The sequence below is a fragment of the Nicotiana tabacum genome, chromosome 6, assembly GCF_000715075.1.
Source record: "Nicotiana tabacum cultivar K326 chromosome 6, ASM71507v2, whole genome shotgun sequence".
Classification (NCBI taxonomy): domain Eukaryota; kingdom Viridiplantae; phylum Streptophyta; class Magnoliopsida; order Solanales; family Solanaceae; genus Nicotiana; species Nicotiana tabacum.
This window is the reverse complement of record NC_134085.1, coordinates 57,320,187-57,392,275: the sequence shown is the minus strand read 5'-3', so window position 1 is coordinate 57,392,275 and position 72,089 is coordinate 57,320,187. Positions and strand designations below refer to the sequence as shown.

The following is a 72,089-nucleotide window of genomic DNA, read 5'->3' as shown; positions in this document are numbered from 1 at the left end:
ATAAACTGTGCCGAAACCCTTCTCTTCTTACCTCAGGGGATGTGCTTACTGGTTGAGACTCCCTATTCTGTTAGTGTCATACCCTAAATAAAAGAGGCTCGGAAAGTTTCTAAGCCGGCTGGCCTTTTGGTTCCCGGAAAAGAGCTCCTTCCTCAGCTCGAGTTGTCCGCTCGGGTACACTGTCTAGAACACCGACCCAGGTTTTGAACATAGAATAACGTGACTTCATGCCGGATCCCTAGTAGGAACATTTATTTGCATCATGTGCATTTGACTTAGGGGACTCAACACAGGGGTTGGGTCCGTCTAGGACAAGCAACCTGAAAATAATAAACCATCTTATGGCATCCTATGTGCTACATGTTGTATTTATTCAAGGGTGAATGGGTCATTTGGCGGACCAATGATATTTGCGGACAAATGACACTCCTTATCATGCTGATCACGTTAAATAAGAAAGTTGCATGATTTTTTTTAGATAAGCATGCTATTATATTAATTAAGCACATGGGGAACATTGTGGAATTCAAGAAGCCTTGGTATTCCACATGTCCCCCACACTTCATTTTTGGGAAAAGGCACATGGGGAACATTTGTGGAATCCAAGAAGTCTTGGAATTCCCTATGTCCCCCATGCTTCACATGTTGGGAAAAGCGCATGGGGAACACTTGCGAAATCCAAGATGTCTTGGAAATCCTTATGTTTCCCATGCCACATTTTTTAAAATAATAATAAATATAAAAAATAAAAATACATATAAAAACAAAGCATGAAAATTCAAAAGATTTTGTATGTTTTCATCATTTTCCACGGATTAAAAAAAACGTGAAAAAATGAGAAAATAACAGTGTAGAGATATAACTACTTATTTTTATAAGAAAAAAAAACGAATGTCCGAGTAGTATCGAAACTCTGCCGAAATTTTGAGAAAATGAAAATGAATGTCTTATTAGTTTGTTAAAGGAAAAATAGAAAAAAAATCATCATTGTTCTGTCAAAAAATATAGAAAAGAAAATAGTTTGTTTTGCCATGAAAATGAAAATGAAAAAGAGTCTGGTTTTTAAAATGTTTTATTTTATTTTATTTTGTTTGTCTATGAAAATGCCAAAAATAAAATAAAAAGAGTCGGGCGTTGAACGTGATTTTATTATTTGTTCCAAAATAAATATATATATAATCCAAAAAAAAATTCAAAAATATTTTGATTCTTCTTTAAAAATTCAAGCATTTCTTTTATTAAAGGTAAAAATTCCAAAAACAAAACATTTTCTTTTTCTTTAGAATAGGAAAAACAAATGAAAAAAGAAGGAATGTTTTTTACGTTAGTTAGTTTGTTTGTTATGAATGAAAAATAATAGTTTGTTTGTTTGTTATATATATAAAAAAAAGAATAGAAAATGGAAAAGGGTCTTCTCAAAAATAGTTTATTTGCCTGAACTACGCGGGTTTGATTCTCACCGGATGTGAGATACGTAGGCAACCCTCATCGGGTCCAACCCCACCTTTTGCTAAAAATCCAAAAACAAATAAATAATAATATGTCAAATTTTTAAGAAATCGGATGACGTTGTTTTATCAAGACATAGCCGAATGTTCCCGAAAGGGACGCCGGAAGGCTGACTTTGCATTAACAGCCACCCTTGGGTCATGTTTAAGATTTGGTCCAGTTGACCCCCACAGCCTTAAAAATCTTCGTCCCCGAGGCGTGGAAAGGCCGTGTTTGCAAGTTGAATTTTCTATTTTTGAAAAATGATAAAAGAGTCATAAACAAGTCAGGGTGATGCCGTTTTGTCATAAATAGCCGAATGTTCCCGAAAGGGACGCCGGAAGGCTGACTTTGCATAAATAGCCACCTTTGGGTCATTGTTTTAGATTTGGTCCAATTGACCCACACAGCCTTAAAAAATCTTCGTCCCCGAGGCGCTGAAGGGCCGTGTTTGCAACACCAGGTTTTTTTGTAATTTTGAAAAGAAAAAAAAACAAAGAGTCAGCGGTCAGGTGAATGCCGTTTGAATTTTGTCATAATAAGCCGAGCCAGCTTCGGCCGCGTCTTAAACCGTTCTTGCCGAAATAGCCTTAAAGTATCTTTCAGTTGTCGAAAGGTTATTTTCGTAAAAGAATGGACAAGTTTGTAAAGTGTCAAAATAATCCTCCCCGGCCTCAAAATTCATGTGAAGTTTGCCAAGGGACACATTTGCAAAAATAAATGTTTGGTTGCATTTGTCAAACGGAGAAAGGGAGCTGGCCTTTTGTTTTGAGTTTATAATATTTTTAGAGTATGCGGGTTATTTGATTTTCGAGACCGTTTGTTGTCTTTTGTCAAAATCTGTTAGTATTGTTAGTTTTTAAACTTTTGTAATCAAGTTTGTTTTATTATGAAATTGAAAATTCAAAAAAATGTTTTATTATTATTTATCGTTTATTTGTCCGAACTACGCAAGGTCTGATTCATGCGGGGTCATGATACGTAGGCAATCTCCATAGGATTCGACCACAACAAAAAAAGTATATAAAAAAAATGAAATGAAAAAAACGATGAAAAAAAAATATGAAAAATCGAAAAAAATGATGAAAAAATATGTTGATAATAATAAGGACCGACTGAGTCCATTCTAACATGTTCTGTTTTGAATTGTAAAGAAAGTTGAGGTGGTCGGTTTGTGGTAAGCGGCCAACACAAGGTCCAAGGAAAAATGACAACTGACGTCGAAGCTGTTACAAGTGCTCCAGAGACTCAGGGTCGGAGGGTTCAACACGAGTCTACTATGGTTGAGGAAAATAGAATATTGAAACAGCAAATGACCGAAATGTGTCAAGAATGGGCTGGTGGTCAAGGACAGCTTCGTCATGAGTCACAATTTGCGACACAACAAGAGCGGTACCACGCTCCTGAGTACCACTCGTACTCGTTTGATCTTCCTGCAAAGATTGAGAAGCCTGCCCGAAAGATGGTACAGGAAGAAATGGCCCAAAGAGTGAAAAGCTTAGAACAATGGTTGAAAAACATGCAAGGGTTGGCAGGTCAAAAGAGTGTTGCCTTCAAAGATCTATGTATGTTCCCCGATGTCCACTTGCCGCCTGGTTTCAAGACACCCAAATTTGAAAAGTACGATGGACATGGAGATCCCATAGCCCACCTGAAAAGGTATTGCAATCAACTGAGAGGTGCGGGAAGAAATGAAAAATTGTTGATGGCTTATTTTGTGGAAAGCCTTACGGGAGTAGCCTCCGAATGGTTTATGGATCAAGACACGTCTCGCTGGTATGTCTGGGACGACATGGCACATGCCTTTGTCAAGCAGTTCCAATACAGCATCGACATTGCTCCAGACCGCATTTCCCTTTCAAACCTGAAGAAGGAACCAAGTGAAAGTTTCAGGGAATATGCCATTAAATGGAGAGAGCAAGCAGCTCGAGTTACGCCACCCATGGATGACCCCGAGCTAATAACTGTCTTCCTTCAAGCGCAAGAGCCAGACTACTTTCAAAACATGGTGTCCGCAGTTGGCAAATCCTTCTCGGAAGCAATCAAAATGGGAGAAATGGTAGAGAATGGTCTTAAGACAGGCAAAATTATAAGTCAAGCAGCTTTAAAAGCCGCAACTCAGGCTGTCCGGGTTGAGTCTGATAATCTTAGCGACACAAATGAGGAGATTGAAGAAATCATGATGACATCAGGGTCTAGAAGAGGTCCTAGGAGTACATCTCTAAGGTATGAGCAGCATCCTCAGATTTTCCATGGCTCCCCTGAGCAGCATTATCCACCTCAGAACCCTCAATACTTTATCGCTCCACCTCAGTATGTTGTCCAGCCACCAAAATGCCCCAGGAGGCGAGCACGAGCATCACAAAATCTCCAGAAGTCTCCATAAAATTTTCAGGTGCCCTATAACACACATCCAAGCTAGAGGTATAAAGGGGAACAAAGGTTGAAAGATAATTTTACACCAATAGGAGAGTCCTATGAAAGCTTATTTGAGAAGTTAAAGAATCATGACATGATTGCACCTACTCCTCCAAATCGTGTGGACCCACGTGCAAGAAGCTTTGACCCTTCTAAAAGGTGCGAATACCATTCCAATGCCCAGGGGCACAATGTGGAAAGTTGTCGGGATTTAAAAAGAGAAATAGAAAGAATGATCCAAGAAGGGCGAATTGTGATCAATAACAATGACATGGAGCACTCGAGCCCTATCGAGAACTTATTGACAGAGGTTGATGATGTTGAAGCTAGTAATGGTCTTGGCAGTATTGATGCAAAGCTCAGTGGCTAAGATGCCAGTTTTTGATGAAGTGGGAGGCCGCTCCATTCTTTGGTTAGCAAGAGAGACGCTGTTGGTGGCTTATTTTGTTGTCATTTCTGTTGTCCGGATTATTAAGGTTGTAATTTGGATTTTGTCCTGTGTCAAACCTTCTTATCTTTCCATTTTGTCCTAGCAGTTTGTTTAAATTTTGTCCAGTTTGGTTAGGATTTTATTCTGGTTTGTTTTGTTTTTTTGTTTTCTCAAACCATTTCACCGGTAATCTAATGCAAATTCCGGTCTTCTATTATATCCTGTCATCTTTTGTTTAGTCCTTTTGTCATTTTGTTCAGTACCGATTCTAGTGACATGACATGCGCACACAGTTTGGGCCTAATCTTAAAAGTTAATCATAAAACCCCGGAAAGGCGATCAGACCATTTAAAGAAAATAAGGACGGTTTGAGATTATTCAGAGCTCGAGTCATGTGGAACTGGGGCAAGTTAAGCAAAAAAAACCGTTAAAAGCAAGATTCGCCAAACTGGCATGAGGGTCGGTCATGATAATGAGAGTGTCGCCCAACGGTGTTTTAGAAATGACAAAGGAAAGATAAAATGTTTAACATAATTGTCAAGTCCAACACCATCAGAAGAGACTACAATCTATGTTCAATTGTGTTGTTTGCACTTGGCATGTTTTGAAGACTGGAATGACGAAGGCATTTTGTTCTGTTACCTAAACACTTTATCCTTCGTTACCCCTTTTGAGCCTTATTTATTTTCTTTCATACCCCTCGTTCGGAATCAATAGCAATGACTAGGAAATACGAGCCTGGAAGGTAAAGAAAAAAACAAAACGAAAAAAAAAGAAAAAGGGAAGAGGAAAAGAAAAGAAAATTGATAACAAAGAAAAAAAAAGAAAATCGAATGAAAAAGAGGAATTGGGAACTACGTTTGACCTGATTCCTCAACGAGGATACGTAGGCGCTTCACGGCTCGGTCATAGTTTTGAAAAAATGAAAAAAAATTCAATTAAAATATCCCCAAGCAAGAAACTGGGGCCAAGGTTGTGTTTGTTGTAAATAAATCTAATTCCGAAGGTTGTAATTAATAACCCAAAATTAATGCATTTTTTGAGCCTTTAATACCCTTTCTTTCCAGCCTATCCAAAACCCACATTACGGTCCAAAGAAAGACCTTCTGATCAGTCTTCAAAAGATGTCAAGTCAGACAAATGGAGAGTCTTACCGGTGAGCATAACATTCTGTTCCACAGCAGAAAGGACTCTAATCCCCAACAGAAAGAGTCGTACCGGCAACACTCCAAATCCCCCAGCTGGAGAGAGATATAAAACGAGAGAGTCTTATTGGTGAAAACCTTCACAGGCACCATAAGGCGATGAAAGCTGAGAAAAGAACAAAAATGAGAGAGACTTGATAGTGAAAACCCTCGGGCACTACAAGTCGAATAAGATTGAGAATCAGATGGGGAATCGCCAATTGAAGATCTTGAAATATGATTGACGGTAGAGAATAGGCCACATACGCATGTCATGGCCCTTAAAGTCGGTATCTGCGTTTGATAGATTTTTATTTATAGTTTCTTTTGTAAAAGAGTCATCGTTTCCTTTGTCTTTTATTTTGTTTCTTTTATCTTTCTCCTTTCATAGAAAAATTCCCCAATAGAGTCTGTCCGGTCAGAACAAGTATGAAATGACTTCAAAATATGCCATCAGCTTTCCAAGATGAGATCTGACTAGTATATCCAAATGGTATAGTCAGCGAGGAACAAGCGCGAGGCCAGTGTCAAAAAAGATATCCCCAGCAAAGGGAATTGACAAAAGGATTGACGAGCGTCAAGAGAGATATCCTTGCCAAAACCAAGGTTATAAACCTCAAGGCCAAGGCCCATGAATAGAGCAAGGAGAGCAGTGAGCATGATTTGGCGAAATCCATACTAGACTAAAAGGTAACGGAAATGGCATTGATGCCAGAACTGCATGCCACAAGGAATATTATCAAACTGGGGCAGAAAATTTTCCTTCCATTTAGAAAATTTTCTGGAAGTCAGGTACCCCCAGCTGATAACATTTTACCCCCCAACAGGTAAGTAAATAATTCCCCAACAGTGTTATCCCTAGCAGTTGCGAGGAGTCCAACACAAGGTTGGAAAGTCAGTATCCTCAGCGGTTCCTTTCGGGGAAAGACAAAACGACTCTCAAGGGAGGTAGTCTTCGAAGGAAGAAGCTATGCAAAAACAAAACAAAAAAAAAGAATAAAAAAAAGAATAATAAAAAAAAGAATAAAAAAAAGAATAAAAAAAAGAATAAAAAAAAAGAATAAAAAAAAGATAATAATGAAAAAAAGGGGGAAAAGTCATCCCCATCTAAATAATCCCCAACAGTTTCGAGGGAAGACAACACAGGTAAGTAAATAATTCAAAAAAAAAAAGCGAAGGTTTCATTAATAGGAGACGCACTTCCTAGTTTGAAATCATTAGAGTTCTACCCATAGGAGATGCATTTCCTCCTAAGTTCGTTTTAGTTTCACCCATAGGAGATGCATTTCCTCCTAAGTTTAAGTTTTACCCATAGGAGACGCATTTCCTCCTAAGTTTGTTTTAGTTTCACCCATAGGAGATGCATTTCCTCCTAAGTTTAGTTTTTACCCATAGGAGACGCATTTCCTCCTAAGTTTAGTTTACCCATAGGAGATGCATTTCCTCCTAAGTTTATTTTACCCATAGGAGATGCATTTCCTCCTAAGTTGTTGTTAAAAAAAAAGACCTAGTCTGATGAACCTTCTCCTAGGATCAAAATCTTAGTTTGACGAATTTTTCTCCTAAGATAGAGACCTAGTCTGATGAAACTTCTCCTAGGATCAAAATCTTAGTCTGATGAATCTTTCTCCTAAGATAACCAAAAAACAAAAAGACCTAGTCTGATGAACCTTCTCCTAGGATCAAAATCTTAGTCCGATGAATTTTTCTCCTAAGATAGAGACCTAGTCTGACGAACCTTCTCCTAGGATCAAAATCTTAGTCTGACGAATTTTTCTCCTAAGATAGAGACCTAGTCTGATGAACCTTCTCCTAGGATCAAAATCTTAGTCAGATGAATTTTTCTCCTAAGATAGAGACCTAGTCTGACGAACCTTCTCCTAGGATCAAAATCTTAGTCTGATGAATCTTTCTCCTAAGATAACCAAAAAACAAAAAGACCTAGTCTGATGAACCTTCACCTAGGATCAAAATCTTAGTCCGATGAATTTTTCTCCTAAGATAGAGACCTAGTCTGACGAACCTTCTCCTAGGATCAAAATCTTAGTCTGATGAATCTTTCTTCTAAGATACCAACAAAAACAAGACCTAGTCTGATGAACTTTCTCCTAGGATCAAAATCTTAGTCTGATGAATCTTTCTCCTAAGATACCAAAAAAACAAAAAGACCTAGTCTGATGAACCTTCTCCTAGGATCAAAATCTTAGTCTGATGAATTTTTCTCCTAAGATAGAGACCTAGTCTGATGAACCTTCTCCTAGGATCAAAATCTTAGTCTGACGAATTTTTCTCCTAAGATAGAGACCTAGTCTGACGAACCTTCTCCTAGGATCAAAATCTTAGTCCGATGAATCTTTCTCCTAAGATACCAAAAAAACAAGACCTAGTCTGATGAACCTTCTCCTAGGATCAAAATCTTAGTCTGATGAATTTTTCTCCTAAGATAGAGACCTAGTCTGATGAACCTTCTCCTAGGATCCAAATCTTAGTCTGATGAATCTTTCTCCTAAGATACCAAAAAAACAAGACCTAGTCTGATGAACCTTCTCCTAGGATCAAAATCTTGGTTTGACGAATTTTCCCCTAAGATAGAGACCTAGTCTGACGAACCTTCTCCTAGGATCCAAATCTTAGTCTGACGAATCTTTCTCCTAAGATACCAAAAAAAAAAAATCCTAGTCTGACGAATTTTCTCCTAGGATAATTTGAAAAAAAAGAGTCATTTTTAGTCTGAAAAAAAAACAACAACGTTTGAATTTGAAAAAAAAAAGAAAAAAAAAGGAGTCATTTTTAGTTTTCTTAAGATTATCAATGTTTAGTTTTCTTAAACCCAGGCGCCCACATGTATAACGAGAGGAATACATTTCAGTCTTTTTCATTACAAGTGTTGAAGTTAGGAGCCCGCCCATAGAACAGAGGCATACATTTCAGTCTTTACATTTCAAGCGTTGAAGTTAGGCGCCCACCTGTATAACAAGGGAATACACTCGATGTCTTACCAATAGGAGGCGCGCTTCCTAGCTTGGCTTTTTCAGGTTATATTTTATTTTAGGAGACTCACTTCCTAAATTGAGATTTTACTTGTAGGAGATGCACATCCTAGTCTGGTCTTTAGTTCATTCTCAGCATTATATCAGTAGTATCGGTGGGTTACGATTTTGCTAACGACTCACAAACCTTCCCAGTGCGAACTGGGTTAGGAAATTTCATTTGTGTTGTTTGTTTTGGTTGTCAGGAGCCTGCCTGTAGAGCGGAGGTTGTTATATGTCGAAGATTGAAGAAGTTAGGGGTACGCCTGTAGAACAGAGGAACATCGTTCAAAGTCAAGCCGTAACCCATTGGAAGGCAGAAGGCTACAACAGAAATCCCCAGCATTCAATCCAAGTTAGAAACAACAAGAAGCTCGCCTCAAGAATGCGAGTCAACAGTCTGAGATGGTCAACAAAAGCTGGTCACAAAAACAAGAAAAAAAAAACAAGAAAAGAGAAAAAAAACAAACGAACCCAAAGTACGGAAGTGGAGAACGGATGTAGTCTGCTCAAGAACTAGCACCTACAACTAGCAGTATCAAGGTTCAAATCCGAAGTCTGTATGAAGCACCATTCAAGACTCAAGACCAAGTTTCAGAAGACTTACAGATAGGAATCCTTGTAACTAGTAGCTGATAGGCTTAGCTAGTCTTTTTCAGTTTTCATTTTTGATGTAATGACAGGACCACGGACCGGAACCTCAACGGAACGGCACCTCGATCGGCTCTTCACCCCGGTACAATCTACCATCTCTCATTCCCGAACTACACGTGACCTGATTCCTGTATAACCAAGGATATGTAGGCAGCTCAGATACCAGGGCTCGGTCACATCCCCTTCCTTTCCTTAGTGTAGTCCGTCCAAGTAATGGTCGGGTCAAAAACATGTCTAGTCGTTCTTTGTCGGGAAACTCTTCGTGTTTCCAGTCAAAGAGGGGCAGCTGTAGACATGTGATTTTTGACCCTCCCCAAGAATTTTCACATTTTTAGCATAAATATGTAATTTAGGTCTAATATAGCCATTTTGACTATTTTACTTTATTTCGCTGCAAAAAGAAAAATTACAAAAATATATATATAAATTTTTAGTTTATGTATTTCTCATAAACTTGAAAAATACAAAAAAAATAGTACCTTATTTTGTACTTTATATAATTTCGAAAATTACCAAAAAAATATAGTCCTATTAATGTTTTGTAGTCATTTTAATTTTTGAAAAAATACAAAAATATTACTTTATATTTTATCTTTATATAAAAACGAAAATTACAAAAAAATAGTTTTGTTAATATTTTTGTAGCTATTTTAATCTCGAAAAAATATTAAGAAAATAATAATATAGTTTTGTTTTAAATAATTAAGTCTTATTTTAGTAGCTATTTTGCTTACATAATCAGTTGAGCAACGTCGTGTTCCTATTTCTCGGGTCCGGGCAAAAGAATAATATTCGGGTTCAAACTACCCGGTTTTAGGCCTAATTTCGGACCTAGCCCATAATAATCCGAGTCCACCACACATGAGGGACACGCGTGGGGAACACGGACGGAATACCATACACGGGGAACCCCACCGCGCATGGGGGACATGAATCTTGGACCCCTACACACGTGGGGTCCATTGTCTTGGCAAAGACTATACAAATGCACGGACAGGCTTTGAAGAAAGGGGGATTTTTGGAAAACAAGGAGCACTGTTCATGCTTCTTCTTCCTAAAGAAGAAGAAAGAAAACACGTCGGAACCCTATCCAAACCCGAGCCCGTCACCCTCACGTCCGAAATAGCCCAACGCCCCCGTCGCCTTCCTCGTCGGCGAACACCTCCGTTCGACCCTACGTCCCGACGCCATAACCATTGTCCTCACCCTCCTCGTCGCCAAAACCACCATCACCATGCACCACCAAACTGACCACTACCCAAACACCACCCTAAACCATCGTCAAACCTACCCAAAACCACTACAACCCTTCCACCTCCAGCTGCCTCCCCGTCATCGTCACGACCCAAGCAGTCCAGCAAACACCACCTCTGTCAACCGCCATAACCATCGCCTTCACCAGCCTCACGCCCAAACAACACCTACTGAAACCAGTCACACCCCCTCGACACTACCCGCTACCAGCAAACCACCCAAATACCACCTCCATCGTCACCTTCCCCATCGCCTACAACCACCGGCAATCACCATTGCTATTGTTTTCCTCGTCGACCCACCACCACTGCTTCAGCTGTTCTGTCCAAACACGACAACCAATCAGCCCATGTTATCGCTGTTCCTTCACTGCCGTCGTGCAGTCCGTTGAGGTCGTCTTTGGTTCGTCGAGGTCCGGTACGTCAAGGTTGTTGTCCGAGATTTCGTCGCAGGTCCAACGCATCGGACGTTAATCTCAAGTAGGTCATCTCTGTCCGTGTCCTTCATATTTGCTGTTAGTAATATGTATATGTGATGTTTTGAAATACCATCCTAGTTCATGCGGATAGTACGCGAATTGAGCGAGACATATACATATGATGTTTGCTAATTGCTATTTCTTGCTTATTAACTCCGTATGGCATTGAAATTTGGCCGTGAATGTCTTTCCCTTTGTTTCGTTATGTTAAGTAGTTGTTCGACATCTTGTTTCCTCATGCTCAGATTATTGTTATCCAAATATTTGTTGCGATAAGTGTTTGTACACATTCCGAAAGGTGTTAATTATTTAGTTTGTCTTAGTAATTGTTTATACATGTAGTAGTAATGTCAAAACCATAGTAGTAATTTTAATTCCACGGAAAAATACTCGTTTCATCAAATAAGTTCGATCTACAACCCATGACCTTGCAAAGTAGCAGAAATGTGGTTATTTTAGCCTTATCCCTTTTTTTTTAAATAAAAAAAAATAAATAAAAATGAGACGAGCCTCGCCAAATAAAAGGGACAAATTGCGGGGCCCTCACAAAATATATGTATTAAATACTTAAATTCCGGGACGGGCCGTTTAGCAAATTTTACGGCCCTACCCAAAATAATAATGCGCTAGTTGCTTTAGGCGCGCCTTTAATAATGTTATCTCCCTAAACTCGGGTGCACATTTATGTGACCCAAATCCAAATCTCAACGGAGTCGAAATATGTCTCTAGTCACGGGCACATTGATTGTGGCGTGGCCTGAGATGCATTTCCATGACGTTGTAAATTCCTTTTAATAATAAATGAGACGAGCCTCGACAAACAAAAAATGTAGAAGCTACGGGGCCTCTAAATGTATATATATTAAAATACTTAGAATTCGGGACAGACCGTTTAGCAAATTTTACGGCCTTCCCCAAAATAACAATACGTTAGTTGCTTTAGGCGCGTCTTAATAATTTATTCTCCTTAATTCGGGTGCACATTTATGTGACCCAAATTCAAATCTCAACCGAGTCGAGATATGTCAATAACCACGGGTGCATTGATGTAACGTGGTTCGAGATATATTTTCACGACGTTGCAATTCTCGTAAAAAATAATAATAAAAGCGGTCAAAAGTTAAAATTTGCACATAAGTTCATATTTGTATAAAATCAGATTAATCAAGCCGAATATAACAGTTGAGCGACCGTGCTAGAACCACGGAACTCGGGAATGCCTAACACCTTCTCCCGGGTTAACAGAATTCCTTATCCGGATTTCTGGTACGCAGACTGTAATATGGAGTCATTCTTTTCCTCGATTCGGGATTAAATTTGGTGACTTGGGACACCCTAAATCTCCCAAGTGGCGACTCTGAAATAAATAAACCAATCTCGTTTCGATCGTCCTTTAATTGGAAAAAACTCCCTTGTACCCCCGCGGGTGCGGAAAAAGGAGGTGTGATATTCTGCATCTGAAACTGTCCACCTACTTTGATTCAAAGCCACCTAGAAATCATGTCCATAGGTTTAAGGTTCTGAATTCTGAAAATCTCCTAATTTGCATATGTGTTTGAATGCATTTGTTGTTTAAGTGTAGGGGTCAATGTGAACCCTTAGTTGCTTTTATGTGAAGTCTTTATGTGTTTTGCTTGTCGCCTAGTTTTGCATTTTTTGAGCAGCCCATATAAGGTCTAGACCCATCCAAATAGAGGTCCTAAACCCCCTGGACTATAGGTGTGGGACGGGTAGTGCACACGTAGGGCACGACTTAGAATTGAATTAGAGCGCTTTTAGGTAAACAACTTTAACATAGTAATCGGGTAGCAGGAGATGATAATCTGTGCCTGTTGAATAATATGAGTAACACCCTACCCCAAGGGAGTTACGAAATATTATTTATGTTGCACGGGGTGATCCTTTAGGCTAAAAAATATAGGACCCCTCTCCCCCCTCCCTTTTTTTCTCTCTGGTAGAATTGAAATAGTTGTACCTCTCTATTTAATATCTTTGTAATAAAATTGGATTTTTTGTGCTCTCTTTGTTTATTTGATCACGTAGACTAATTCACATAATTTAAGTTCGGCCGGGACCCACAGTTCTGGACCTTGAGGAGTGCTTAACATCTTCTATTTGAGGTAACTTGAGCCCTTACCCGATCTTTGGTAACATTGACTAGTCAAACAGAGTTATCTGCAAATAGGTGCCCTAATGCACCTTAAAAATCGTTAGGTGGCGAATTTTCTCTTTTAATACTCTTTTTTAAAGAGTTGTCACATATCGAAACCCGTTTTCGCGAGAAAAAAGGCGTACGACACTAATCGTGCTTTGTATCTCTTCTCAACATCATGTTCTTCCTTGACTCTTTACACCCACTTGTTATGCAATGCCTTCTTTCCTTTTGGTAACTCTATAAGTATCCATGTTTTCTTCTTTTGAAAAGAATTCATTTCTTCTTTCATTGCTAGCTTCCACTTATCAGAGTCTATCACCTGCATTGCTTCACAAAATCTCGAGCATCAGTCAGAAGTAAATAGTGAAGAGAGAGAGTTAACCTATCTGGAGAATTCGTGACTCTTTTAGATCTCCTTAATGTAGGTTCAAGAGTAATTGATCCCGAATTTGATTCAAGTCCTGACTCTAGATTTGGTTCTGCATTTGATTTTATCTCCGGTTCTAGTTCTGGTTCCGATCCAGATTCAGCTTGTGGTTCTTCATCTTCAATTTCAGAATCAATTGTAATCCCTCTAGCCACTTCATTTTCTAAGATTTCTTCTAACTCAACTGTTTCAGATGTCTGTTTGCTGGTGCTAGTTGGTTCTACTTCAAGCCTGTTCTTGTACATCATATTTTTATTAAATGTGACATTACTTCAAACTTGTCTTTGTTCAATGAAATCACAAAGTTGAAGTACGATTTAATAAATAAATAAGAAAAGAGGAGAAAACAAAGTTCAAATATAATTTGAATATCTCTATGGGATGTAATATTTTGAACATGTTCTAGTATCAATATATAATAGGAGTATCCAGTTTCTAAAAAAAAAAGGTTCAAAGATAATTAGAGCTATAATTAATTTGGCCCGACTTGAAACAGAAAATTACTTGAGAGCACGTTAAGGTCGGTGTGTAAGTAAATTGGGTTTTATTGGGAAAAGCAAACCTAACAAATGCTCTTCTCCCTTCCAGTTTTCACTTTATTGCGGAGTCACACGCACACCCATTAAAAAATAAATTACTATACTCAGTCACCAGACTGAGTCCCAGCGACGTCGTTCTGTCAATGTTAATCTTTGTCCAAACCACGCTAGCAAAACAATCGACAGGAAACCAATAGGTCGTTGCAGAAACTGGTAACCTCTCAAAATTAGAGACCGCTCAATCCATTGGGTGAGAATACGATGCAGACTGAAGCCAGAGTAGGAGTGGTGGTGGATGGAGGAGGAAGCGCCGGCGGTGGAGGATGTGGCCGCGGAGCAGTGGTTGTGGACGGCGGAGCATCTCGTAAATTGATCACGCAGCAGCGCCGTCAGCAGTCTCAGATCGGGACTGTTCCTCAGCTTCTCGCCGGTGGAGTTGCCGGTGCCGTCAGCAAGACTTGCACTGCTCCCCTTGCTCGGCTTACTATTCTCTTTCAGGTTCAAATTTTTACTTTATGTTTTCCTAATATTTTAAACTGATTATTATAGTTCTAAGTGAAACTTAATTTGTGTTTATAGGTGCAAGGAATGCACGCGGATGCTGGTAGCTTAAAAAAAGCTAGTATATGGCTGGAGGCTTCACGTATTGTACGTGAAGAAGGGTATCGGGCATTTTGGAAGGGGAATTTGGTCACAATTGCTCACCGCCTTCCATATTCCTCTATTAGCTTTTATGCATTTGAACGCTACAAGAATGTTGGTACAAACGTTCTATGAAATTCTGTTTTATTAAAGTGCCAAGTCTATTTTTTTTTTAATTATTAAATGCAAATACAGGTGTTGCAGTTGATTTTGGGGGTTGAAAGCCAAGGAGAGAATATAACTGCAGACCTTTGTATACGACTTGTAGGTGGCGGTTTGTCTGGGATAACTGCTGCTTCTGTTACATACCCGTTGGATCTTGTTAGGACACGTCTTGCAGCTCAGGTGAGTGGAATTCAGCTGGAATTTTGATTTGGTTTTGGAAACATGTTTATTTGCTAATTAATGTATCATTCCCAAAATGCCGTGGAGACAAAGTTCAAAGGGGGAAAAAAAAGGGAACAAAAGACCTACTTTTAATCGGTGTATTAGGAAAAAAGTTTTTGTTCAGTAACTAAAACAGTTATGATCTTGATCACATGAACCAAGTTGTTCGGTGTTGAAAACAATAAAAAGCTCAGGCTAAGTTGTATTATTATTATTTCAATCTTCATGTAGTTTCCTTTTTCATTATGTCCTGATTTGCCTTCATCCAGGTGATTTGTCTAATTACTCATTGGAGTACTCAATATTGGAGAAATCACTTGTTGCATCCTTACCACTGAACAAAGCTCCTGGGGACAAATTACATTAATTAGATGGATTTGAATATTTGTTCAGTCTGATGATTTCGGCCTCATCTTCCATTAAGACCAGAATTATTAATCATTTCCTAGATGACTCGGGGTAGGGGAGGGGCTGGAGGTGTCCTGAATGGAATGTGGGTAGTTCGTCATTGAAGGTTAATAATCAATGTTATCAAAGGAGAAAAGCGCTAAGGTCTCTTGGGTTTTTAAGCACAAAACGCAGGTTTTAATGAAGAAAGGCACAAATGGAGAAAAAAATAGAAATATATATAATTCAGGAATAATAATTATACACAAATAAATTATATGAACAAAAATTCACAATAAAGTGGAATATTTATTGTTTAGTTTCGCTCTGTTTAGGATAACACCCATTAGCAATGATACATACGCTTTAGAGCCTTGGTGACTTCACTAAAGCGCCTGCGAAGCGCGGCGAAGCGCTCAGTCTGTTTTCCAACTAGTTTCGGGGCTTAGGGCACCCTAGGCGAGTCTATTTACGGATACTAGCTTCAGGAGGCTCTCTTCTTTAATTGTTGACTAGTAAATGAACGGTACATAATCTGGAAAAATGCTAAAGCTGTTTGCTTTTACATTGACACACACACACATTACTGTGTTCTGGCTTAGTTATTTTATAAACGGGTTGCTCTATCTTGTAAATGATGTCTTGTATTTTATTCATTTGGTTGAAAGCTCGGAACTATACGCTTTCAGTAATCAGTGCTATTATTCTTACTTTTGGTGAGATTCCAATGTTCCAATTACTAGATTAAGAAACAATAGTCTAGAGCGGCTGCTTGATGCCAGAGTTGTTGGAAAGTCAAAGCCCACAGATTCATTTATACTCTTAGTTAAGATAGTTTTGAAATTTCAGAAATGGTTATGGTTTCTCTTACATATTTCTGTAACAATTTGTTCCTTTTCTGAGACATTAGATCCTTTTTGGTAGGTTTACTCATTTTGAGTTTTGCAGAGAAATGTAATATATTACAGAGGCATTTGGCATGCATTACAAACCATCAGTAGGGAGGAAGGGATAGCCGGCCTTTATAAAGGAATGGGTGCTACTTTATTGGTATCTCGCTTTGTCCTTGGGATTCTATTCCTGCTGAATTGTGCTTTTCCTGTTTTATGCTGAATGAATATCTCAATTTCATGAAGGGGGTTGGCCCAAATTTGGCAATCAGCTTTTCAGTTTATGACACTGTGAGATCTTACTGGCAGTCTCATAGGTAATATTCGATGAGATTTTACTGTCTATTCTCTTTTCATCATTTTTGTTTTCCTCTTGATAACTATCGATGAAATGTGCTGTCATTCACTGGTCAGTTCTCAAGTTTGTCCCTCTACGCATTCATCTCAAGATAGCACTATATTAACACACCTCTTCATATCAGACCAGAAGACTCAACCGTCCTGGTCAGCCTTGCTTGTGGAAGTCTTTCAGGCGTTGCATCATCAACAGGTCAGTGATCTGATGTACATGAAAGGTGGTAGAAATTTTGAGCTTCCAATTTTGGTTTGATGTCCTATACAGGAAATAGCGATGGAGAAAAGTATTGTCTTACCTGTATTCCTTGAATTTTGGCTAATGCCCCCCAACTTGTTGAGTGTTGGCACCACTTTATTTAAGTGTGCTGTTGTCTCTGAATTTTCTGATCTCAACATCTTGTTACTACATGGAGACATATCTACATTGCCAAAACCTTCAACTTCCACATGCTTCCTATTCCATAAATGTGTTCGGGAGGAAAAAGAACCTTGTTATCCTCCTTTTGGCTATTTCTCCTGGCACCTTTGGTGCAGTTTTTTCTTTATGATACCCTGCTTTGATAAATGTGTTCTGTAGCTCTCGATATCAAAACAAACAGAATATCTAACTGTTATTCAATGATTGGAATACTCTTTACAAAATAGATGAACAAATAGAAAGGCTGATGTTGTGTTTAACAAGCTGTTTCTTAACCTCAAAGTTGGTGCGGCACTGACTGAGTTCTAGATATGCAGAGTTAGGCCTTCAACTATTATGATATTAAACAAATCTATGGTATTTGAAAGTAGGTGTTAATGCATGTAGTTATCTCATTGCTTTTGATGCAGAGAAGCAGGTTGAGGTGCTGGCTTCTCACTAAGTTTCTAACTGGACTGACCCTTAGAGCCCGAGCACCTTTATCTGGCATATTGGAATTTAGTAAGGAAGCTCACCCCAACCAAAAAAAAAATTGCTTACTTGTCTTTCTCGCACTAACTTTTTGTTTCTGACTAGAAATGTCAGTCATAATTTTTGTCTCATACTTTAATTGGATGATCTCCAAACATGCAGTTGGCTCCACTATGGTGGATATTTGCACGCGAGCCATTTGTATTTGCAGTTATCAAAATGTGAGAGGCTTCCTCGTTGAGGTATGCTTCTCAATTAGGCTTGAAAGTGTTATGTTACAAAATTGATAGTAGGACCATCAAGAATTAGCTGTTTTATACTGGTCTTTGTATGTAAAATTTGAATAATTCCATCTGCTTCCTAGAAACCCTCAAAAATAAGATAGAGACAGCAGCAAAAGAAGATGCATGCACTGGGGAACTAAAGGAAATGGCAATCTCACCTACTAAAATCTACAGATTAACAAAAAGAAAGGAGAAAACTTATTGGAAGTCCACTAGAATAATGATTAATGGAAGAAGAAACATGCATGAAAAATGAAACTGACCCCTTTCAACTTTCGTAAGAGATTCTCCCTCTTGGCTGCATCTATTCGTTCATCTTTGCAACCTGCTCCTTCTTCATTGCTTGTCTGAAGTCCCTGTTATGCATCTTTTGATATGGGATAGAAGGCTTTGGCATTGCAAAGCATTTTTTTGTTAATGTCTTACAGACTGTATGCATCACCCAGAATTTATTTATGCAATTTCAGTTTCGCTAAAGAGTAGAAATTTGTATATCTTTCTGACATATATTTCAAATTGGGATATAAAAGAAGTTGGAGTAGCCCAGTTGGCTTTATGTATTCCGTACAACTAGCACCAGTGTTTTAAAAGCAAAAAGTGTGATTGGCGAGAAGCAAGACGAAGCACAGCTTCACTGAAGAAAATGTAGAATAATATAGGATATTGACGGCTATCTTATTTTTTTCAACTCACTTTCTTCATATAACGTACATACACATCTAACATGCATTAAACATGTAATGACGACCACTGTCTTTAAAATTATCTTCTGATAATACCATTTAATTCATTCAATTTGATAAATTTCACTTGCCAATTTCTGTGCAGTTCATAGATTTCTAGTTATGACTAAAAATTCCTACTAATAAAGCATAAAATAAAAGTGTCATATCACAAGATGAAGTAGGAAAATAAGAGGATAGCTGTAGAAGAGATACCAGAATAGAAGAAAGGAATAGGAGAGAGCAAAGCAGGGAGGAGGATGAAGGACAAGAAGAAAAGAAAGCAGACTGACAGAAGCTGAGCAATTACAGGATGAGGGAGAAAGAGAAGAAACTAAATCATAAAATAGTGATGATGAATTTTGAATCATCAAGAAAGAAGATAGAGGAACCTTCCTGGAGCAAAGTGAAAGGCCATTTGGGACCTAGTTTTCTCTTCACCTTTTCTTCTAGTGTAGCAGCATACGTAGGTCTACTTCCTCTCCATCTTTTCTTTTTCTTCAGGTAGATATCTAGACTCCTTAATTCTGTATATGGGTTCTTTCTTAAGTACAACAGATCCAGATAGAAGCTCCCTCCGCATGCCTTTATTACTTATACCACTGTAACAAGCACTTCTTTCAAGTCACGTAGTTTGCCCTATGAGGCACCACACCTGCACCTCTCCATGCTTCCCTACTTGATGGTTAATACTAACAGGTGCATGTTTTGGCTTCTAATTTATTTAGATGTTCCGGTGGATGGGCAATCACCTTCATCATTCCCATTTTGATATTCTATATTGTCATAATTGGATCAGTTGCTTTTCAAGTCATCACCACAACCTTGTCAAAGTTTTTAGTTTTTTTTGACAAAAGTAGGATAATAAGTTGCATCTCTTTTGCATTATCTAAAGCTGGGCATTGAGAATCCCAGATGTGCTTCTGATGGGAAAAAGTTGATTACATGATGAAATGCTAATTATTTGCAATTCTTTCATCTTTATGTTTATGGATGCTTTTGCAGTAACATTTCCTTTGGATCTTGTGAGGCGACGAATGCAATTGGAAGGAGCAGGTGGTCGGGCTCGTATTTATAAGACTGGTTTGGTTGGTGCATTCAGTCGTATTATCCAGACAGAGGGTCTGCGTGGTTTATATAGAGGAATTTTGCCCGAATATTACAAGGTTGTGCCTAGTATCGGTATTGTCTTTATGACATACGAGAAAATGAAACAGATTCTCTCAGATATTGACTGATGTGTTGGCTTGAGATATCGGAGAATAAACTTACAGGTATAAGGCGCCTCAAGATCATATACCAGAGGTTTGTAATTCTTTCGAAGTTGTCGATGTAAACCCACACCATTCATGTATAGATGGTTAAAAGAAGGCACAATTGCAGTAGCTAAAGTACAATTCAATTTTATGAATTGATATGATTCTTCTTGGTGCCTTTGATAAGCCTACGAGTTGAAGCTTCTTGTTGGAAAAGTGACTTAAAAACAAAATTATTCCTGGAAAATCTAAAATCTGTGTCGATCTTTTGGAAGTGAATGGATTTACTACCTTGTCTTTGTCCTCCCTTCCCCTACGACAGAAAAGAAAGGATAACTTCCCTTTGGTCATTGTTTGAATTGGAAAAAGAATTAGAATTGTAGCCACACCGGACTCTTCTCGCAATACTGCAGAATATGTGTAAATAGATATCATTGGCAGAATTTCAATACAAAACCATCTCTTATCTCTGGAATAAGCCCCTTCTCAAAGTAGTTTAAACTTGATGGCTCGTGTTGTTACAGGGATCTGCTCAGCAGTGTAGACTCGTTTCTATGGCAGTGCTCGTCTATCATTTTGCCAGAGAACTTTCTGCTATAATACTCCCTATCTTCTTCTTTTCCCTTTTTTGAGCTTGTTTTCTCCAAAGATCTTTAAAATTACCAGACAATCGTAGTGTTCGTTGGTTGATATATCAAGTAGGAACATTGGCTAAAGAACACAGTTCAGTTCACTTTTTTTTTCGATAACGGTAGTATCCAAGCCATAATGCACACTCATTGAGTAAATCCGTCGGGTACATCACCAACATAGATACAGTGTAACTCTATCAACTCAAGGGTTTAACATATGCGACAAAGTCACCTAGTAACTTTTTGTCTGAACATGAGACCTCATAGTTCTCTACCAATTTCAATGACTACTAAGCTAACACCCTTAGGGTGCCACAATTGGATTCACTCTGCAGTACACTACTCCAAAAGTGATAACTGTAACAGGTACAGCTTAGGTAGGATTTCGTTCAAAACAACATTTGTCCAAGACATTGGATAATGATCCCGACGCATTCAGATGTGAACTTTTTGCAGTCCAAATGCACCAGCCCCCAATTACATTTTCTAGTTAATATTCACTGCCAAATATGCTACTCCCTAATTCTAGGATATTTCAAGTTCTTCCTTATCAGTAACCCAAAGGTTAGTGGGAGCTAATCCAGCATTGCATGATCGACTCACGTCCTCATGGGAGGATTCAATGACCTCCAGCTTGCCACACAGCAGAGGAAATGATCATCGACAAAACGAAGTAAAAGAGCTATCATGATTGCATCATACAGGAAAACTTCCTGTCAGCCGAATGTGATCCAATGTACGTCGCAAACCATACTTAATTACGGCTGCATTAGCAGCTCTAAATCCTGCACCATACGCTGGAGAAGCATCATGAGCTATCTGGTGCATGAAAAACTCACCCAACTTATTCTCCACACCTGACTTTCCACCTTTCTTGGAATACGACCATGTCGAAGAGGATGACGCAGTGGATGTGGACGGCATAATTCTGGATCCAGGCATTACTTCTGATTCAAGCCACATCTGAGAAAGCACTTGGCAGATGCCCTCCTCCACCTCAGGGCTGAGATTACGGAACCCTGCAAATTTCAGTAAAAACTATGGTCACTGTATATTCACTCAAAACTGAAATCAGGTAGTATTAACCATCACGAAGTGTTGAAGATGAACCATCTAGCAATCTTTCTTTGCTTGATTGCCTGTATTTGTAGAATCCTTGCCCCATACAGGCGCGGTCAAAAGACAGCAATCAAATTACCTTTTAGACGTAACCAGGCATGCATCAGTTCATGAGCAAGAATAGCACCGGTAAGTAATCTGCACATTGAAAGATAATGGTAAGTGTTTCTGGCCTTAACACGCTTTAGAATCCAATAGTAATAGTAATGGACAACTACAAGTACAGCATCATCACTTTGTCACAACCAGTATATACAGAGAGCAGGCAAAGGACAATATGTCTGCTCCATCCACTAAAAATGTAGATCACTGATTCTTTTCATCTGCTTCAAACTTCATTTCACAAAGCACATCCAAGAAAACTGTTTAGTTCATGTAGATGCTCCCTATGCCCTCTTTTTGGTTGCCCCTTAAGAGAAAAAGAGAAAAAGGAAGCTCTTGGTAGAGTGCTCTCAAGCACACCTTTCGAGGCTGTAAAAGACAACACTTTTCCGGCATAATCTAGTTCTCCGACGTCCTTTTCAGAGTCTTTAATTTTAATCATCCTCCCGTGATTAATCTTAAAAATTATTCTAGTTCATTATAGGTGATAATAGGATTTATTTTGCAGTTGGACTCAAATCGTATGACATTACAAGACTCGAATCAAGAGCAGAAACTTGGTTCGAATGGGTGGAAAGGAGTCGTAATCTCGTACGTAGATCAACCTTTAGCTGGAAAACTATGGAATGGTTGTGTTTTGTCCTTCAAGAGGCCTCAAAAGATGCTGGTACGTTTGTAAGGAAATGGCAGCTAAAGGAGCAATATTCATCATTCTACAGTTCCAGGAAATACAACAAGTTTGGAAGATTTATTAGCATTGTTACTGTCCAAGGTGACAACAGAGCAGGAACCATTATTCCAGAAGTTACATTTAATGCGGGATGGAATGAAATCGCATTTAAGATCAGGAACTTCATTAATGAAAATAAAAGGCCATTTATTACAAATGGTCCCAAGAAGGCAGATCCAAAAATTTCCTACGCTTCTGTTAAAGTCAGCAAATGGCAGTCAAGGGAGTGCGATGAAGTTCACGTTACACATGGTCCCAACAACAGAATATTAATCTCCGATGGTGAGGTCAACACAAATGATGGTTTGCTGAGCAGGTGCATTGTTGGAAGTTTTGACGAGGGCTTAGGCGAAAAACCAACCCTTGCCGACATCCGGTGATTGGTCAGTGAACACTTGGAAGAAAGCCTTTAGAGTCGATGTCTACGAAATGGCTGGACCCAATTTTCTTTTTCAATTTCCTAACAAGTACATGGCAGAACACATCCTTAAAGGGGAATGGAGGTGGAAGCGAGCAAAAATTCATCTGGAATGGTGGTCGCCGACGGCCGGCTGCTGCTCAATCAACCAAAAATGAGATTGGACATGGATTAGAGTTATGGGTCTCCCAATGCACTTCTGGACTGAGAAAATCTTCAAAGCTATTGGAGATCTTTGTGGTAGTTGGCTAGAAACTGAGGAAGAAACTTCCTTAAAGAACCATTAAAATTAGAGGTGATGGGGAGAAAGCACCGAAGGAAGTAGTTATAGTTGACAAGGGAATAAACTTTACTATTCCGATCTGGTGTGAATCTCCGACGAGGGTGGCTGCCGGAGAAGATGATGAAGAAGATGATGTTAGAAGAAAGCAGTGTATTGACCGCTTGGCAATGAAACCCTATCATGAAGTACAAAAGGCGTACAGGGGTATTAATGAAAGGGTTGGTCACGTGGGAACATCAAGAAATGTGCCAATTTCAAAATCTGATAAAGTGGAAGGGTCACGTGAAGGGGCCCAAAGGGTTCTGGCCCACAAACCTACCTATCCCTCAAAGCCTAATCTTCAGAAGAAGCCTTTGGACTCTATTATTAGTGAAACAGGGCGATCCCTTATCCCTTTCTTATTCATACTTTTCATGGAAGGGTTAAACAATATGTTAAGAATAGCACAGGGCAATGGATGAATTAAGGGCTTCAATGTGGCAAGGAACCAAACTGACAGGTTGGAGGTTACTCATCTTCAATATGCAGATGATATCCTCATTTTCTGTGATGCTGATCAGATTCAAGTAAAGTATTTAAGAGTGATTCTTATAATTTTCGAAGCCATCAATGGGGTATCTAATATTCAGCTGCTAGCAGGAATTCTGGGAGGTGAAATTGGTTCTATCCCAACCACTTATTTTGGGATGCCTTTGGGAGCTAAGAGCAAGTCCAAGGATATCTGGAATGGAGTCCTGGAAAAATGTGAGAAAAAGCTAGCAAGATGGAAATCAAACTACATTTCATTGGGTGGTAGATTGGTCCTCATTTACTCTGTGCTAGATGCTCTCCCCACATATATGTTGTCCCTATTTCCTATACCTGCCAATGTAGAGAAAAGACTGGACACCTTGAGAACAAACTTCCTCTAGCATGGAAACAAAGAGAAGAAGGGCTTTCATCTAGTCAAATGGAAAACTTTGACCCTCAGCAAAAAGTTGGGAGGTCAGGGTTAGGAACTTGAGAATGTCGAATAAAAGTCTTGATGAAGTGGCTTTGGAGGTTTACTAGGGAGGAACAAGCTTCGTGGAGCAAGGTTATAAAGGCTAAATATGGAAAGGAAGGATTCTGGATGACAGAGCATGTAAACAATGCTTATGGTACCAGCTTGTGCAGAACTATAAGGAATCTGTGGCCAAATTTTGCTGACAAGCTTCAATTCAAAGTAAGGGTAGTAGGAACACTCTTTTTTGGGAAGATAACTAGTTAGGAATTGGTTGTCTTATGAATCTTTTTCCAGACATTTATGCCCTGAATCAACAACATAGAGCTACAGTATATGAACTTCGGAGGGCACAGGCATGGAATCTCACTTTCAGAAGACCTTTACATGATTGGGAGCTGCCCAGAATAACAGACTTCTTTAACACTCTGGAGCTATGCAACGGACTGCAGAAGGGAGAAGATACAGTTAGCTAGAGCCAAAACAGCAGTGGGGTGTACACAGTCAGCTCAGCCTACAAGTATCTAAACCAAGATGTTGGACAAGTCAATCTATGGCCTTGGAAACACATCTGGAGGGTCAAGACACCATACAAAGTGGCATGTTTTTCTTGGCTGGTAGTTAGAGAAGTTTTAACACATGACAACCTGAAGAAAAGGGGAATACCAATCTGCTCGAAGTGTTACTTATGTGGCTAAGAGGTAGAGACAATCAGCCATCTGTTTCTACACTGTAGAGTGACTAGTGTAAGGCCCCGGGAAAACTTCGCTATGTAATTCAAGGTTTTGTGGTATCAAGGTAGGCTAATGCGTTGCATTTTCGGAGTTTGGGGTTCAACAATGCGTTGGGGAGTTGAAATTTTTCATCACTGGTAGACCAAGCTTTAGCCAGGCTGGACCAGGCCTTAAGCTGGCGATGCCTGGATAAAGCCAGGCTAGACCAGGCTTTAAGCTGGCGAGGCCTGGATAAAGCCAGGCTAGACCAGGCTTTAAGCTAGCGACGCCAGGTTTGTAGCCCGGTCCGGAATCTTGGACTATCCATTCTTCTATCTTTATAACCCGACCCAACTTCATTAAATACACGCAATGTGTCATTTTTGAGCAAAAATTTGATGTTATGAAGTGAGAGAGGGAGCCCTAGAGTGAGACAGTGATCTTCATTAAAGCATCCTTCAATTCTTACACAAATCTTTGAAGATTAACAAGGAAAAACATACTAGATTTTCATCCTTGAGGTAAGATTCTACACCCTAACCCTTAATTTCGAATTTTAGCTAAATATGGGTAATTATCAAGAAAGTTAGTGGGTATTGGAGTTATTATCTTGCATGCATGTATGTATGATAAAAGGGTATAGGGAGATTGTGAGCTAAAAATGTTAAAGATTGGGGTGTGAGATGATATAATTTTACACAAAAAAAGTCTTGAAACACAATGCACACATAATGTTTCGTAGAATGCTTTAATGAGCTAGAATTGCACATCATTCTCCTAATTTTGGGTCCCATTTTGTGATATTGCTAAAATAGATTGAAGTTGCTAATTCCGGAAACCCCCCTTTAAAGTATTAAGGAAAGCTCTATTGAGGTATGTATGGCTAAACCCCCTTCTTCTTAGAATCGAACCCCTGACATCCGTGAACTTGGTGTAAGTCCCTAAATTGATCATGCTAGAATCGTTTGCCCTATTGTGTTGTGTTGATAGATTCATGTTCAATGATTGTCTAACTGCTTATCATGTCTGATCTTCCTATGTGAGTATGTTTGACAGTGTAGAATATGTGTGAGGAAGGTTAAGAACTCATGTCAAGAAATTGAATAAAGGTTTTTGTGCCAATTCATATGTGAAGTCTCTGTAGGTTTAGAATTCCCGAGCTTTTCCCTTGCTTGTGAACATGCCTTACATGATAAACCTTATTGTTGCTATGATGATGTTGTTGAACGTGTAAAAAGGGAACTTGAATTGTGAAATGCGGCCAAAGGCCAAGAACGATGTGATATATGAGGTTAGACGTGCCATGTAATGAAAGATTGAAAGGAAATGTGAACTAAGATGAACGATTGAAAGGATGATGTCTCAAGTGAGATTCCCTAGTCGATCGGGCCGCGATCGGACACCATGCCGCACACATGGTGGTAATTGTGCTGAATTGATTGATTGAAATTATGAAAATGGATGATGTCTCAAATGAGATGACTTAGCCGGTCGGGTCGAGATCGGACTCCGTGTAGGAACACGGTGGTATTGTGGATTGTGGCATATGGCACTGAGATTATCAAACGTAAATAAAATGAGAACTTGTCCGGAAATTATGTGATCCTTGCTTGATGTTTTGATATGTGTTGAAGCTCTTATTGTATATCATGACGACCTCCCTTCTTGATTTCTTTTTGTTTCATTGTTCGTTCTATTAAGATTGGTGTTTAGCTCCACATACTAATCCTATTCCACAGTACTAACGCCCCTTTTGTCGGGGGCGCTACATCTTTTAATGGATGTAGGTGGTTCCATAGCCGACAGTGTTGATCGCAGCTAGCGGTGCTTGCCTTCATCTTCCCAGCAGTCTTGGTGAGCCCCATTCCTTCCCGGGGTCATGTAATACATCTTTTGCTTATATGATTGCCACGCTTTAAGGTATAGCCGGGGCCTTGTTGCCGGCACTTTTGTAGTACTTTCTTTTGTATCTACTTAGAGGCTCCGTAGACATTATGTGGGTTGTATATGGGTGTTGGGAAGTCAAAGGATGATGTTGTGTTTGGATTGTTGTTTCACTAAATAGTAGGGTGTGTGTATTTTGACAGCTCAACAACGATGTAATTAATGAAATGGCTTAGTAATGTACTTGTATGATCTCCTATTGTCTAATTAATGAAATCACGTATTCTCTCGAGCATAAGTGAGATGGGTAGGAAGTGTCCAGCAGGCTTGCTCGGCCGGGTTCACTCGGTTGAGTGCCGGTCGCGCCTCCCGAACTTGGGGCGTGACAGCTAGTCAGTTGTGGGATTTATTCATCAACCTCAGGGGCATTAGATGGTCAATGCCAGGAAGAACATCTGAATTCTTGTCAAGCTGGAATGTAGGGGGGAAGTACACTGCTTCAAACAAAGACAGATGGAAAATTGTCCATTTGGTGGACAGTATGGAAGGAGAGGAACTCAAGATGCTTTGAGGATACAATTAGCTCTATTCAGAAAATTAAGATGAATTGAATTCTTCTTTTTTGTTTTTGGTGTAAAGCAGAATATCGTCACGACTTAGAGTCAATTTTACAAGTCCTAGATTCCTTGTAAGAAGCGCAAGGATTGTAATAGGGAGCTTTGTAGGCTTTTGTAAACTCTTTCTTTTGGCTTCCAGCACAACCTTTGTGCTGAAGATTGATTAATACAAATATACATGTTACAATGTCAAAAAACAAAAACAAAAAAACTAATTTTGACACCCTACTGAGCAAACTACCCTAATACATGTTAAATTGAAATATTGAACTTAATGCTGTAGAAAGTTCTCTTCTTATAATCCCTTATATTTTGTGTCAATACCTTCTCTTTTCTTTTTCTGAGTTTTTTTTTTTTTTTGGGGGGGGGGGGATGCCACCTAATGAAATTAAATTCAACAATGAGGTCGGGAGAATAATTACATATATATATATATATATATATATATATATAAAATACATACCTGGGAAGCCCGTATAAGACTAGGATAGCTGTAACTTCACATTTTCTAGTTAGCTTCTGAGGCTGTGTTCTGATTCCTATTAGTCCACGACCACCCATTCTCGGCCTTTTGAGTATCTGGATTTGTTCAAATAAAATGTCATAGCAGGTATAGGACATTTCACTAGAAAGGATGATTCTAAGTGACTGAAGATCTTACACTGGTCACTGTCTGCTCTTCTGATAGGCATAGACCTCTGGTTTCAGGCATATGATGAAAACCCTAAAAGAAATTCCAGTCATAAATATTTGCAGACTGAAGAACAGAGAAAAAACAAGTAGAGATCATTCGTACATGCTTCTCCCCTTCAATGGCTTCATTAAGGGCTTGTCTTTCAACAAGCAACATAGGAACTTGCTGATCTATTGCCATATTCATGCCTTCATAAAAGTCTCTAATGGCATGGTATAGTTGTTGACAGTCCCCAGTGTCCGCAATGGCCGACTCAGTGCACTCTAAACATAAGCTCCGACCATCTCCAAGTGATATGTATCTTGTATTACATGACTTCGAGAAGATAAAGAAGCAATATAAATAACAAGCATATAAGTTGAATGAGAGGCAACCCAACATTTCCCATTATTTGAAATACCTACCTCGAGACGTTCACAACTACAACATCGTTTGGTGTCATCATTCTCATGTGAAGGACAATATTTCTGGGACCAAAATGGATGGCATCTATACTCTATCAATCCAGCTCCATTTGTTGGGATCTGCAAATATGAGTGTTAGATGATTATTAGATGTATTATCCTGTAAGGAACAATGCTACCTTTGACAATGGTTTGCTAATAGAAATTTACAAATTGATATTTTATCCACATGACTGACAAAAGATAGGATGACACTTTTGCCTTTCCGCACAGACATTAATAATATTGAAGCTGTTTTCTGATAAAAATAAACACATAATAGACAATTTGACTCCAAGGGCCTAAGATGTAAGTGGGAACAAAGGGCAATGCTATTCACTAACTAAACATACAAGAGGGGCCTAAATCCACAGATGACGACCGAACAAAAACCATGAACCAAATTTGGATTGAAATGAGCATCTTCCGGTAACAAAATCACACAGAGAAGCAGTGTATCCTTACAAATTGGTGGCACACTTCGCATTTGGGATGAGTCAGTTCCTTGAAGCATGACTTATGATATGAATTGTTCCCTGACAAAGAAAACTTGAATCAACAAAGAAAACCAATGAGCTAAACATGAGAATGGGTTCAAACACTTTTAGCTTGTACAAGACTTTCAGTTACACGGTTTAATATTTTATTTTCACATTTGGAAGAGGGTTCAAGTGTTGGAAGAAATGATTAACACCAAGGACAATATTGTACCTCGTACTCGGTAATTTGAAGACCACAGGCATGACAAAGAAAGCACTCTGGATGAAAGAAAGTTCCCATGCATCCCAAATAATTGCCAGAGCCAATATCCCCATGGCAGCCACTACATTTTCTGCAAAGTAAACGCATTCTCATAATTTCTTTCATGGTGAAGAAATAGTTATAACATCATATAGTGTTCATCTTCAAGACAAGTGTACATATGTATCAACTTATCTCACCCTGAGATATCTACATGTTTGGCTATGCAGCAGTTTATTACCACAGAGTAAGTAGTTTGGATTTTCAGTACTCCAAAACAAAGATAAAATATACACAGTCGCTTTCTTTGTATAACATATATGTATTTTTTTCTTTATAACCGGGAAATTCCTGATAATGGGCCCACCCCTCTACCCTTCTCTACTTAAGTACCACGCTTTTGACTTATATGCATACACGTACTTTAAAGTACAAACAGATCCAATCATCACCTGAAGTTTGAATTATGTATACAGTATATATCACCAAAAACAAGGAATTGCTTGAATATTTCATGTGATAGCATTTAGCACGTCACAGTCCTCTATTTGAGCAAACATCTGACAGAACATTGATCAACCTTTTCTGATTAATTACTTGGATCTGATGGCAAAAGAATTTACCAAAACAAAGGATGTTCAGCATCTTATGTAATAAATCCACCATAAGTGAAAAAGAAACAATTTTTTCTGTATTTTATCTTATATCTTGCTTCATTATCAGTGGATACAAAAGCTGCTTTGCTTGGTCAGGGACAGATGAATCAACTACAGTATGTTGACGCTCAGCATAAAAAATAGTCAAATTCTATAAAACAATCTTTAAATGAATATAAAGAACTCATATAGCCGACTTTTGGTTTGATGTAAAATTGATTGATTCACATTGTAGAAGATAACTGATAAAGTTAGTAAACCTTACTAACTAATATTGCACAAGCTAATAAATCTCTAACACCACTAGGACTCAGTCCCAAACTGGTTAGGGTTGGCTACATGAGCTCATTGACCATGTTACTCCATTTATATTATCTCATGCCAATTTTATGCAAATATAAATAAAAGGTATTAGGTTGTGATACCAATTGGTGAGTGTAATACCAAGGTGACATAATACCAAAAACTGAGAAGGCGAATATCTATTGAACCGATAGCTAAAGAATTTTCTTTAGAAGGTTTTGCCTAGCCTAGATTAACACGGCACACCTTACCAACAATTTGTCTGGTCTTTATCCAACAAGAATCTTTAAACTATGGTAATCACGCCTATTATGGTTTTCAATATTCTATAATCAATTAAGAATCAATCTCCCATAATTGAAGAAAGAAACAAGAGAGAAAAGTTAGAAAGAAAATACGTTATCTCAGCACACAATATTTTACAAGGATAAGAGAGTTCTGCCTCTCTACAACAAATAAGCCTTATTAGCTGTAGAGAGACAGAATCCTTCTGACACTGATCCAATTTGATTGGACCGACACTAATACATTTTAAAAATGTGAGCTAAAAGCTCAACTGATTTACAACCTAAACGTCAAAAAGCACAACTAATGAGACACTTTAAAATGCACCAACAATAACCACTTATTTTGACATGAACTACTAAAACACTAACCATTAAAGCACTTTACATCGTGGAAAATTTCAGCCCATGAAAGACAAATAAAAACATATGTGTCTTTCATGGCTGAAGTTTTCCACTATGTAAAGCTAGTGGATGTTGGTGGTTGGTGCTTTAGTCCATGTCAAAATCAGTGGTGCCCAAATCTCACTCTCATATAATATTATTGGTCTTATAGATATTTTATAAAACTTATCTTTCACTTTGGTAGGCATCCACATAACACCCTTGTAACACTTCCCCATTTCAACTGTACGACTTTGATTCTATTTATAACATCTTCATCTATCATTTCAGTCTCCTGAAACAACGAGTCTAAATATCTGAACTGTTTGCAGTTAGCATTGCGATCCCCATCGAATTCCACCTATTTCACTCTTCTTTTATTGGCTAAACTTGCAGTGCATATATTCATTCTTACTTCTACTTATAAATCCTCGCTCTCTAAAGTGCTTCTCCACAGTTCAAGATGTTGTTGACACTCTCATTGTTTTCGTCAATTAGCACGATGTCCTCGGCAAATAGCATATAACAGGTGACCTCCTCTTGTATTATATTGTGCTGGTTAGCTTTTCCATAACTAGGATAAACAAGCATGGTCAATGTCGATCCCTGGTGTAATTAATTTCTAACATTTAATGAAATTTCATGAAAGTAATTTTGTTTTAAGTGGCAAGGTAGACCTAAAACCAAATGTAGGGAAATTGTCTCGAAAGATTTACAATCTCTCAAAATTCCGACGGTTTTAGCGAGGAACATAAGACAATGAAGCAAAGATCTATATAGGCGATACCAACTAGTTGGATTAATGCTTAATCATATCGGTACATTTCCATTAAAGCCGGTGTTCGCCAAAACTCCAAAAGTCTTTTTAGTTTGTTTAAAGATTTGTGTCTCCGAGTAAGGATAAATGTGATATATAAAGAACCTTTACTATTAGAGAACCCCTAATTTGTCTTAAACATAAATTATTGAATATCGGAATGAAATGGATCCAAATGAAGGAGAATTAATATAGAGGATTCATATAACCGACTCAACTAGCTTCGGATTCAGGCATAATAGTTGATTTGTGTTTATCATTGCAAGTTACCAAATCAATAATTCCAATAAAATAATATTTACCAATTTTAGGAAAACAAATTGGTTTATAAATTATTAGAAAAAAGATAATAGATTGTGCACTATATTTTGAATTTTAAACGTTTTGAATGAGTAAGTATATGTTGATTTTGATTATAAATTATTAGAAGAAAAAAAAGTGATGGAGTAAATAAAATAAAAATCGAAAATAGGTAAGACATTTTGGGTAATGTTGAAAGGTTATAAAACTAAAAAATATCATGCTTTTATAAGTTTCCAAGTTTCTCATCTCCCAAGATATAATGCAAAAATCAAAATCTCAATCTTGTAAACATAAAACAATTACCTACAACCTCTGGCATTGTAATCCCAAGGGGCATGTGAAGGAGCATGTGGAGGAGGATACGAGGACGAGTTAATGTTATCATGGAGTGATCTTGCTAGGTCTTCATCTTTCCCAGTCCCCTGTCGTCTTTGTCCTATGAAAAAGAGCAACACACTCATAGTGATATATTAAAGTCAACAAACAACTAATCCCTCTAAAAGATTGTTGAAGGAAAAGAATAGAACATGCTCCACAGGCTTGCAAAATATAAATAAATACCATTTGGTCTCTTCGAATCTTTGGCTAGAGAGCGTGCAATTGATCGATCTAGTTCCTCTTTCTCTTTACTGGCCCTAGAGTGATCATCCTGTTAACTTTTAAAATGCATTAGCAATCCATTCCATCAAAGAAGATATGCAGTTCAACATAGAAATACTCCAAACAACTATTTTGATTCTCAAAAACAAAAATGAAGAAGAAGTTAGTTATGGCTTAATATCAGTTTGATGATACAGTTAATCAATTATCTAAACTTGAGAGTGGAAGAATGTAAAAGCCTTTTCTTTTCTAATTCTAGTTGGAACTATATCTTGAAGAACTTCAAGAACTTGACTAGATATCGCCGGCAATCAATTTGAATTGATACTTAATTTACATATGATCAGTTTTTCAAGTCATCTTGAATGCGGTTAATCGTTGTAATAACAAAATTCATTGGCTAGAAAGGTAAAATGAAGAACACAAGTACATCAAGTAACTATCCATATTCCAGTCTTCCAATGACACAAGCTAGCTAATTATATGGGAAATGTCTTTAGACGTAAATGGAATTATACCACATCAAATCATGGCTACAGAATTTAAATATAAAAAGACCAAAAGCAGCAGATAAAAATATTTAACCAGCATTCTGTTTGACCATTACAATACACATAGGTTCTTTACCAATATATCCAAACTAGTAACTATTTTGATTTTCAAGCGCAAGATTTCTATTCTGAATGAAGAAGAATTTTGCTTTTAGTAATTCTCTACCCGAGAAAAGCTTTTATCTGTAGTAATCCATAATCCAAAACATGAATAAGAAAGTTACCAGTGGTCTGGGTGGAGGGCGCCTAACCATGTTATCCTCCTCTCCAAGAAACTGTGGTCGTCCAGCTGGCACACTCCTATTGGCTGAGCCACCACCCTTGAAAAGCTTACTAAGCCATCTCATAAACCTTGACTTCCTCTCTGCGAATCAAGAAACAACACAGTGATCTTCTAAGACCCACACAAAAAAGCCAACATTTCTTATTATTACTCAAAAAGGATTACACTTTATATAGCTTCGAGCCCAATTAAGAAGTAGTGAAACATTACCAAATGTGAAAGGCTGATTGACACTTGAAGAAGACATGGCATGAAGACAGAAAAATTTGAGTAGTATGTATAGACAAAGATTTTTCTGGGATTTGGAGAAAGTCGTTGAAAAGGACTAAGAGAAAGAGGGAGAGGGGGAGAGAAGAAGAATGGCATCATTGTTGAAAAAGCTAAGAGAGAGGATATGTGAGATTCTTGGCTTGAGGGAAAGAAATGAAAGACTAATCAAATTGGGGAATCTGCTGAGGCGGATTTTAGATGGAAAGGGCAAAAAGTAAACTGGCAGTTCCGATTTTGAACGGCTCGGAGAAGTGGTGGGGGTGCTACTGACTACTGAGTGTAGCTTCAACAAGAGAATATATATATTCTGGAGAATTTCTTCTTCCTGTTTCAGAATTTGGTTTCCGCGGTAAACGATGTCCCTTTTAACCACTGTGCCCTCACCTCCCTTTCTTGTAAAGTAAAATGTCAAAAAAGAGAGAAAGTTACAGTGGTAGTGACACACAATTAGGGTGTGTTTGGTACAGAGGAAAATTTCCTGAAATTTGAAAATAAGTGGTGTTTTTATATATTTTTAGGTGCAGAAAACATTTTTGAATAACAATACTTTCTCCGTTTCAATTTAGATAATGTAGTTTGATTTGACACAAAGGTTAAGAAAGAAAAGAAGACTTTTGAAATATGTGGTCTTAAAAACTTAAGGGGTAACAGCTTTGTGGGATCATAATATTTGTGTAGCGATAAATGCTTCTCATTAAGGCTAAAATGAGTAAATGAAAAGTTCAAAGTTGAATTATTTCTAAATATAGAACTATGTCATTCTTTTTTGGAACGAACTAATAAGAAAAGTGTGTCATCTAAATTGAAACAAAGGGAGTATAATTTAGACAAATACTTGGGAGACAAAATATGTAAGGGTGATAGGTCAGGTTTAGGGGCCAAGGTTGCGGTAGGAGATGGGGGTGGTGGGTTGTTGGCGGGGAGTGGGGTGGAGGTGGAGAGAGGGATGGGGGTTTGGGGTATTAGGGCTAGGGGTGGAGGGCGGCTATCTATTTCGAGTACAGAGGAATGTTGATTTGACCATCCAACATAGCAAGTCAAAGCTAGGCCGGCCACAGCTTGAGGCTTGAGGTTCCTATCCTGCCATTCTTTTTATGGATCATTGTCAATATATGAATGGTAGCTTGGTATGTTTAATCCACACTTCAGAAAAGTAAAAACGTATGAATAAAGTATATTTAAAAAAAGTACTTAAGGAGTGAGAAAGAAAAACTTGATTAAGGAATTAAGTTAGGTCAAATATTTTAGTATAGCAACGTCTAAAAAAGTTCATTTCTATCTAGGCCAAATATATAGATTGCCCCTTAAACTTGTTAGAATTTTTCATTTAAACACTTAAACTAAGTTTTATCTCTATTGAACCCCCTGAATTGTGCCAATTAGACACGTTTTACTGATATGGCAGAGTACGTGTGCAATACTCATTTTGAGCGCGTTAGACCAATATCTTGTAGCAAAATATTTTCTTCTTCCTTACTTTCTTTCCCTCCCACCATCTTCCACCACCATCTGCCACCCTTCGCCTTCCCATCTAGTAGGGGGAAAAGGAACGAATGTAGATCCACAAAAACAAAATAGAAAATTCTCTTTCATTCATTATTTTCTTCTTTTTTTTTGTTGGTGTCAAATCCTTAACAGTTAAGTGGGAGATTGTTAGGGATATAGTAGACATGCCCTAGATCCAAACTGATAATAGGTGAATTGGACTATAATTAGGCCCTAAAGAACCACCTTCTTGTATAGTTTTTATGGTAAAAAGTGATAACAAAATGCTCTGATTAGTGCTTTTCATGCTTTGCAGGCTATATACAATAAAAGAAGTCTATGGAGTACTTTTGGGATCAATTACGGAGAAAAAGAGGCCAATCTTACAATATCCGCTAAGTGCACCACGCGAAGGCAGCAAAACCAGAACTGGAGATGGACTGCCGCGGTCCCGGCGTAACCGCGGTCGGACCGCGGCAGAAGGCTGTTGCGGATGCTGAGAGGCTAGTTGGCCGCGGTCCTGGCGTAACCGTGGTAGGACCGCGGCAGGAAGCAGAAAATTGAGGGACTGAAGTGCAAAACACGTGATTTTTAGCCTCAAACCCTATATTAAACAATAGAACTCGTCCAAGGGAGGCATGCAATGTTTTAGAAAGTACTTTGGCAAGAAAAACAAGTGTGAGAGATCACCCAAAACATCATATTTTCTTCTTCTTTTTATTTTTCTTGCAATTTTGATCATGAATATTTTCATAATTTATTTACTCATTGTCATGAGTAGCTAAATCCTTTGTCTAGGGTTTTGATGAAACCTATTGAAGGATGAACTTCTTGATTATGTTAATATAGTTTTCCAGTTTAATCTCTATTTGTTCAACTACGTGTTTGTTGTAGTTAATTGACAGGATCCTCAATTAGTTGTGCCTATATAGTATGCATAACTCGGGAGAGAGTGCATATGTAGGTAATTGTTGAACAACATCACTCCCAAAGTATAAGAGGGATCTATAACTGCGGGTTTAAAGGCGGGATTAGGGATAACGAAGTCTTGGGTGCAATCTAAAGTGAACTGTAATAAACAAAGCCAGCTAGCGTATCTCGAGAGAGTACATCTAGTAAATTATTGTGATTACTCGGGAGAGATTCACGATAATTTGAGTGTTCATGGTTGATAGAGATGTGTTGGTAAATCTATATGAAACATAAACAGAAGGGATTCCATCAATAGGGGAAATCACTACCTTAGAACCTTCTCATTATTGTTCACAACTTAAGCATATTTAGTTTAGAACTGTTTATTGACTTTCAATCTTAGTTATTAAATATACCATCAACTATTATTCACAATGTTTGGGGAAGTTGATTCTAAAGAATTTAGTAAGTCCAACGAAAGTAATTGATAGGTTAATTCTCTGTGGATTCGACTCTGGGCATAAATACTCAGGTTATATTTGCAACGTCCGCATTGTCCTTTTGTAAGGCATAGTTGGGCGTGATCAAATTTTGGCGTCGTTGCCAGGGAAATAACGGTGTTATCAATTACAATTGAAAGAAGTACAAAAATTCTTGTTGTAGTCATTTTTTCTCTATACGTTTGTTGACTTGGTTGCACAGGTGCATGCCTAGAAACTCATCGAGATCTGGTGAAGTATTTGAAGCATTATCAGATCCCGAGAAAGTTTTCAAGACCTTGAATGGGGCTAATCGGAAAAACAAACAACAACCAACAACTGCACAATTCGAAACAGTCATGGGGGATCACGAGGAAAACCCAGCGGTACCAATAGTGCCAGAGGCTGCTCTCTATGACTGGGCACAACCCACAACTGAAAATCTGTCCACAGCCATTGTAGTTCCGCATATACAGGTTGAGTCATTCCAAATTACGAATAACATGTTGCACTTGTTGCAGAACAAGGGACTATTTTCGGGGTCGCAAGTCGAAGATCCTCAGCAGCACTTGAAGAACTTCCTCTCTATCTGCAAAACCCAAAGGCAGCCCAACGTAACTCCTGAAGCAATCAAGCTGTTATTGTTTCCATTCTCAGTGACGGGAGCTGCCCAGACTTGGCTAAACTCACTTCCCATAAATTCTATAACAACTTGGGATGAGTTAGTCAGGCAATTCCATAACAAGTTCCACCCACCCAATAAGACTGCTCAACAAATTGATGAAATTTTGAGTTTTAAACAGAGACCAATGGAGACACTGCATGAAACATGGGAGCGCTTTAAAGGGATGCTGGTTATATGCCCGCACCATGGTATTCCAGATCTGATGTTGGGGTAGCGGTTTTACATGGGATTGTCAGATAGCATGAAGAACATTGTTGATGCTTCAGCTGGTGGAGCATTTTTTAGCAAAACATGGAGAGAAGGCCAGAGTCTACTTGACAAGATGGCACAAAATTCGGGATGGACAACCAGGAATGCACCTATCACTCCAGTGGTTCACTCAGTGCCCTTAGATCCATCCAACTCTATGGCTGAAAATATGGCCACCTTATTGACACAGATGAGTATACTCACCAAAAAGGTGGAAGAGTCAGGGCAGAAGTAGCAGGTACATATCGTAGATACTACTAATGGGGGCTTGTGCGCATCTTGCATTAGTCAGCCAATCGGTAACCAATGGAATGCAGAATATGATTATCACCACTACCCTGAAGACATGAATTATGTGTCTAATTATGGAGGCCAGAGACAGAGTGGTCAGAATTGGGGCCAGCAAAATCGGCAATACAGGCCAGTCCATCCACAGTTCAACAATGGAAACATGGGAGGTATGAGACCCACTAACAATATGGCACCTTACCCAAGGCCACAGGGATATAATAATCAGAATCAGCAGTAGGGGTATCATCCTCCTCAGCAGCAACATGGTGGAAGGCAGGAAGATGGGTTTGCTAGACTTGAGGCAATGATGCAGCAGGTTATTGGGTCTAATGTAAAGATTAATGAGAGAGTGGATGCACATGATGCAACAATCAAGAATATTAAAGTGCAGGTGGGCCAAATTTCTATGTCTCTGAACAATCGTCCTCATGGGACACTACCTGCAGACACCCAGATAAATCCAAAAGATCAAGGCCCAAAGTAGCTGATGGCGGTAAGTCTACGTAATGGCAGAGATCTGGATATAGAGCAAGAGAGGGCTCGAGAAACTAGACAAGTTGAGACACTTATACCAGTGCTCATTGAGCTAGATGAGTCAACGAAACTGACGGAGGTGCTAGTCCAGCCTGCCCAGGAAGAAAATAGCATCCAGAATGCGACCAAGAAAGAAGCTGAGACAGTCCAGGAACCAATAATTGAGGTAGCAGCTGATAAGGATCAATCCCAGTTAGTTGGGAAGAAGAGACCTCCTGCACCTTTCCCTCAGAGGCTGGCTAAGTATCAAAAGGAGGAACAATACAAGAAGTTCTTCGAAATGCTGAAACAAATCTAGGTAAACATACCATTGATTGAAGCTTTGAAGGAGATGCCTAGGTATGCAAAAATGATGAAGGACTTGATGTCCCGAAAGTTTGATTTCCAAGACTTGGCCACAGTTACTCTTACTCAGACATGTAGTGCAGTGGTGACTAGACCAATTGCAGAAAAGTTGTCTGACCTTGGAAGCTTTACAATTCCATGCACTATTGGTAATTTTGCTTTTGCTAAAGCACTGTGTGATCTAGGGGCCAATATCAATCTTATGCCCCTGGCGATTTATAAGAGGCTGGGCATTGGAAGAGCTAGACCCATCTCTATGTTGTTGTAGCTGGCTGACAAGACAGTGAAACGACCCTCTGGTATACTGGATGATGTGCTAGTTCAGGTAGGGAAATTTGTATTCCCTGCAGATTTTGTGATCTTAGACTGCAGAGTGGATGAAGAGATTCCCATAATTTTGGGAAGACCATTCTTGGCCACAGGGAGAGCGCTCATTGATTGTGAAACCGGGGAGCTCAAGATGAGATTGAACGATGAGGAGATAACATTCAATGTGCAGAAATCTATGAGGCGACCAAGTGAATTCGCCAATTGTTCTCTTATTGATGTCGTGGATGTAATCGTGGAGACTGATGATGAGGTTCTAACCATTGAGGGCCCCCTTGCTGCATGTTTAATGAATTTGGATGAGGTGAATGGAGAGGAACTGGCGGAATGGGTGTTGGCATTAGAGGGTAGAGGGTTCTGGGATAGAACTCTAGAATTTGAGCCCTTACACTTGGAAAATCGAGAGACTCCTCCAGCCAAGCCATCTATCGAAGAACCACCAAAGTTGGAGTTAAAGCCATTGCCCAACCATCTCAGGTATGAATTCCTTGGACCTAACTCCACATTACCTGTTATTATCTCATCTAGTTTGTTAGATGTGCAAGCACAACAACTCTTGCAGGTACTTAAGGAGTGCAAGACTGCCATTGGGTGGACCATGGAAGACATAAAGGGGATCAGCCCCGCCTACTGTATGCACAAAATTCTACTGGAAGAGGGACACAAACCTTCCAGGGAACACCAAAGAAGGCTGAACCCCAACATGAAGGAAGTGGTGAAGAAGGAAGTAATAAAGTAGTTAGACGCGGGAATTATCTTCCCAATCTCTGACAGCAGCTGGGTTAGCCCAGTTCAATGTGTACCTAAAAAGAGCGGTATGATGGTAGTTAAGAATGATAACAATGAATTGATCTCTACAATAATAGTCACGGGCTGGGGAATTTGCATGGATTATAGAAAGCTAAATCTAGCTACCCAGAAAGACCACCTCCCACTTCCCTTTATTGATCAGATGTTAGACAGACTGGCAGGGAGGTCACACTTCTATTTTCTGAATGGGTACTCAGGATACAACCAGATTTCCATTGCACCAGAGGACAGAGAGAAGACCTCTTTCACTTGTCCTTATGGCATTTATGCCTTTCGGAGGATGCCCTTTGGCCTATGCAACGCACCCGCCACATTCCAACGGTGCATGATGGCCATATTCACTGACATGGTAGAGGACATAATAGAGGTGTTCATGGATGACATCTCAGTGGTGGGGAATTCATTTGATGAGTGCCTGATAAATCTGATGCGTGTGCTGAAACAGTGTATCGAGACTAACCTGGTTCTGAATTGGGAGAAGTGCCACTTCATGTTACAAGAAGGCATAGTCTTGGGACACCGGGTGTCAAGCAAAGGAATTGAGGTGGATCATGCTAAAGTGGATGTAATAGCAAAGTTACCTCCTCCAACTTCAGTCAAAGCAATCAGAAGCTTCCTTGGGCATGCCAGTTTCTACCGGAGATTCATAAAAGACTTCTCAAAAATTGCCAACCCTCTCTGTAAGTTGTTAGAAAAAGATCATCCTTTCTTGTTCTCTGATGATTACAGGGTAGCATTCGAGGAGCTGAAAAAGAGACTGGTCACAGCACCTATCATTGTTTCCCCCAACTGGGAGCAGCCATTCAAACTCATGTGTGATGCCAGTGACTACGCAGTGGGGGCAGTGTTGGGACAACAGAAGGACAAGCTGATGCATCCAATCTACTATGCAAGTATAACGATGAGTGGAGCCCAACTGAACTATACGGTGACTGAGAAGGAGATGTTGGCTGTGGTGTTTGCTTTCGACAAGTTCAGATCATATCTGATTGGTTCTAAGGTAATTATACACTGATCATGCAGCTCTTAGGTATTTGATTGAGAAGAAGGAGTCTAAGCCGCGCCTGATTCGTTGGGTGTTGCTGCTGCAAGAATTCGACCTTTAAATTCATGACCGTAAGGGCACAGAGAACAAAGTCGTTGATCATCTATCACGACTTGAGGGAGCTGAAAATGCAGTTGAGGTTGAAGATATTCTGGAAACCTTTCCAAATGAGCAGTTGCTCGCTACTAATCTTGAGAAAGTGCCATGGTATGCAGATTTTGCAAATTACCTGGCCTGCGGTATAGTTCCCTATGACCTTTCATATGTACAAAAGAAAAAGTTTTATCGTGACTGCCGCATGTATTATTGGGATGAGCCTTACCTGTTTAGAATTTGTGTTGACAATATGATCCGGAGGTGTGTCCCTGAGATAGAACAATCTTCTGTTTTGCAGGCTTGTCACGCATCGCCTTACGGAGGACATTTTGGAGGGTTCAGGATAGCTGGGAAAGTGCTTGAGGCTGGATTCTTTTGGCCAACAGTGTTTAAAGATACGCACCAATGGGTGAAGGGATGCAATGAATGTCAGTGGACCAAGAACATTTCCCGTCGCCATGAGATGCCCATGAACCCAATTCAAGAGGTGGAAGTGTTTGATGTTGGGGGATTGACTTCATGGGTCCCTTCGTCAGCTCCTATGGCAATAAGTACATACTTGTTGCTGTGGATTACGTGTCCAAATGGGTAGAAACTGCAGCGTTGCCCACTAATGATGCAAGAGTGGTGGTGGGGTTTTTGAAGAAGAACATATTCACCAGATTTGGGACACCAAGAGCGATTATCAGTGACAGAGGCACTCACTTCTGTAATAGAGCTTTCGAGAAGTTGCTTGCAAAGTATAATGTACGCCACAAGGTGGCTACCCATTATCACCCGCAAACTAGTGGGCAGGTTGAAGTGTCCAACAGAGAGATAAAGAGTGTGCTAACCAAGACTGTGAACGCCACAAGAACTGATTGGGCGAAAAAGTTAGATGATGCACTCTAGGCCTATAGAACTGCTTTTAAAACACCGATTGGTATGCCACCATATAAGTTGGTGTTCGGGAAGGCCTGCCATTTGCCAGTGGAACTTGAACATAGAGCATGGTGGGCACTGAAACAGCTGAATCTTGACATCGAGGCTGCGGGCACAATAAGGATCACAGAATTGCATGAGCTCGACGAGTTCAAACATCTTGCTTTTGAGAGCACAAAGTTGTACAAGGAAAGAATGAAGAGGTTGCACGATAAGAACATTGTGGAGCGAAATTTGAATCCTGGAGATATGGTGTTGCTTTATAACTCACGATTAAGGCTATTTCCGGGTAAACTCAGGTCACGATGGTCTGGACCATTTAGAGTGGTCGAGGTTTTCCCTTCAGGTGCTGTCGAGATTGTCACAGAGAAAGACTCTCGTACATTTAGAGTCAATGGGAAGAGATTGGAACTATATGTGGGCATGAGCGAACCAAAGGAAGTGTCCGAGCTACACCTGACTGAACCACAGAGGTCGAGCGAGCCTTAAATGCGCTCATCTGCGTCGTGCCGCGACGTTAAATCAGGCGCTGCGTGGGAGGCAACCCACGAATGTGTTGTAAGTGTAATGCATAACTTCATTAAAAAAAGAGTAGCAGGAACACGCCCAGACCGCGGTCCCAGCGTAACCGCGGTCAAATACCCCCTCTGAAAGAGGTCTACCGCGGTCCCAGCGTTACCGCGGTAGGACCGCGGCAGACCAGAGCGGGCCAGGTAAGTGCAGAATTTTTTATTTTTTTTCTCTTTTTCCTTTCCCCACCTCCTTTTAATAAACCTAAACCCCCACTATTCCTCCATTCCCTTCTTTCTTCTCTTCTCTCTTTCACACTCTCTTATCCCTCAAACCCTCATTGTTGCCCCTCCTTTCTTCTGCATCTCTCTCTTTCCACCACTTATCCCTTCCATTCATCCTCACGGTTAGCTTCTCTATTCTTTTCTCTTTCTTTTACATAACTTAGTGTGGTGTTTTAGTGTAAATTTTTTATTTTATTTTATTTTATTTCTTTCTTTTCTTTCCTTTTCTTTATTAATTGCTTCTTTTGACCATGCTTGATATTTAAATGGTTGGGTTTTCATTGTGCTTAACTTGGGGGCAATTTTTAGAAGGTTTGGAGGCCTAAACAAATTTTTTAGGGTGAAGCTTGGTGGAGGGGTCTAAATGGCCGAAAATTGGGGGTGTGTTGTAAAAGTTTGGAGCACTTTGTGCCCTTCTTAGTTTGTGGTGGTGGTATAATTTGACATGATTCACTTGTGGGAGATTGTGTGGGGTATTATATGGCAGAATTGTAGAATTAATAGTGCTGTGAGGGCAATAGTGGAGGTTGTCAACTTTGGGCACCTTCGTAATTGGATATACTGGCATTGTTTGACAAAAGGAAATTGTTTGGTGACATCGGGTGGCGAAGTCTGAGTACCCATCCGACTGGCACATGTTAGGATGAATCTAATTGTTACCCTGAATTGTCTGCGGGTAATATGGCCCGAAAAAGGCGAAAGAGCTCGGCAAGCACTTCTCAAATGCCCACATATGATGCCACCAGGTTCCAGTCACAAGAGGCCGAGGACGCGTTTCATGCTAAGACCACCAAAAGCTTTATCCCTGATATTCCTGTTGACAGGTATGCCCTCCGTATGGAAAAAGTAGACATGTATGAGGAAATCAGATGGAGGGAGATGGAGTTCTTGTTTGATGAACCTGAGACGACAAACATGATGATAGTCCGGGAGTTCTACGCGAACTGCCCTTAAAAATTTGTGCCGGTCTATGATTGTGCGGGGTAGGGTGGTGGATGCTTCAATTCTGAAGATTCGCTAGGTCTTGCAGCTGCCCCAGTTCACTGGTGACATTGATCATTACCACGACGCCCAAGGGGTCACTTGGGACACTATGATTAAGACAATCTGCACAGGGGGTCGACCAATCTGGATACAGGAAAACATTACCCTTCACTCCAAGTCGTTCACACATGAGGCTAAGTGCTGGTTCACCATTATTTGCAGCCGGTTATTGCCCACGGGCAACACAACAAATGTGAACCACCTACGGGCTCTATTGGTGTGGTGCTTCGTCACCAAGAAAGACTTTGATGTGGCGAGAATTATTGGAGATGAAATGATCTTTCGGTCACCTCTGCTATCTTAGGGGTTTTACTTCCCCTCACTTGTGACAAGGTTGTGTCTGCTGGATGGTGTCACCACCAATCCTACAGATGGAGCTTTGCCCGCAAAAGCGGCATTCAGAGCTTCAAAGATCACAGTGGGCATAGATGCACCCACAACCATTGAGCTTGATGATGAGGATGACGCCCCAGCACCCATGGCACCATCCAGAAGATCCTATGATGGAGCCGGATCCTCTCGGCAACCCCTTACTGGGGCAGGGTTCTCTAGATCACAGTCCTGCCGACCCATGTTACATTCTTTGGAGGAAGAGGTGGCAGATCTTCGCTCCTCGGTGGATGACCTGCATGTGCGTATGGATGCCATGTCTCAGTGGCATGCCAGGTCTGAGAGCCGGATGCTAGCTTGGTTCCGTGCCTTGGGGAGGGCTTGTCATGTGGATCCTAGCACCGTCTCCGACTTTGAGTGACGCTCAGGGAAGTCTTCTTATCCTTCTGCACTTTATTTGTGTTATGACATGGGGACATGCCATATTCTTTTTGTGTGGGGTGGGAGACTTGCTTTAGTGGTGTATTGTTAGTGTACATATACATTGGTTGTAAAATAAATAAATGTAGGAGACTCTTCCTGAGGACGGACCACTTGGACAGTACTCTTGAGGGAAGTAGTCCATTTAGATTTTTTTTTTATTTTTCTTTTTAGGTAGTGTAGTAATTCCTCCTTAGTTTTTCTTTTGATCACGGTTCTTTTCCAAGGGCTTTTTTTGAACCGGGTTAGGTAGATTTTTCTTTAATATTTTTAGGACCCTTAGGACTCTATTGGACCAAGATGGGTGAAGGCAAGAATGCAACCCGTAATGTACACACCTGAAAATAACTAAAATGAACTTGAGGGTGCGACGTCTAGGCTCGTTTGTAGACTAGTAATTTTATGCCTTAATTCTGCACACCTTGTCTTTCTTGAACGCTCACGTGAGTGTGTTAACAAACTAATTCGGAATGAGTTACATGCCAAGTGTGTGTGAGATAATACTTGTATTCTGTGCTTGCATGCGATACCTAGAACTTGCCCTGTGTGTTTGCAAAGCGAAATAGAAGTTGTTTGGCCTTAGAGATGATTGAGGCATTTCCTTGTGTAGCCTGTATAATTATGAATCCACCTGTACATATTGCCATAGTTAACCCCTTCGAGCCTGAAGCCTGTTCTTTGATAACCTTACAACAACCTACATCCCTGTGTTTGAATAGTTTGACTGTTTGAACCTGTACCTCCTAGAAGCACTTGAATCGTTAAAGAGCATATAAAAGTCAAAGTGTGGGGTAGTAATGAAGTGGGAAAAAGAAAATCAGGAAAATACTTGAATGGTGCAATGGCTGTAAAAAAAAAAAAGAGGCCAGTTGCACCTAAAGAAAAGTGGGGGTAGCCTATGAAACAAGTGTGGAAGAATGATTGGGTTGAACATGGAAATTGGAATAAAGGGAACGATTGTATTAAAAGTGCTTAGGGAGGTTAGTCACTATATCCAAATATATCCTACCCATCCCTTAGCCTACATTATAACCAAATAAAGACCTCTTGATCTTGGACTGAACAACTCGATTAGTAGAGTATTACACTAAGGGCAAGCTTATGGTGTATCTGTGTGGCATGTGAATGTTCTTTGCTGAGAGTGAGTGGATTCGTTCTATCTATAGTTCCTTGTTGCTTGATTTTATATGTGTGGAACTTCTCTCAGAAATATGATGTGAGGGCATGTGACACAGGAAGAAAAAGCGAGTTTTCACCTCTGTTTAGAGTAACTAGAGTAAGCACGAGTGTGACATGGCATTAGAGTCTTCATCTGAGGTGTGGCTGTTGCACTGCTTAGGTTGTTCTTTCATAATGGCGGGTGTGACATAAACTGGGTAATGCATCAAACGATTAGGCCTAGAAGTGTGGTTCAACTTGCTCGAGGACGAGCAAAGATTTAAGTGTAGGGTGTTGATAATAGGTGAATTGGACTATAATTAGGCCCTAAAGAACCACCTTCCTGTATAATTTTTATGGTAAAAAGTGATAACAAAATGCTCTGATTAGTGATTTTCATGCTTTGCAGGCTATATACAATAAAAGAAGTCTATGGAGTACTTTTGGGATCAATTATGGAGAAAAAGAGGCCAATCTTACAATATCCGCTAAGTGCACCACGCGAAGGCAGCAAAACCAAAACTGGAGATGGACTGTCGCGGTCCCGGCGTAACCGCGGTCGGACCGTGGCAAAAGGCTGTTGCGGATTCTGAGAGGCTAGTTGGCCGCGGTCCAGGCGTAACCGCGGTAGGACCGCGGCAGGAAGCGAAAAATTGAGGGACTGAAGTGCAAAACACGGGATTTTTAGCCCCAAACCCTATATTAAACAATAGAACTCGTCCAAGGGAGGCATGCAATGCTTTAGAAAGTACTTTGGCAAGAAAACAAGTGGGAGAGATCACCCAAAACATCATATTTTCTTCTTCTTTTTATTTTTCTTGCAATTTTGATCATGAATATTTTCATAGTTTATTTACCCATTGTCATGAGTAGCTAAATCCTTTGTCTAGGGTTTTGATGGAACCTATTGAAGGATGAACTTCTTGATTATGTTAATATGGTTTGCCGGTTTAATCTCTATTTGTTCAACTACGTGTTTGTTGTAGTTAATTGACAGGATCCTCAATTAGCTATGCCTATTTAATATGCATAACTCGGGAGAGAGTGCATATGTAGGTAATTGTTGAACAACATCACTCCCAAAGTATAAGAGGGATCTATAACTGCGGGTTTAAAGGCGAGATTAGGGATAACGAAGTTTTAGGTGCAATCTAAAGTGAACTGTAATAAACAAAGTCAGCTAGCGTATCTCGGGAGAGTGCGTCTAGTAAATTTTCGTGATTACTCGGGAGAGATTCACGATAATTTGAGTGTTCATGGTTGATAGAGATGTGTTGGTAAATCTATATGAAACATAAACATAAGGGATTCCATCAATAGGGGAAATCACTACCTTAGAACCTTCTCATTATTGTTCACAACCTAAGCATATTTAGTTTACAACTGTTTATTGGCTTTCAATCTTAGTTATTAAATATACCATCAACTGTTATTCACAACGTTTAGGGAAGTTGATTTTATAGAATTTAGTAAGTCCAACGAAAGTAATTGATAGGTTAATTCTCTGTGGATTCGACTTTGGGCATAAATACTCAGGTTATATTTTCAACATCCGCATTGTCCTTTTGTAAGGCATAGTTGGGCGTGATCAGCAACTCCTGAACAATTATCACTATCCAGTGATTTCTTTCCCAAGTTCACATTCACCATCGAAGAAATTTCTAACATTGTATAGGGTAAAATTAGTCTATAATAAATGGTATTTTACCCTATAATGAATAGTCGAACGATCGTATGACACGTGGAATGAAGACAGATAAAAAGAGAATTGAGTAACAACCAGTATCGATAATAACAACAACAGTTAACATCGGGTAAACACGAAGGGAGTATGGTCAATGGGAGCAAATCGTGTATGTGCCATCAGATAACATTCAATGAAGAATATCCTCTAAAATTAAGTGGGCAATCATTGTAGAGAATATTTTCATTCAGAGCTTGTCGTTACATATTCATCAATGACTCCTTTATTATCATTTAAGCCAGGCTTGATCCAAGGATCTTGTTTCCCTAGGTATAGCTATAAATAGCATCAACAGCCATAGTAACATACGAAATTTTTGGCAAAACATATGTTGTATTACATTCTCATTCTCAATTAAACGACTTTATTTGCTCTTTACGTTGTTCTCATTCGAATTTTTTGGCAAAACATATGTTTTATTCCATTCTCGTTCTCAATTTAACGACTTTATTTGCTCTTTTACGTTGTTCTCATTTCTGTCCTCGGAGATGCTGTTCTCGGAGCCAGGATTGCCGTCTTCTTCAATTTAATCGCTAGATCTTATTTTTAATCTCATTTATTTAAATTTTTTTGGATTAAATCAATTCACTTATCTATAAAACATGTAACAAATTCAACTGTACCGTTTTACGGGTAAACAGTTTGGCGCCTATTGTGGGACTTAGATAATTGCATAATTGCTTTGATTCTCACGTTTGTTACTAACTTATTTGATTTTTTCCTTAGAAAGAAATTGAAAATGGCAGCTAATGATGTTAGCATCGCGCACAATATTGAGGGACATGAAAATCTGCCTCAACATGAGGATTCAATAAGCGACACTCGTAACTAATGGGACAAGTCAACCCCGATTCATGAAGGGCAGTCTCCCGAGCATGTACATGAGCCAACTCCCAATGATGCGGAAGAGGAACATATTGCGGAAACAATAAGAATCCTAAGAGAGCAACAGAAAGCCATCATGGGCCACTTCTCAAGGCAGGATCAGGTGATGATGGAGTTGAAGCAAGCATTGTCAGGCGCTTCCGACAACGCAAATGAAAGAGTCATAGTTCCTCTCAGCGTTCCTACAAATCAAATGGCTCAAAGAGTTGATAACAATACCCCAAGGGGTGATGTCAGTTTTGACGGTGTCGGAGGGATCGGTAGCGGATGTGGTAATGATAACGGGAGTGATCCCTTCAAAACTGAACTCATGAGATTTATTAGGGAAATGAATGAATGGATCGATCAAAATGCAAAGGAGTTTCATGCCCGAATGGATCTAATTCCAGGAGCACTATTGGGTTTGAACAACCCAGATTCGAAAAAATACACTCAATTGCCGTTTAAACCGAGCACAACACCGGAGTTAATTCTAAAAAGGTTCAAAATGCTGGACATACCAAAATACAATGGGACTTCGGATCCGCACGAGCACATCACAACCTACAGCACGGCTATAAATAGGAACGATTTAGCTCAACATGAGATCGAATAGGTCTTGCTGAAGAAATTTCGTGAAACTTTCCCAAAAAGAGCCTTGACATGGTGTTCATTATTACCCTAGCATTCAATTGACTCTTTTGAAATACTAGCAGATTCATTCATAAAGGCCCATGTCGGGGAAAGGTGTAAAGCCCCAGAAAATTTTGCTAAGTAATTTAAGATTTCATGGTGCCAAGGTAGGCTAATTATTTTATTTGTGTGTGCAAATGAGGATTCATGATATAATGGATATCAATTGGATATGTTAATAAGCATACAAGTCATATTATAAGTGATTTGGGGTCTAAGAAGAGGCCTAAGTCTAAGCCAAGTTGGAAAATTTCATAATAGACTAAAGTTGTAAATGAGTGCGCACAAGACCTCACTTTGGACAAGCATATCTACATTTATATAAGGTTTTGTGTGATGAACAACTACAAAATTAAAGATCTTTAAGTCTATTTTCCAACCCATCAAACCGTTCATCATTTGGAGGTGTATACAAAAAGTTATGACCATTTTACCGGACATGTGTCAGATGCGCGTCCGCGGCGGCCGCGGGAAAACTGAGAGTTTCTGCCTCCGAGCGCGACCCGAGCGCGGCCACCGCGTCCCGGGCACGGTCTGACCGTGGTCGCGTGCCTAGCAGCCCTATAAATACCCCAAGACCGGGTATGGAGAGTCTCTAAGTCATTATTTTGAGCTAGGACTTGCTCTATCAAGGGGAATCCATCTCATACTTCCCTCTTATGATCCAAGGTAATGCTTTTGGAGTATTTTGAGTTGATTACTACTCCTAAAAACTTATATTAACAAGGATTGATCTTGAAAATCCATAGATTCTCATTCAAATCCCTAAATTGATCAAGAACACAACAAGTGGGGATTCTCAAGATTCTTACTACAAGAGGTATGTCTATCATCTTTAACTACTCTATGGTGATTATTTATGTATGATATATACGTTAGAACTCATGTGATGGTGATTGGAAGCCATAGGTGCCTAACCTAGGTTGTGTTTGTGTTGTAGAGATTGTGAGATGGGTTATTGAGGTATGATTCTTGGGTGTAATAGTATTATGTATACATGCATGTACAAATTAGGTTTGTGGGAAGATTATTGAACATAAATAATTAAAGATTGGGTTGGGGAATGAAGAAAATCTTGTAAAAGAGATTTGAAATTAAGATGTTCAACTAGTATTTGATAAAATACTCAAATAAGCTGAAACCATGAATACCTTCCTAATTTGTGTTCAATTTTGTTATGTCTCAAGTAGATCAGGATTGCTACAATTTCCGAAACGTCGTAGTAACTTAAGGAAAGCGTAAAGAAGGTATGTATGGCTAAAACCCCATCATCTTAGAAATTGAGCATCCATGTTGTCCGTGCAAATGTTGTAAGTCTGAAATTTGATCGATGTGGTACTTGTTATGTCAAATGATTTGATGTTGTGAAAATGTATGTGGAAGGGGCTTCTCCATGTGTTTAATGTGTTATTCTTTGTAAATTGAGGAAGTGTGAAAAACATGAGCTATGTGCTAAATGCTAAATCTCAAGTCAAGGTTACATTGTGATTAATATGCCGAACTAGATAAATTCCTCTCTATGCTTATAACTTAAATTTCTTTTGTATGTGTCATTGATCTTAAATGGCAAGGTCAATGTTGAAAATGGGAATAATGTGAAATGTGAGTTACAGAATGTGGTAATTATGGCCCCAAGTGCTGAGGAACTAATACACGTGAAACTAAAGATTGAAGTGAGATAATTAACGAAAAAGGGTAACTTCTTGGTAAGACGGCTTAGCCGATCGGGCCGTGATAGGATGTCATAATATACACACATGGTGGTAATGTATTGATAATTGAAACTGGAAAGTGAGAATGAAATAAGGGTGACGTCTTGGTAAGACGGCTTAGCCGAACGGGCCGTGATCGGACTCCTCTCAAGGAAGCGGTGGTAATGTGGATGATGATGCAACGATATGGAATGCCCCAATCTACAAATTTCAGAAATCATGTTAAAACTATGTGAACCTCTTATATGGTTGACGTGGTGCTTATTTGAAGCTTTGTGTTTCTTATGATTTCTTTGTACTTTTGTATGGTTGTTCTTTCTAACTTTGTGGTGTTTAATTATACATACTAGTACTATTCCATGGTACTAACATCCCTTTTGCCGGGGGCGCTACATTTTTAAATGAATGTAGGTGGCTCCATAACGGATAGTGTCGATCGCGCATAACAGAGCTTCCTCCTCTCAAAGTCTTGGTGAGCCCCTTCCTCCTTCAAGGGGTTATGTTTTACATCCTTTGTTATAGATATCCACTTTTGAGGTATTGCCGACATTGTCATTATTGTTGTTTGTATCCTTAGAGGCTCCGTAGACGTTTGTGTGGGTAAGTTAAGGGTGTTGGATGAGTCAATGAACTATGTTGTAACTTTGTACTCTAGTTCTTCTAAACTATAACTGTATAAAATCTTGAAACTTAACCATGGTTTTTGGTTTGTGACATAAAAATGGACTAGTATTGTGAAAGTTCGATTTTGCTATTGTCTAAATAAAAGAAAGCATGGTTCCCTTAATCGTAGTGAGTTGGGTATAAATGTATGAATAAGGCTTGCTCAGTTGGGGTTTACTCGATTGAGCACCGGTCGCACCTCCCACGGTTGGGGCGTGACAAACTTGGTATCAGAGCCTAAGGTTTTAAAGTGTCCTAGGATGTCTCGGAGCCGTGTCTAGTGGTGTCTTTCTTATCGGTGTGTTGTCGACCACATCTATAAGTTGGAGGCTACACGTACATTTAGGAATGTTACCCTTCTTCAACACTCCAGATCGTGCGATAAAGCTTGACTATAAGATTGTTTTCTAACTCGTGCGTTGAGATTCAACGTAAGTTTAAACTCTCTTTCGTCTATTTCAAGTAATGTTGTCATATGGCATGACCAATGGGAAAAGGCATCAATATTAAAGAGATGGTACATGTATCTTGTTGAACGAATGGTATGGGCATATAGGATAAGTACATTGTACCATGAGCATAATTTATTCGAGAAAAGTGTTAAAAATGATTACCACCTCCAAAGAAACATTGAATTGATAAGTGATATGTAAGCTTGAATAACACATGTGGGTGTCACACCTCCTTTTTTCGCGCCCGGGGGCGCAGGGGGAGTTTTTCCAATTAAAGGACAATCGAAACGGGATTGTTTTAATTATTTCAGAGTCGCCACTTGGGAGATTTAGGGTGTCCCAAGTCACCAATTTTAATCCCGAATCGAGGAAAAGAATGGCTCTATATTATGGTCTGCGTACCAGAAATCCGGATAAGGAATTCTGTTAACCCGGGAGAAGGTGTTAGGCATTCCCGAGTTCCGTGGTTCTAGCACGGTCGCTCAATTGTTATATTCGGCTTGATTATCTGATTTTTATACAAGTATGAACTTATGTGCCAATTTTGTCTTTTAACCGCTTTTATCATTCACTGTTATTTTTATAGGACTTGCAACGTCATGAAAACATATCTCGAACCACGTTACATCAATGCACCCGTGGTTATTGATATATTTCGACTCAGTTGAGATTTGGATTTGGGTCACATAAATGTGCACCCGCATTTATGAAAAATAAATTATTTAAGACGCGCCTAAAGCAACTAGCGTATTTATTTTGGGTAAGACCGTGGAATTTTACTAAACGGTCCATCCCGAAGTCCAAATAATTTTTAAAGCAAATATTTGCTGAGGGCCCCGCAATTTGTATTTTTATTTGGTGAGGCTCGTCTCGTTCTTATTTTTTAATGAATTTGCAACGTCATGGACATGTATCTCGAACCACGTCACAATCAATGTACCCGTGATTAGAAACACATTTCGACTCCGTTGAGAATTGGATTTGGGTCGCATAAATGCGCACCCGAGTTTAAGAAGGTAAGATTTATTAAGGCGCGTCCTAAAGAGTCTAACATATTATTATTTTAGGAGGGTTGTGAGATTTGCTAAACAACCCGTCCTGGAACCTAAATGCTTCGATAATATACATTTAAATAAGGGCCCCGCATCTGCGCGTTTTGTTTATTTTCATCGAGGCTCATCTCGTTCTTATTTTTAAAAGGATATCCTATAACAACTACGTTTCTTGTCGTGCTTGTCTTTATCAATTGAAAATAGTAGATAGTCCTAATTAATTAGATGCTTGCAAGTTGTTTGTAATGACATTCAGAAAAGCAAAAAAATCAGAAATGAGGCTGCATATACAGCCAGCCGAACAAATAATCATGGGCCCAAATCCAGCCCATGTGTGATAGGCCAAACCTGGGCCTCTGCTTGTTCGATACGGGCCTACTTGGTTTGCTTCGGTTTGGGCTCGACATTCATGAGGTTGAGGCCCTGAACTGGTTCTTTGTTCTATAAATGAGTTTATCAATTTATATGTGACAATCTGACAAAAGAGGAAAGTACTTTAATTAAAGTGGATAGTTTTCCTATTTGACCTACGTTAGAGAATATACTACATCATCAGACTAAGTTTAAAATACAACTTATTGTAATGAGAATATTTTCACCTAACAGCATACATATATGACTAGCATTCACTTACCTACATTGATACACTAAGCATGTAGGCTACTTCTATTATCCAAACGAAAATGTAACTACTATATACTACATGACATTTAATACAACAGTCCACGTGTATATAAAAACAATCTGCAGGTCCTCTCTTTTGCATTCATGTTCAAACTCTCAGTTACATTAGTGGTATCGATTGTCTACCTGGTAAGGAAGACAAAGAAGAAAGGAATGATCAGCTGGGCAATATGCAGTAAATACAGCAGCAGCAGACACACAGCAACAACACAGCAACAACCAACTAAACCAAGTGTTTTCCACAGCCACAGATAACCAACAATGTCTCCCAGAATACAAGGAGAACCAGCAAATAGTCGAGCACCAAATGAGCAATCCCAGGAAAGAATAATGAAACAACAGCAATAACTGAGTGTTCAATGCAGCAAAACCACCAGTTCAACAACCACAAACAGCTCAGTCAATGCAAACAATAGAACTTGGCCAAGACAGCTTGACCAATATGCACTCTTATACAACTTTTAGGCAGTGTTTGGTTACAATGTTTATTGGAAACTACCTTATGCTTTTCAGTTTTCTTTAAACTCACTAGACCTCTCTTCAGACTAAAAGTTCCAGCCTCAAGACTAAAAATTCCAGCCTTTTCTCTCTCTTTTCTGAAGACTAAAAGTCCAGCCCCTTTTAAGTTCTCAAATGGCCTCTTTATAGGCCAAATGCACCAGTGCAGCTGAGCTGCCTGCCCTGCCAATTGGCAGAATACCCATACCCTTTAAGCCCATGCCTAAGCATCTTTGGTGCCAGCCCCTTTGTTCCCCACGCCTGGTCTTTTGTTTAATCAAGAATTATGGGCATCATTTTATTATTCATTTCAAGCCCCATACTCTTATGTCTTGCTCCCCATTGGTATTAGTTTAATCCTAAATTAGTACCCTACTTGTCAGCTCATTTAAACTAATCTTTCTGCCCTTTTTAAACACCCCAGAATGCCCTTGTTAACCCTGGACTATTACTGCCCTACCTATTGCAGCATCAGGGCATTTTTGAACTGATGAAAGTTCAAATTCAAGACTGCCTGGACCGAACCTTTTCAGTCAGTTTCACAATGCAAACAAACATTTCAAACAATGCTGGGGCATTCAGTCAGTGGCAAGGTTCAATTAGTCATGCGACATTATTAGCTCATTTGATTCATTAGTTATAGAAAACTGATCGACGACATTTATCGAGTCGACTATACTAATTATAACAGGTAATAATCAGTCGTTCAAATAAACAACACATACAGGGACCTAAAGGGCTTCGGACAACTTGGTCAGTCACTAGGAACCTATATAAGTTTATTCATGCGACGACTATACTAATCGGACATGCTTATCATAGGATACATTTAAATCATACACAGAAACCAATCGACCAAATAAAAGGTCTTTACAGAGATGAAAGAAATTAAGAAGCTATCAGAAAATAACAAACAATTAACACAAAGCATGCTAATGACTTAATCAGCAGTTGATATAAACGAAAAAGGGAAAGAAAAACTTACCGACAAAGTTTGAAATCAAAATGGACCCCAAATCAGACTCAACTTCGAACTCTTGAGGCCGAACAAACTTTAATCAGGGTGTTCTCACATGAGAACACCTTGATTAAGGTCTATTAGACCTCAAACCCTTGTCAAGGCCGGCCGGATTCCCCAGGTGCATGTATTCTAAGGTCTGGATTTCCAGATCTAATTTTTAGGGAGTTGTGGGTAGATTCGGACCTTTGGTCACGAGGAAGGTCAGGGGAGTGTCTGATACAAAGATGGTGAGGTTTGGTGTAGATCGAGTTTTGTCCCGAATCTTCAAATCCAGATTCGAGACGATAGGAGATGATTCGAGGTTTGTGGTTAGTGGATTCGTGTTCAGGGGAGTGAGGGGGTCTTAGGGTGTTCGGGAGGTGGCCACCGGCGTTCATGCCGCCGGGTTTTGGTGGAAGGGAAACCAGGGCGGCTTGCTAGGGTTTGGGGTTTCAGCTTGGGGAAGGAGACGAGTGAGGGGTGGGGTTCGGATAGGGGGCGTGGGGTGAAGGGTTGAGTTTATATATGGGGAAGGGATTGGATCTGAGCCGTTAGATCAGATGATCTCAACGGCTTGGATCTGATGCTGAGAAATGAGACGGGGTCGTTTGGTAGTTAAACGGGGTCGTTTGGTTTAAGTGAGGGGTTGGATCGGATTGGTTCCTGGGTCGGGTTTTGAAACGGGTTACTGATAGAGGTCCTGAGCCGTTGGATCGAGAGTTTGAACGGCCCAGATCAGACGCATGATGCGGCATTGTTTCGGGAGGTGGTCAGGGCAGGCCTGGTTTGGACCGGGTCAGATCGTTGGTTTGGGCCTGTTTTTGTCTTATTTTTTGGGCCCAAATTGATTTCAACTTTCTTTTGTTTTCCAATTTAAAGAAAAATAAAAATAACTAATAAAACAAATGAAATTAAAACAAATAACAATATAGCACTTCAACATAATTATCATACCAAATAAAAATGTTTAAGTAAGTTAAATCACAACCTAAAACGGATGATGCACACATATATATTTTGAATTTTCTTTTAATGACATATATTTTTTGTATTTTGTTTGATAATGATTAAAATGCAAAATGGACAGACCTACAAACGACTAATAACACATGTCACGGAAAAAAAAATCGAAAAATTGTACAGCGAAATCATCCGTCACTATTTTTATTTTTTTGTTTTCCTTTTGGAGTGATTGCTCGTGAAGCAAAAATCACGTGCTTACAGCTGCCCCTCTTTGCACGAAGACACTAAGGGTTTTCGCGCAAAGATAAAGCGAGCGATTTTTGCCTGTCCGAATACTCCGTGTGAAGCATTTTTTGAAAAGGATTTGACCGAACCTTTGCTTCAGAGGTTTCCTACATATCCTGGGCTGAACAGGAATCAGGTCAATGTAGTTCGGGAAATTTTTGGTAGCTGGGACTACCGTGTGACTGTAGTGTTTGCTGTTGTTGTGCGCTGTTGTATGCTGCTGTAGGATGCTACTGCTCAACCGATCTCCCTGTTACATTGCTCTAAAAGGAAAACAAGAAGCTAAGGTAGACTGAGGATCATGCGATCTTATCCATCTTCCACTTGTTCTTGTTGCCTTGCTTTCTTGTCGGCTAACGCTTTCCTCCGATGCCTTTATCTTGTGACTTTGGGAGAGGATGCTGGTCCATCGCCTTTCTGAATGCCAGTTTTCATCACTTTGTTTGATTTGCTGGGAACATGGTTTTCTTCTTTAAATCTTCCACTGGTTTCTTCAGTGGTATGTCTCTTCATCAGTATTGTCATGCTGGGCATGCTACAATGTTTCCGAACTGCTTCTTCTGAGACGCGTTCTTTCTTCCTTTTGAATGTGCGCTTGCTTTGGCAGATTTCTTCTTCTTGGCGCTGGGGATTTTATTGTTTTTCCCGCTTGGGGCTCTCTGTTGTAACCTTCCGTCTTCAGGTGGGGCTACTGATTCCAAACTATAGAGCTAAAAGTATTCCCGCATTATACTGGTGGGTGACCTAGAACTTAAATGTATTCCCGCATTATACTGGTGGGCGACCTAGAACTTAAAAGTATTCCCGCATTATACTGGTGGGCGACCTAGAACTTAAATGTATTCCCGCATTATACTGGTGGGCGACCTAGAACTTAAATGTATTCCCGCATTATACTGGTGGGCGACCTAGAACTTAAAAGTATTCCCGCATTATACTGGTGGGCGACCTAGAACTTAAATGTATTCCCGCATTATACTGGTGGGCGACCTAGAACTTAAATGTATTCCCGCATTATACTGGTGGACGACCTAGAACTTAAAAGTATTCCCGCATTATACTGGTGGGCGACCTAGAACTTAAAAGTATTCCCGCATTATACTGGTGGGCGACCTAGAACTTAAATGTATTCCCGCATTATACTGGTGGGCGACCTAGAACTTAAATGTATTCCCGCATTATACTGGTGGGCGACCTAGAACTTAAAATGTATTCCCGCATTATACTGGTGGGCGACCTAGAACTTAAAAGTATTCCCGCATTATACTGGTGGGCGACCTAGAACTTAAATGTATTCCCGCATTATACTGGTGGGCGACCTAGAACTTAAAAGTATTCCCGCATTATACTGGTGGGCGACCTAGAACTTAAAAGTATTCCCGCATTATACTGGTGGGCGACCTAGAACTTAAATGTATTCCCGCATTATACTGGTGGGCGACCTAGAACTTAAAAGTATTCCCGCATTATACTGGTGGGCGACCTAGAACTTAAATGTATTCCCGCATTATACTGGTGGGCGACCTAGAACTTAAAAGTATTCCCGCATTATACTGGTGGGCGACCTAGAACTTAAAAGTATTCCCGCATTATACTGGTGGGCGACCTAGAACTTAAATGTATTCCCGCATTATACTGGTGGGCGACCTAGAACTTAAATGTATTCCCGCATTATACTGGTGGGCGACCTAGAACTTAAATGTATTCCCGCATTATACTGGTGGGCGACCTAGAACTTAAAAGTATTCCCGCATTATATTGGTGGGCGACCTAGAACTTAAAAGTATTCCCGCATTATACTGGTGGGCGACCTAGAACTTAAAAGTATTCCCGCATTATACTGGTGGGTGACCTAGAACTTAAAAGTATTCCCGCATTATACTGGTGGGCGACCTAGAACTTAAAAGTATTCCCGCATTATACTGGTGGGCGACCTAGAACTTAAAAGTATTCCCGCATTATACTGGTGGGCGACCTAGAACTTAAATGTATTCCCGCATTATACTGGTGGGCGACCTAGAACTTAAATGTATTCCCGCATTATACTGGTGGGCGACCTAGAACTTAAAATGTATTCCCGCATTATACTGGTGGGCGACCTAGAACTTAAAAGTATTCCCGCATTATACTGGTGGGCGACCTAGAACTTAAATGTATTCCCGCATTATACTGGTGGGCGACCTAGAACTTAAAAGTATTCCCGCATTATACTGGTGGGCGACCTAGAACTTAAAAGTATTCCCGCATTATACTGGTGGGCGACCTAGAACTTAAATGTATTCCCGCATTATACTGGTGGGCGACCTAGAACTTAAAAGTATTCCCGCATTATACTGGTGGGCGACCTAGAACTTAAAAGTATTCCCGCATTATACTGGTGGGCGACCTAGAACTTAAAAGTATTCCCGCATTATACTGGTGGGCGACCTAGAACTTAAAAGTATTCCCGCATTATACTGGTGGGCGACCTAGAACTTAAATGTATTCCCGCATTATACTGGTGGGCGACCTAGAACTTAAAAGTATTCCCGCATTATACTGGTGGGCGACCTAGAACTTAAATGTATTCCCGCATTATACTGGTGGGCGACCTAGAACTTAAAAGTATTCCCGCATTATACTGGTGGGCGACCTAGAACTTAAAAGTATTCCCGCATTATACTGGTGGGCGACCTAGAACTTAAAAGTATTCCCGCATTATACTGGTGGGCGACCTAGAACTTAAATGTATTCCCTCATTATACTGGTGGGCGACCTAGAACTTAAATGTATTCGAATTGTTTCCCCGTTCTTCCGAGAAAATTTTCGACAATCGGCAGAAAATTTTCTGCCCCGGTTTTTTGGTAACTTCCATGGCGTTGCATCTTGCTGCCATCATCAATCCTTTGTTTTCCTGCAGCAGACAAAAGGATTTAATTAGTTTTCATTGTAGAGGGTGCCTTTCTGGCGAGCCATTTTTCTCTCTTCCCCTTTACTTGCTCTTTGTCCCCGTAATTAGTTGGCGGGCAAAGTTGCCTGTTGGGGGTCTCTAGCCTGCTGGGGATTGGCTTTCAATTAATCCCCTTTTCCGCTTTCTTTTTAAGCATATTCTGTGGGAGTCTGCTTTTAACTCCTGAAACCACTCCCTTTATGTGCTTACTTCCTTCGATAGTGTCGGGTATGATCACTGCATTGCCTGGGGACCGGCCTTTAGGACTGTTTGTATTATCCTGTATTGGATGAATTCCCCTCCGTTTCTGGTAGTAAGCTTTGAAAAATCCTTTCAAGGCACTTTTTAGAAAAAGAAGTAAAAGGTAGAAAAAGGAGCAGATCTTTCTGAACCAACATTTTGGTGGGAGAAGAAACTCAAAAGAACTTATCTGGAGGATATGACTGGTCCCCGTGATCATGACATGCACCGTAGATTCCCGACCCAGTCTATTTGTATCAATCGATTCGCCCGATGGTCTGACTTGCTGGGGATGATAAAGGAGTGTCCGTTTCGGATGTTGTAGCTTTTGCTGATCTGTCTTGTCGCCTCATAGTGCCCTTCGAGGGGTTTTCACTAATGAGACTCTCTCGTTTCTCTTATCTCCCGGCGCCTTATGGTGCCTGTGAAGGTTTTCACCAATAAGACTCTCTCATTTCATATCCCTCATCTTACATCGCCTCTCGGTGCCTGTGAAGGTCTTCACCGATAAGACTCTCTCATTTCATTTCTTTCGGGAAATCGGGGTGTTGTAGATACGTCCCTCCTTTCTGGAGATTCCCTTGACCATCAACTCATTTCCAGTCTTACGGTCCTCTTCTTTGCTGGGGATCAGTGTATTATTCTCGGCCTTATTCGCCGGACTTGGCATCTCTCGAACATTGATCGGGAGGTCTTTTGGATGTTGATGTTGGTTTTGGTGTGGGTTTGAAGAAAGGCTATAAAAAATGAAAACAACTTGAAGGGTGATGTGCTACAACTTTTTGGAATCAAACCTTTGTTGGAACTTAAAACATAACCTCTGCCCCAGTTTTCTTGCTTGGGGAATTTATTTTTTACGCTTATGTTGAGTTACGTGCGTTACGCACAGTGTGCTATATTGTGCACACTATGTACATTATGCATCCTATATTTACTATGATGCATACTATGACCGAGCCGTGAGGCGCCTACGTATCCTCTTTGAGGAATCAGGTCAAACGTAGTTCCCACGGTTTTATATTCCTTGATTTTTCTTCTTCTTCTCTTTTTTTTCTTTTCCTTCTTTTCATTTTTTTTTCATATCTTTCCCATTAGTGATTCCAAAAGAGGGGTATGAAAGAATAACTTAAGGCTCCAAAGGGGGAAGCAAGGGTTAAACAGTGTTTGGGTATAAGAAAGAATTGCCTCCGTCATCTCATTATTCAACAAATGCCAAATACAAACAAATAAACCAAAAATTGCCATAATTAAAGAAATTACGCATAATATCTCTTGACTGCATCTGAATTGATAGCCATGTTGACACATCTACCTTCGACATCTGTCAAACACAAAGCACCATTGGCCAATACTCTGGTCACGATATAAGGCCCTTGCCAATTTGGGGCGAATTTGCCTTTTGCCTCGACCTGATGTGGGAGGATCTTCTTCAATACCAGCTGCCCTACTTCAAACTTCCTGGGGCGCACCTTTTTATTATACGCTCTTGCCATTCTCTTCTGGTACAGCTGACCATGGCACACTGCTGCCAATCTTTTCTCATCTATCAGGCTCAACTGTTCCAATCGAGCCTTGACCCATTCATCATCATCAATCCCGGCTTCAGCGACAATTCGGAGGGACGGAATTTCGACCTCCGCTGGTATCACGGCCTCAGTTCCATACACCAACAAATAAGGAGTTGTGCCTATGGAAGTCCGGACGGTAGTGCGGTAACCCAACAAGGCAAAGGGTAACTTCTCGTGCCATTGTCTGGAACCTTCCACCATCTTTCGCAGTATCTTTTTGATATTCTTATTGGCTGCTTCGACTGCTCCATTCGCCTTGGGGCGATATGGGGTGGAATTGCGGTGTGTAATCTTGAATTGTTGGCATACCTCTCTCATCAAGCTGCTATTAAGATTTGCACCGTTATCCGTGATGATCACTTTTGGGATCCCAAATCTGCAGATGATATGGGAGTGAACAAAGTCCACCACTGCCTTCTTGGTTACTGATTTGAAGGTTTTAGCCTCAACCCATTTGGTGAAGTAATCAATGGTCACTAGAATGAACCTATGACCGTTGGACGCTTCTGGCTCGATGGGCCCAATGACATCCATGCCCCATGCTACAAACGGCCAGGGTGCTGACATCGTATGTAACTCTGTTGGCGGAGAATGAATCAAGTCTCCATGTATCTGGCACTGATGGCATTTCCTCACGAAAGTGATACAGTCGTGTTCCATGGTGAGCCAATAACACCCTGTTCGAAGGATTTTTCTTGCCAATACATATCCACTCATGTGTGGCCCACAAACTCCAGCATGTACTTCTGCCATAACCGTTGTTGCCTGCCTGACATCTATGCATCTCAACAATCCCAGATCCGGGGTTCTTTTGTACAATATTCCCCCACTGAGGAAGAAACCATTCGACAACCGCCGGAGGGCTCTTTTTTGGTCTCCAGAGGCATGTTCTGGATATATCCCCATCCTGAGGTATTCCTTGATATCATGAAACCAGGGTTCGCCATCTGCTTCTTCTTCTATGGCATTGCAGTAGGCGTGCTGATCACGGACCTGGATGTGTAGAGGATCAACATACATTTTGTCAGGGTGGTGCAGCATTGATGCCAAGGTGGCCAAGGCATCCGCAACCTCATTGTGAACTCTCGGGATGTGTTTGAACTTTACCGATCGAAATTGCTTGCTCAGATCATGCAAGCATTGTCGGTATGGTATGAGCTTTAGATCTCGTGTTTCCCATTCACCCTGAATTTGATGTACCAAGAGGTCCGAGTCTCCCAAGACCAAGACGTCTTGGACATCCATGTCAGCAGCCAAGCGCAGACCCAGAATGCAAGCCTCATATTCGGCCATATTGTTGGTGTAATAGAAGCGTAGTTGAGCCGTAACAGGATAATGCCGTCCTGTTTCAGAAATGAGTACTGCTCCTATTCCAACCCCTTTTGCGTTTGCAACTCCATCGAAGAAAAGCTTCCAACCCGGTTCCTCGGGTAATTCCAACTCATTCGTATGCATCACCTCTTCGTCAGGAAAATACGTTCTTAAGGGCTCGTATTTTTCATCAACGGGATTCTCTGCCAAATGGTCTGCCAGTGCCTGGGCTTTCATGGCCGTCCTCGTTACGTAGATGATATCAAACTCCGTGAGCAGAATTTGCCACTTTGCCAACCTTCCCGTGGGCATAGGTTTCTGAAATATATATTTCAATGGGTCCAAACGGGATATGAGATAAGTAGTATATGAAGACAGGTAGTGTTTCAACTTCTGAGCTACCCAAGTTAGGGCGCAGCATGTTTTCTCGAGTTGAGTGTACTTGACCTCATGCACTGTGAATTTCTTGCTAAGATAGTAGATGGCCTGTTCCTTCCTTCCTGTGTCGTCATGTTGCCCCAGTACACAACCAAATGAATTTTCCAAGACTGTCAGGTAAAGGATTAGGGGTTTCCCGGGCTTAGGCGGGACCAATACGGGTGGATTAGACAGATACCCTTTGATTTGGTCGAAGGCTTCCTGACACTCTGCTGTCCAACCTACCACAGCATCCTTTCTTGGCAGCCGAAATATGGGCTCACAAGTTGCTGTGAGTTGAGCGATGAACCTGCTGATATAATTGAGTCTACCCAGCAAACTCATTACCTCTATTTTGTTCCTTGGCGGTGGCAAATCTCGGATGGATTCAATTTTGGATGGGTCTTACTCAATCCCCCGTCGACTGACGATGAATCCTAGCAACTTTCCTGATGGAACCCCGAATGCGCATTTGGCCGGGTTAAGCTTGATATCATACCTCCGGAGTCTTTGGAAAAATCTCCTTAGGTCTGCTACATGGTCCTCCTGACGCCAAGATTTGATGATCACATCATCGACGTACACCTCAATTTCCTTGTGTATCATGTCATGAAACACCGCAGTCATTGCTCGCATGTATGTTGCCCCAGCGTTCTTTAACCCGAACGGCATTACCCGGTAGCAGTAGGTTCCCCATGGCGTAATAAACGCTGTCTTCTCAGCATCCTCTTCATCCATTAGGATCTGATGATAACCTGCATAGCAATCCACAAAGGATCCGATCTCGCGCCCTGCGCAATTGTCGATCAAGCTATGAATGTTGGGTAGCGGAAAATTGTCTTTGGGACTTGCTTTGTTGAGGTTGCGGTAGTCAATGCACACCCTGATTTTTCCATCCTTCTTTGGGACTGGTACCACATTGGCCAACCACTCGGGATACCGAGTGACCCGAATGACCTTCGATTGCAATTGCTTAATCACTTCTTCTTTGATCTTCACGCTCATTTCTGTTTTAAATTTCCTTAGTTTTTGCTTGACCGGAAGGTATGCCGGGTCAGTGGGTAATTTATGAACCACTAAATTGGTGCTTAATCCAGGCATATCATCATATGACCAGGCAAAAACGTCTTTGAATTCCCTGAGAGTTTTGATCAATTCTGCTCTGACATTCGGCTCAATGTGGATGCTAATTTTGGTCTCTTGGACGTTATCAGCGTCTCCTAGATTCACAGCCTCGGTGTCATTTAAGTTAGGCTTGGGTTTCTCTTCAAATTGGCACAGTTCTCTGTTTATTTCTTCGAAGACTTCACCTTCGTCACATTCAGATTCATCGTCACAAATGACCTTTTGCATCATTGAGTCGGTTTCAGATTGATTTATTAGACTAGGTCGAAGATCCGCTGTGCATGCCATGTCATTAGAACCAGTAAAAAGAGAATTGTTCAGAAAGAAAAAGAACAAGACAAAAATTAAAATGAGACAAAAGAAGAGAACTTTATTAAATTTGCGGGATAAAAGAGTTCACACTTTTACAAAAACGAAAGTAAAATTTGGATTACACCCTTGAATAATCCGATCAAACAAACAAACAAACAAAACATTAATCAAAGCCTACTACCAAGACTCCCCTCAGACAGGAAGAGGAGTAACCGTCCAATTGTTGGTCTTGGCCTCAGGCCCCACAAATTATATCTCTGCTCTGCTGGAACCTTCTCCAGCTTCCACCATACTGACATCCGCGAACAGCCTCTCAAAACTCTGATTGAGGTCTTCATTTATACCGATCAAAGGTCCTTGAATCTTTGGGATCGGTGACCCCTTGTCACTTGCTTTAACAAAAGACCTTGAGAGGCGTGGCACTGGTTTAGGCAGAAACCAGACCCTCTTCTTCATTCTTCGTGCCTCCTTCCTGTCTGCTGCGGTTGGTTTGAACCCCAACCCGAAGGTTTCCAGATTCTTAGGAAGGGAAACAGGTTGGACTATCCCTTGAAGTTCAACTCCCAGGCCTTTTCCCGGCACAAATCCATTACCCAGCATTTCTGATACCATCATGACTGTTGCGGCAGCTACCCTAGGGCGCGGGATGATTTCTCCTTCAGAAATTTTGTTGGCCGACCCTGTATTGAAAATCTGGTAGACCCAAGGACCTTTGTCATTAGTGGTCTCTATGAAAGGCACAATGGTTCCGCTCATGGTGCATGTTGTATCCTCGCCGTGCAACACGACCTCTTGACTTTCCCACTCGAACTTCACTGTCTGATGTAGGGTGGAAGGCACCGCTTTAGCTGCATGAATCCAAGGTCGTCCTAACAGCAAGTTGTAAGATACCGTGGCGTCCAATACCTGGAATTTCATGGTAAACAGGACCGGACCAATGGTCAGTTCAAGTACAACATCCCCCACAGTGGCTGTTCCGTTTCCGTCAAACCCCCGGACACAGATGCTATTCTCCCGGATTCTTCCACGGTCAATCTTTAACTGGTCCAGGGTGGATAATGGACAAGTATTGGCGCTTGAGCCGTTATCCACCAATACTCGGGTTACCACCGAGTCTTCACATTTGACAGCTAGGTATAAAGCTTTATTGTGCTCCGTTCCTTCCACCGGCAGGTCATCATCTGAGAATGTCACTCTGTTCACCTCGAAAATCTTGCAGGCAATGGTTTCCAGGTGGTTTACAGAAATCTCACTGGGTACATGGGCCTCGTTCAATATCTTTAACAGGGCCCGACGATGTTCCTCGGAATGGAGGAGTAATGACAATAGTGAGATCTGGGCAGGTGTTTTTCTCAACTGCTCAACCACAGAATAGTCTTGTACTTTCATCTTCCTCAGGAATTCTTCAGCCTCTTCTTCTGACACTGGCTTCTTGGTTGCCACTGGGTTGGTTTTTCTTAACTCCACCGGAGCAAAACATCGACCTGATCGAGTCAGCCCTTGCGCTTCACAACTGACTTCTTCCACCTGTTTTCCTTGGTACGTCACCACTGCCTTTTCATATTTCCAGGGCACAGCCCTGCTGTCAATCATCGGCAGTTGGACCACCGGCTTTATGGTCACCCGTTCTCTACATACCCCTTTCAACATGACTGCCGGTGTGGGCAGGATCCCTGGTATTACCAACTTGCTTGGCTCGGGTTTGCTTGCTATGACGGACGGGCTCTTCTCCAATATTACTACCGGCTTGATGCCTTCACCCTGCTGCTGTATACTCGTTCCTCCACTGGTTAAGACTTCTCTCGGGGCGGCTTGGATCATCATCACTGTTTGTGAGGGTTTTCTTAATTCTCCTCCCTCACACACCAACTCAATCATGTGAGTTTCGTGGTGCGCTAGCAGTGGGTTTTGGTTGATGTTAGGAGCCTCCGGTGTCTGGACCTCGATCTTATTGGTGTCAATAAGATCCTGTATGGCATGCCTTAACTTCCAGCACTTCTCGGTATCGTGCCCGAGCATCCCTGAACAGTATTCACAACTGATTGAACGATCCAAATTCTGAGGTGGGGGATTTGGTTCCCGAGTATGGACAGGACTAACCAAACCCAATTGCCGCAGCTTGTGGAACACAGCGGTGTAGGTTTCTCCCAGTTCGGTGAAGGTTCTTTGCTTCCGCAACCTGTCATTCCTAGCATCTGGATTTCCCTGGAAACCTGCCCCTGAAGGGTTTCTATATGCCCTTGGTGGAGGGTAGGTGTTTTATGGTGGTGCATATATGTTCTGGGGAGCCGGTGCGCGCCATTGTGGGCGAACCGGAGGCTGAGTGTATACCTGGGCTTGGTGTACGGAACAATGTGGTTCTCGAGGTGGATAGAAATTTTGTGGTGGGTTGTATGGGTAATTTGACCTGTGAGGCCTGGGTTGGTTGTAGTGCGGCCTGCCAGCCCTGGACCAACTGCCTGCCTCGATCGTGGCAACCTCTTCTTTCTTTCTTCTAAGCGCACCTCCCGTGCCGCTTTGAATAGCCTGGGTTGTGGCCTTAAGTGCCGAATAGTTTAAGATCTTGTCCGACCTCAAACCTTCTTCTATCATGACCCCTATTTTGACCACCTCGTTGAAAGATTTTCCAACCGTTGTCACCAAGTGACCAAAGTAGGTTGGATCCAATGTCTGCAAAAAATAGTCTACCATCTCTCCCTCTCTCATGGGAGGATCGACCCTAGCTGCTTGTTCTCTCCAGCGGAACCCGAACTCGCGAAAACTTTCCCCGGGTTTCTTCCCAGTTCTCAATAACGTGAGACGGTCAGGGACTATCTCCAGATTGTATTGGAAATGACCTGCAAAAGCCTGTGCTAGATCATCCCACGTGTACCACCTGCTGAAATCCTGCCTGGTATACCATTCCAGTGCAGATCCGCTCAGACTTTGGCCGAAATAAGCTATCAAAAGCTCATCCTTGCCTCCTGCCCCTCTCATTTTGCTACAGAATCCCCACAAATGTGCCATGGGATCACCGTGCCCTTCATATAAATCAAACTTGGGCATCTTGAACCCAGCCGGGAGTTGGACATCTAGGAAAGGGCACAGATCTTTGTATGCCACGCTGACTTGATTGCCCAGCCCGTGCAAGTTCCTGAAGGATTGCTCCAGGCTTTTGAACTTCCTCAACACTTCATCCTGTTCAGGGGCCTTAACCGGCTTCTCAACCTCCGCCGGTACTTCCAAATGGGGATTGTAAGCCTGTGGTTCCGGTGCATGGAATGTAGGCTCAGGGGGATAGTATTGGGTGTCGTGAGCCTGAAACAACGGCTCACTAGTCGTTCGCTGCAAAGGGGCTGAGGTAGGTCCCACAAAAATGGGAATGTTGGGTGTTGGGAGAGGTTGATGGGGTGGTGGAGCTTGGGAATCGTGAGGGCTTCTTTCTTGATGATAGAGGGGATTTGGGCGGCTTGTGGAAGGGCCAGAGTGAGGGTATTCCGGCATGTGTCCCAGTGTCTCAGGGCTCTTTTGCGTTTTGGCTAGGGCTAGCTGCATTGCATGCATCTCTAGTCCCATCCTTTCAATTCTTTTCCATTGCTTCTTTTAGCAATTGGCTCATCGGCCTTTCTTCCTCATTGCTATTCTCCGAAGTAGTCATGCTTGATGCTATCGGTCCTTTGGATCTGGTTTGGTATGAATGTGTTGCCAGAATTCTTTAACAACTAACTGTCTGGTATCAGACAACAACAAACTTTGTTAGTGTTAGAGCTTAACAGATTTGATCATAACACATAGAGGATGCAATGCACCTAGGCAGTTAACCATTTCTACATGCTTTGCTTCAAACCACATGCGTCATCCCGGTTTGCTCATTCGTCTTTTTAAAGTATTTTGCGAAACCCTGCGTTTTATTTTATTTACATTTTCTTTTCTTTATTTATTAAAAGCGGTCGAATCTTATGGGGATTGCCTACGTATCACGTCCCCGCGTGAATCAGACCAGGCGTAGTTCTGCCTCAAAGTAAAGACACATAGAAATTCTTCCGGAGTCACTTAATTTCATTATCAAAATTTGCTATTACACATTACTCCAAACAAAATAGCAACAGTACAGACTCCTCGGTTTTAAACTTGGTTTGAGGAAAAGAAAACAACATATGGGGAAACAACAAACAAAACGACCAGGACTTGATCAACTAATTTTCCAACTTAGGGACCCACGAGGCATCTTTCGGCCCTTTCGCGGCCCTAGGTGTAAGGCCTCTTTGCAAGCTCTTCAACTCGTTCATAATCCGGTGGACGCAGCCTATGATGGAAGCAATGAGGGTTTCCCGAGGTATTTGCTCGCATGCCAAACATTTTAGGTAGATGTAATGCCCGATTTCGTCAATTCTTGCTCGAATGTTGTCCCTTTCTGCGAACAATTGCCTTATCTGTCGGCTTTTCAATCCTAGCGTTTGTGCATTGGTGGCGAGCTGATCCTGGAACATATCCATTTGCCTTTCCATCCTTGTCATTGCATTGTAATAGCGTCTTCGGTCGGCTTGGGCATCTTGTGTTTGCTTGAAGATCCGCTCTTGCAGGGCGGAATTCGTTTCCTTTGCTGCTTTGACGCTCAGTTCACAATTCCTCATGACCTGCTGTAGGCGTTTCCTCCGGGCCATTGTACCTTCTGCCCATTTGACCCTCATCCTTGCTATGCAAGCCTCTGATTGGTCTAATTCATCTTGGCTCTGGATGACCTGATTTCTCAAACTGGCTATCAATCTTTCGTCAGAGCAGCGCTTCTGTTGGTCGATGTTATTCTTACTGGCTTGGCGAAGGTGGGCCCTCAGGGTTTGGTTCTCTTGGGCTAACTTGTCTTTTTCAGCCTGCTCTTGGGCGACTTGCACGTTGTTTTCGAATACCATCCTTTCAATTTGTCGCTTCAACTTCCTAATTTCAACCAGGTAACCTTCCTCTTTTGCGAGCCAATCCCATTGTTCTTGCGATGACTCAACAAAACTTCGGAGGTGAGGCCGTTTGGTTGGCCGTTTCACGATGCTCTTCTTGTTCTGCCAAGTGAGATAGGCCGGCGAGACTTCACCCCTAGACACATCATTTACCCGGGTATTTGCCGTCAAGTACTGGCATTCACTCCATATGCAACGAACTGTCTTTTCAGGAAATTGGCCGTCACTGCTGACCTCGACTGCATAAGTGCTGAGATCTTCGTCCGGGTGTAGTACTTGACATCTTCCCAACTGTCTCATTACCCTGTAAGGGGCATAAGGTTGAATACCCCTGAGTCCCATCAAGAGGAAGTGAGGACCAGTGGCGGGCATGTATATGATTTCTTCCACAGAAAGCCAACCCAAAGTCCAGTTTACTTGGTCTGCGGTGATGATCCGGAGATAGGATATCCATTCTTCAAACCCTCCCGGTGATCAAAAACCTGAAACCCTTAGGCTATAACCCTCGATGCAGCCCCCATTTGTAGACATGTAGTGCATATACTGAGGATGGTGACACAAATGTTCGATCATCCACATCTGTAACAACAAGTTACACCCTTCGAAGAAGTCTGCTCCAGCTTTACAAGCTGTGAGGGCTCAGTATATTTCTGACATTATCATGGGAGCAAGGATGCTTTTATCGTTGGTAATCAAGATTTTGACGATTCCAGCCACCTTTAGATCGATATTTCTATCTTTTCGGGGAAACACCACAAGGCCCAAAAATGCCACCATAAAAGCGAACCGCCTATGGTCATTCCATTTTACCAGATTTCCCCTGCTACAAATACCACTTTCTGGATCATTAAATCCTCCCTTGCTCCCGTACCTCTGGTATATGAATTGTAGGGTAGAAAAACCTCTATCCAGTTCAGCGTACGGGACTCCTTTGCTTATCTTCAACAGATCCATGAATTTGTGTGGATTCACAGCCCTTGGAGCGATCAGGTATTTGTGTCTCAAACCTTCAGTGACGTCCATGTAACCCGCCATTTCTTCTAAGGTTGGGGTGAGTTCAAAATCTGAGAAACGGAATACGTTGGGGCCAGATCCCAAAATGTAACCAAAGCCTTTATGATGTCGCACCGAGGCCTGACTTTCAACAAATCAACCAAACCTCCCAGGTATAGTTTGACCTTGTCTTGCTCTGACCTTTCCAAATCCTCCCACCATAATCGCACTTCCAGGGGGATTTTGCTTCTAACTATTACCGGCAAACTTGGACTCATGCTCATTCTGCATGAGCATTGGGGTGATTAAGCAAAGATCCAGACTCATTAGACTCAAAGACACAAATTGACACACTATTTTTCTAGAGAAACGAAATTTTTGTTGTTTCTGAAAAGTACGATGTTACCTTAAAACTTTCGTTATTTGGATTGTACCTATATTTTGAAAAACAGGTTGAGCCCGATGGGGGTTGCCTATGTATCTTGCACCCGGCGAGAATCGAACTGACGTAGTTCAGGCATAAGCCGAAATTTGGAGACACTATTTTTCTCTTATAAATGAATCAAAGACCCTTACTAAAACAAATTAATAAGACACCCATTTTCTTTCTTTTTTTTTTTCAAAATTCTGGCAGAGTTTTAACCATTTTTTGGGTATTGATCTTTCTAAAATAATTATCTCCTTATCCGTTATTCCGAAATCGGTCAGCATGCAAGCCTTGAAACAAGTAAATGCATAAAGCAAGCAGGATGCAGCAGGATGGTCTTTTCATATCAGGTTGCTAGTCCTAGACGGACCCAACCCCTGTGTTGAGTCCCCTAAGTCAAATGCACATGATGCAAATAAACGTTCCTACTAGGGATCCTGGCATGTGGCTTTGTTATACTAAGTTCAGAACCTGGGTGTTTGTTCTAGACCTGGCTTACCCGAGCGGACAACTCGAGCCGAGGATGGGAGCTGTGTACCGGTAACCAAAAGGCCATCCGATTTTGCAACTCCTCCGAACCCTCGTTCTATTTTGGCATATGACACTAACAGAAAGAAGCCACGACCAGCGTGCGCTCCTCAAGAGAGAAGAGAAGGGTTTCGGCACAGTTTATATATACAGTCCAAATAATATCAAGGTGGTAAAAGCAACATTTAGCACATTAGGCTCAAAACATGTAAGAAAATCAGATAATAAATAAAGCCAAATAATAACAATTATTCTAAGCTCGAATTCTTAACCCTGAACCAGTGGTAAGCTTGAATAACACATGTGGGTGTCACACCTCCTTTTTTCGCGCCCGGGGGCGCAGGGGGAGTTTTTCCAATTAAAGGACAATCGAAACGGGATTGTTTTAATTATTTCAGAGTCGCCACTTGGGAGATTTAGGGTGTCCCAAGTCACCAATTTTAATCCCGAATCGAGGAAAAGAATGGCTCTATATTATGGTCTGCGTACCAGAAATCCGGATAAGGAATTCTGTTAACCCGGGAGAAGGTGTTAGGCATTCCCGAGTTCCGTGGTTCTAGCACGGTCGCTCAATTGTTATATTCGGCTTGATTATCTGATTTTTATACAAGTATGAACTTATGTGCCAATTTTGTCTTTTAACCGCTTTTATCATTCACTGTTATTTTTATAGGACTTGCAACGTCATGAAAACATATCTCGAACCACGTTACATCAATGCACCCGTGGTTATTGATATATTTCGACTCGGTTGAGATTTGGATTTGGGTCACATAAATGTGCACCCGCATTTATGAAAAATAAATTATTTAAGACGCGCCTAAAGCAACTAGCGTATTTATTTTGGGTAAGACCGTGGAATTTTACTAAACGGTCCATCCCGAAGTCCAAATAATTTTTAAAGCAAATATTTGCTGAGGGCCCCGCAATTTGTATTTTTATTTGGCGAGGCTCGTCTCGTTCTTATTTTTTAATGAATTTGCAACGTCATGGACATGTATCTCAAACCACGTCACAATCAATGTACCCGTGAT

General features: G+C 40.7%; 2 protein-coding genes and 1 non-coding gene across 7 annotated transcripts; 1 reads left to right on the top strand and 2 right to left on the bottom strand.

Annotated features, from left to right (window-relative positions):
- The first annotated feature begins 14,176 nt into the window (after nt 1-14,176).
- On the top strand, nt 14,177-20,025 carry LOC107794029 (uncharacterized). Of its 5 annotated transcripts, none has more exons than XR_001649854.2 (9): nt 14,177-14,554; nt 14,636-14,812; nt 14,894-15,043; nt 16,421-16,522; nt 16,609-16,679; nt 16,845-16,912; nt 17,548-17,638; nt 17,771-17,850; nt 19,620-20,025. XR_001649854.2 is itself a non-coding variant. In XM_016616482.2 (9 exons), the coding sequence occupies exons 1-9, from the start codon at nt 14,318-14,320 to the stop codon at nt 19,620-19,622; spliced, it is 1,047 nt and encodes a 348-aa protein (XP_016471968.2). In that variant the 5' UTR covers nt 14,177-14,317; the 3' UTR covers nt 19,623-20,025. The 5 variants fall into 5 exon arrangements, 4 of the variants coding, with proteins under 4 accessions (XP_016471968.2, XP_075110879.1, XP_016471969.2 ...); XM_016616482.2 differs by having other exon boundaries at nt 16,777-16,912; XM_075254778.1 differs by having other exon boundaries at nt 14,636-14,816; nt 14,967-15,043; nt 16,777-16,912.
- A 624-nt stretch (nt 20,026-20,649) lies between these two features.
- On the bottom strand, nt 20,650-34,159 carry LOC107794028 (protein DA1-related 2-like). Its single transcript, XM_075254777.1, has 12 exons — nt 33,620-34,159; nt 33,351-33,490; nt 32,537-32,624; nt 32,279-32,411; nt 29,199-29,319; nt 28,953-29,036; nt 28,449-28,568; nt 28,147-28,359; nt 28,012-28,074; nt 27,814-27,929; nt 21,701-21,759; nt 20,650-21,521 (listed from the first exon to the last, which is right to left on the bottom strand). The coding sequence occupies exons 1-12, from the start codon at nt 33,654-33,656 to the stop codon at nt 21,199-21,201; spliced, it is 1,497 nt and encodes a 498-aa protein (XP_075110878.1). The 5' UTR covers nt 33,657-34,159; the 3' UTR covers nt 20,650-21,198.
- A 3,166-nt stretch (nt 34,160-37,325) lies between these two features.
- LOC142182367 (small nucleolar RNA R71) lies at nt 37,326-37,432 on the bottom strand. Its single transcript, XR_012711203.1, has one exon. It is a non-coding gene; the product is annotated as a small nucleolar RNA R71 (small nucleolar RNA).
- Nucleotides 37,433-72,089: the final 34,657 nt, after the last annotated feature.

What these genes read in the sequence shown, in the direction of transcription:
- LOC107794029 (XM_016616482.2), top strand. Translation starts at nt 14,318, where the DNA reads ATGCAGACTGAAGCCAGAGTAGGAGTGGTGGTGGATGGAGGAGGAAGC. An exon ending in GGCTTACTATTCTCTTTCAG is followed by an intron (nt 14,555 to 14,635) that starts GTTCAAATTTTT and finishes TTGTGTTTATAG; the next exon opens with GTGCAAGGAATGCACGCGGA. An exon ending in AGGCGTTGCATCATCAACAG is followed by an intron (nt 16,913 to 17,547) that starts GTCAGTGATCTG and finishes CTTTTGATGCAG; the next exon opens with AGAAGCAGGTTGAGGTGCTG.
- LOC107794028 (XM_075254777.1), bottom strand. Translation starts at nt 33,656, where the DNA reads ATGTCTTCTTCAAGTGTCAATCAGCCTTTCACATTTG. An exon ending in GCCCTCCACCCAGACCACTG is followed by an intron (nt 32,625 to 33,350) that starts GTAACTTTCTTA and finishes AAAAGTTAACAG; the next exon opens with GATGATCACTCTAGGGCCAG. An exon ending in TTCAAATTACCGAGTACGAG is followed by an intron (nt 29,037 to 29,198) that starts GTACAATATTGT and finishes TGTTGATTCAAG; the next exon opens with TTTTCTTTGTCAGGGAACAA.